Source organism: Adiantum capillus-veneris, chromosome 9, assembly GCF_014529385.1.
Source record: "Adiantum capillus-veneris isolate H3 chromosome 9, ASM1452938v2, whole genome shotgun sequence".
Taxonomy (NCBI): Eukaryota; Viridiplantae; Streptophyta; class Polypodiopsida; order Polypodiales; family Pteridaceae; genus Adiantum; species Adiantum capillus-veneris.
This window is the reverse complement of record NC_140939.1, coordinates 159056413-159128501: the sequence shown is the minus strand read 5'-3', so window position 1 is coordinate 159128501 and position 72089 is coordinate 159056413. Positions and strand designations below refer to the sequence as shown.

General features: G+C 42.2%; 1 protein-coding gene across 5 annotated transcripts; it reads right to left on the bottom strand.

The window, feature by feature from the left end:
* Nucleotides 1-13425: 13425 nt before the first annotated feature.
* LOC147451463 (peroxidase 3-like) lies at nt 13426-24552 on the bottom strand. 5 transcript variants are annotated; one of them, XM_086520935.1, is made up of 4 exons: nt 24315-24552; nt 14245-14436; nt 13850-14017; nt 13426-13752 (listed from the first exon to the last, which is right to left on the bottom strand). In XM_086520935.1, exons 1-4 carry the CDS (start codon nt 24486-24488, stop codon nt 13675-13677), a joined length of 612 nt encoding a protein of 203 aa, XP_086377061.1. In that variant the 5' UTR covers nt 24489-24552; the 3' UTR covers nt 13426-13674. The 5 variants fall into 5 exon arrangements, with proteins under 5 accessions (XP_086377061.1, XP_086377063.1, XP_086377062.1 ...); XM_086520937.1 differs by having other exon boundaries at nt 13850-13949; XM_086520936.1 differs by having other exon boundaries at nt 13426-13949.
* Between the last annotated feature and the right edge of the window lie 47537 nt (nt 24553-72089).

Below are 72089 nucleotides of genomic sequence, written 5' to 3'. Positions count from 1 at the left end.
CATCACGTATAGAAGGCCAGGGGCGAAAACTTCTTTTACAATGAGCAAGATGTTGGTGTTGATTGTTGCGCCTTGGGACTTGTGTCCAGTCATAGCGTACGCGAGAGCTAGTGGGAATGTGGATTTATGGTACCAGTGCCCATTGAATGTTCGTCTGCTATGCTTTGACCATCGAAGTGTAAGTTCCTGTTTGGATGTGTCGAGTGTGACTTTGATTGCTTTGACGCCTCCTTCTTCATCTTGGAGGATTTCGTCTACGCGACATAGTGATCCATTGGTTGCTCCAACTGTTAAGTCTATGTTCTCCGTTATCAGCTCCTTTGCTCCTTCTGCTATTCTGTCAATTGCGTGGAAGTCGGGATCTTCAAGCCATGCTTGGAGCTCAGGGACGTCATGTGCATTTGTCTTGAGGCCGATTTGGATGATGTGACTATGCTGATGGAAGCGTTCCAAGAGAACGTTATAATAATATCGAACGTCACTCTTGTGTGTGCAAATGATTGTCATATTCCTATCCATGTGTTGCTCTATTTGATCCTGCGCTATGATGCGGTCACCGAGCGCATCGTGGATCTCTTTCTTTGTGGGGAGCCTGACTCTTATTGTATTGAGGAACTCTATGAAAGAGATATCTTTTGCATGGCGCACTGAGCAAGACATAATGTACGTAGTAGCAGTGGACCAATAAGTGGAGCTTGTGATGTGGCATGATAACTTTGATGCTTGCATATCGGTGGCAACTGTGCCAAATCACTGAACAAGAAGAGCTTTTTATCTTTGAATGGGTCTAGCAGTGTGCCGTTGGTGACATTCACAATTTTTCATACTATGAGATCAAAAGTTTGCTTTGTCAAAATAGAAATCTCGTCTATGATAATCGTGTCTGCTTCTTTGATACTGACGTATTTGTCATCAGTTTCGGAGATTGACAGGGGATATTGTTGTGTGCACACTGGTATCTTGAATTGGTAATGGACAGTTGTTGCTATGCTGCTTAACCTCGTGGCCACTGCACCTGTCGAAGCAGCGAGTGTGACAGTTTTCCCTTGCATTATGAGTTGGATTGTGATATATCTTATGAGGAAGCTTTTGCCACTGCCAGGAGTGCCTGTGATCACATGCAGACCACCCTTTGCTACTGCTGTGAGATTCTTGTAGATCTCTACTTGTTCAGATGTCAGTGACGCGTTCTGGACGTTTTGAAGCTCATTTAGAAGGGCAGAGACACGAGAAGTCGTGTCCTGTTGCTCGTAGTCTGTTTGCACATCTGGAGATTGAAATGAGGCAGCCTTTGTTGAGGATGTCTTCTGTAGTATCATGTTGTGAAATTGGTGTGTTTGATCTGTTGTGAGCATATTTCGTTGTGTATACTCTATGATGTACATCTCAAGGTCCTCACCTATCAGTATCAAATTTTTAAGTTTGCACTCAAGATAGTATGACCTGGACGTGTTCTCCGGTGAGAGCAATTGGGATTCATTTTTGAAGGTGATGCTCTTTAGAAGCACGTTGTAAAAGAAAGCCTCCGGATGATGCCATGGGTGGAAGTCTGTGAAACGGACCAGTCGGTGTTGCCGCTCCAGCGATTGGCCGTAGGTGTTCGCCTCTGAAATACTTTTTTTCCCTTTTTCTCCCTTCGTCACTGTGTAATTCTTGTGGAAGTCGTAGCACGTAAGATTCTCCAGACTTTGTGGTCGTGCGTAGTACAGATCGACAGGGTGCAGCACGACATCATTGTTGTGAGAAATGATTCGTTGTCGTAGTGCCGGGGGTGATGAGTCAACGTATTGGATGGTGTCACTCTTTGAAATGATTGGGATTCGCAAACAATTTAATGCCACTTCTGTTGCTGAGATAGGCTTCGATAGTAAAGAGGTTGAGATCATCTTCAATTTCACAATGTCAAGTCCACCTAGGCCTAAGCGCTCTGCATCTTCTGAGCGGATGTTGAGATGGCCCATTGGTTCAGTTTTGAGTGCATACTTCAAGAGGTAGTAGGACAACGATGAATTGGTGACCCGCTGTATATTCATATGTGCACCCCAAAGCAGAAGCAGTGTAGGGTGGTACGGTACGACATTTCTGTCTTCATGTCGGGGCCTAAAGTATTGCCATCTGTGATTTTGTTCGTTGAAGACTGGGCTTGGATTTGGTTGCGCATGAAATGGAAACCCGTGTTTACATACTCCATCTCTTTGACCGTGGTAACAACTTGTATGGCACTTGTGAAGTTGTTTCCTGAGTACGAGTTGTCGGAGGTGGCTCACTTCTGGCAAAACCACAGTGCTAGTTTCTGGCGGGACGTATGTAGTTATCTCAGCAGATAGCTGCTCTTTGTCTTCTTCATGCATCCACAGTATGACATGAGCATGCAGTGATCCTCTATTTTGGACCTCATATCTAACCAAGTGGTGTTGCACATGGCCCAACACACCTTTCGCAAGTATATATTTGGACATAAGAATTTGGAACTTAGTGTGGAAGGTGAGGGCGCATTCAACTGGGCAGTCTGTCCAAGTGAAGGAGGCGTTCAAATGACATGCAATTAGCTCGATCGTGTCAATCTCAGGTCATCTTGTGTCTGTGACCTCATTGGCAGTGAAAGTCAAGAAGAAATCAGGCATTCCCCATTCGTCCACCATTGCTATCAAGTCCTTTAGGTTCTTGCGGTGCCACGAGCAGGAGCCTGGCATGTTGGAAGGGTTGCTGTACCGAAGCACATGTCTCACAGTATCCTCATCAGTTGCTATATGATTGGCCTTCTTGTAGTTGTCAATGTCCCTTTGCAACAAGCTCATGTGTGTATTGTTAGCCAACATAAGAGCCTGCTTTAGTTGGTACATTATGAGCAGGTATGGCTTGTATAGGGTGTAAACGGAGAACAGAGTCGATGCACGTATCTTTACATACTGAAGTTGATTTTATCATCATATTGGCCTTTCCCAAAAGGGAACGGGAATGGAAACGTTGTTGTCTCTATTGTTGTGATGTCATTCACTGAGCTTGATGCGGCAGGCATGCCATTGGGCTTGAAAGTAACTGTTCTCTCTAGCAATTGTTGACGGCCACGGAGCTGCAGAGAAGCAAATTTGTAAGTATCGCTAGCAGTGAATGCTCTTCTCCTGGCTGGTTCAACGATGTTTTCAATGATACCAAACATCAAACTCGTGTCCAGTTGCGCCATCAGTGCAAAAGGTGCGTTGTCTTGTTGTTGTTGAATGATCTTGCTCACACTATCTTGACTTAGTATGTAGAGGCCAAGCTTCTTATTCTGCCGTTCAGCCATTGAAATGTACTTCTGTAGTACGAAGTTGTTCTCAAGATTGAATGCAAGTATGTCTGCCACTTGTGATGTAGCTAGATCTTGCTCTGTGAAGGTTGTTCTATGCTCTTTACTCCATGATAGCAGAGGGTTATCTAATATTGAACGTTTGTCTAGTGTACCTCGTGCAATTGTTGTCACTGTTGAGATGGCGTTGACAGATATGTCGATGACGCTCAGTAGTTGTATGTGAAGCTGATTTCCGATCAATATTCTTCTGGTGTAGTCTGGAAGTAAGGGCACACAATATCTGCGACGTGCGCTTGAGTTCTCACAAGCGTAGCACTGCACCCATTGCGTTCCTATTTGTGTAGCCTCTAAGCTGGATACCAGTAGACTGCTAGCAAACATTGCAATGGATGTCTCGTATGGAGCTCGAGTACAATGAAAAGAGGCACTTCTTTGGATGAAAACTACACCACAAACAAAGCATATGCTTAAAGGTATGAATGTCGTTGCTATTTCTGAACTCCATCGGTGTACTAAATTGACGATATCAATCCATGATTGTGAGCATGGTAGAAATCTAGCCTTCTTCTTGATTGAAGTGCGATGTCTCACTTTCGATCTGCTAAGGTGTATCCTATGCTTTCGGTGATGGTCCATTGAAGGCTTCAGTCGGACTCAATCTTAATGGTTCAATGCGATCAGAACCTTGTGATATTTACTTACTAGTCACAGCTAAGCAACGAACAGTTCAAGCGTTTGAAACAACTATGTACCTGGTCCTGGATTGTGCTGTTGTGGGGTTTCGGACTGAGAAGAGGCAAGCGATAGTTGATTTCTTGAATGTCCCTTGCAAAGAATAAGTACGAAGAGTTAGAAAAGTGATCGCACAATGCTGAAGGTTCTAAGAGTAATCTCATTATTTGTATGTGTTCTTTATCTTTTATGTTATAGAAAAAAAAAAAAGAAAACGTGCTGGTGTCCCTGCACGAGGGAGTTTGCACAGTCCTCCCCAATTTTTATAATACGAGGGAACGTGCCAGTTCCACGGCAGCATGCAATTTTCAGTGTGTTCCTTTTACTGTGTCCTCAGTGTTCAAGATTAAAATGTGGCACTTCTTACTCACCGCACGTTGGAATATGTCGTTGTTGCAAATGTAGAGGAGTTGTGTCCAAGTTTCTCTTGATCTGTCTGCAGTGAAACACGGTAGAGTTAGGCCATAAGTAGTTGCGCCTGCAGAAACGAGCTGAGTAAGGTAGTTGAAGGTGGACATACACACATAGCTGCTATGATTGCTACGCCGGGAAGGCGCAGAGACTTTACTGCAGATGAAGGTCAATTCGAATATGGTGACGAGGCAAATAGTGACATTGTCGACCTTCTACTGCTGGAATGATTAGGGAGGAGCTTGGCCTACAGAATCTATGGTATTGAAGAATGCTCTCGCTATGTAGACGAGGTAGGCTTTTTTTCTATGAGCGAGAAGGCCTAGCTATTATCATGAACACTACTACCATTTGTTCCTGTGAGACCCCTTTATCGTCAACATGCATGTAGACATGTAGTAGTGTTAGTGTGTATACGCGCTTCACCAGGGGCACTTTTCTCCCACTGGGTTTTTCCCCCTGGACATCTGGTGTGAAAGGACACCTTATCTCTTAGGGTTTCATATAAGCTTTGTAGCTCTGAGTTTGTATACAATAATTATTATTCCAATACACAGAGAGTGACTACAGAGATCTCGTACACAAGCTCTGTGTCTTCTCCTTCTCCATCTTCTTCCTACTCTGAGTTGCTGTCTTCCTTCTGTTTCCTGTTTCATCATCTTCAACAATTGGTATCAGAGCGAGGTGATTTCCAGAGCCTCTACTTGCGTTTTCGCGTCCGCGCGCGCAATCGCAGTTTTCAGGCAGTTTTCGAAAAATTTGTTCGTGGGAGCATCCTCGACGTTCCGGGAGTATTCTGATCAGGCGACCTGGGGTTTTACCCCCCTTTCGAAGCCGTTCGAGCTCTCAGAATTTTGTTCTGAGCAGCGTAGCAGAAGTTACTTTTCGGAGGCGTTTAGATCAAGAGGGTGTGCTTTTTGACAGATTTTCTTCAGGTAAACAGTTCTTTTGGGAAGCAGCTTGTCTTAGCTTTGTGCTGAGATTTTGTGTAGAGTTTTGCTTGGATTGGAGAGGAGATTTGTGAATCTCTTGGAGGTTCTTTTGCTCTCTTGTTTGCATCTACAGTATGGCTCAATCTACGGAGAAAGAGATTTTTGGTGCGTTTACATCCGAAGACAAATTGGATGGTACCAACTATTCTCTTTGGTCTTTTATGGCCAAAAATGTTTTGGTTGGTAAAGGATTGTGGGATTATGTATCTGGAGATGAAGTTCGTCCAGGTAGCATTGCACCTGCCACGCCTGTTCGTGGTGCAGCTGTTGGTGCAGGACCCTCACAAGTCACTCCAGAGCAAAAGGGATGGGATACTAAAGATGCACAGGCTATGGCTGTGATTGCCTTAACCATAAAGAGGACAATCACACCACATATCAGATCTTGCAGAGCTTCTGAGGATACTTGGAACACTCTGCAAGCTATGTTTGGAGGAAGAAATGCTGCCAGAATAGAGTTTTTGAAGAAACAACTTGACAAAATACAGATGGACGAAAGTGACGATATTGTCGAGCATCTTACAAAAATCAGGGATCTTAAAGAGCAATTGCTTAGCATTGATGAAGTGATTCCAGAGAAGGACTTGGTTTCCAAAACACTCAATTCACTACCACCATCTTATTTGACTTTTCAGACTTCTTTGACTCTGTCTTTGCGAGCTAATCCTGACCCTCTTCATTTTGAAGAGTTAGTGGCTTTGCTATTGCAGGAGGATCAATCACGTAAGAACAAGTCTTTACAGGTGGATGGTATGGATCATGCTCTTGTTGTACAGAACAAAAACAGGGGTAAAGAGAGTGCTCATCACTCCAAGTCTAGTGCAGGACAATCTTCAGAGAAGTCTAAAGGTGATTCCGACAAGTCCAAGAAGAAAGGTAAATGTCACTACTGCAAGAAACCTGGTCACTACATTAGTGAGTGTAAAAAGCGAATTGCTAAAGAAAAGAAGAAAGAGTCAAGTTTGGTTGTTTCAGCTTCTGGTGATTCTTCTACAGCTAAAGAAGAGTCTGCAAACTTTGTGCAGGATTCTTATGCTTTTGTAGTATGTTCAAATTTTTCTGCTTACAGTGTTGACAAGACACAAATGATTTGGTACTTTGATAGTGGTGCATCCAGGCATATTACTTCAAGGAAGGATTTGTTTTGTTCATTGGATGCAGCTCCAGCAGGAAAGAAGGTGACATGTGCAAATAATGCTTCTTATCCAATCAAAGGTGTTGGTAAGATTTTGATTACCATTTCAGATGGTTCAGATTTATGCTTGCCAGATGTCTTATATGTTCCAGGGATCAAGAAGAATTTGTTGTCTGTATCCTCTCTTGCAAAAAATGGTCTTCGGGTCATTTTTGAGGATGACAGATGTGTTGTACGAGATCGAGAGAATGGTTATTCTCTTATCACTACAGGTACGCTGGACAATGGACTATTTGTGCTAGATCATTATGAAAAGCAGATTCAGGTATGTATTGCAGAAACAAAGACTCAGGCCATGCAGGATGCTGAGTTGTGGCATGCTAGATTTGGGCATGTTAGTTATGGCAGTTTGATGACTTTACAACGTCATAATATGGTGCATGATTTGTCTTTATTGGAGATGCCACCAAGACATGTATGTGAAGGTTGCGTTCTTGGAAAGATGCACAGATTTGCATTTTCGCAGGATGGTTCAGTTAGAGCGACACGAAAGTTGCAGCTTGTACACAGTGATGTATGTGGTCCTATGAGGACGCCATCTATAGGAAACAGCCTTTATTTTGTGACCTTCATTGATGACTTTTCCAGGTTTTGTTGGGTGTATCCACTCAAAGCAAAGTCAGATGTGTTTGCAGTTTTTCAACATTATGTCGCCATGGTTGAAAATGAAACAGGTTGCAAAGTACAGACTCTTCGTACCGATCGAGGAGGTGAATACATGTCAGGTGCATTTAAGGATTTTTTGGGAAAGAAAGGCATTAAACACCAATGCACTATGCCATACACACCACAACAGAATGGTGTTGCAGAAAGGAAGAACAGGTCTTTAATGGAGACGGCTAGATGTATGCTCAAGGCTAAGAGTTTGCCTCATAAGCTATGGATGGAGGCAATTGCTTGTGCAGCACATGTTTTAAACAGGTGTCCTACTCGTGCCTTGAAGACCATTACTGCATATGAAGCTTGGTATGACAAAAAACCTTCAGTCAGTTATCTTCGTGTTTTTGGTTGTCTTGCTTATGCTCACATCCCTCAGCAGTTACGTGGGAAGCTTGATGATAAGGCAATCAAATGTATATTTGTGGGGTACAGTAGTGGAAGTAAAGGTTATAGACTTTACAATCCTGCTACAAACAAGATTTTTGAAAGTCGTGATGTAATTTTTGCAGAAACTACTGCTCAACCTATGGTTGCTTTTGATGTACCTCATATGCAGACACATGATGTATTTGAAGGTTTGCTTCCTTCTTTTGTGGAAAATCAAGATTCACAACAGGTTGATAATCTTGATCAATCTTTTGATCAGCATGTGACACCTCATGATGTAGAGGAAATTGTGCGTGAAGAGCAAGAAGTTCTCAGGGAAGAAAGAACCTTGCCTAAATGGGTTCAGAAAACTTTGCAGGATAGCAAGTTGGATGCACCGTTGCCACGGAAAACACGTGCTGGTACTACTTTTGGCAGAGAGCAAGTAGATTTGGCTTGCTTTAGCACTCTTTGTGATGCAGATGAGCCTGATTCATTTGAACAAGCTTTAGAGTGTGTTCAGTGGAAAGATGCTATGCAGCAAGAAATTGATTCTATTCATAAGAATCATACATGGGATCTAGTGGACTTGCCTACAGGTAAAAAGCCTATTGGTACAAAGTGGGTTTTTAAGGTAAAAAGGAAACAAGATGGTACTGTTGACAGGTACAAAGCAAGGCTTGTGGCAAAAGGCTATGCGCAACAGAAAGGCATAGATTATGATGAAACCTTTGCTCCTACTTCTCGTGCGTCCACAGTTAGATCACTAGTTGCAATTGCTGCTCATCATGGTTGGAAAGTGCATCAGTTGGATATCAAAACTGCTTTTTTGAATGGTGATTTGCAGAAAGAAGTTTATGTAAGTCAACCAAGTGGTTTTGTTGTAAAAGGTCAAGAGCAAAAGGTATGTAGATTGCGTAAAGCTTTGTATGGTCTCAAACAGGCTCCAAGAGCATGGTATAAGAAGATACATACTTATTTGATTGGCCAGGGATTTCAGAATAGTCCAGCAGAAAGTACTTTGTATGTCAAAAAGAGAGATGGAGTTCTCATTATGCTAACACTTTATGTGGATGATATGCTTCTTACAGGCAATACTGCAGATGAAATTGAAGCGTTTAAAGATGCTTTGAGAAAAACCTTTGAGATGTCTGATCTTGGTTTGCTACATTATTACTTGGGTATTCAGTTTGTGCAATCAGAGGATGGCATATACATGTTGCAGGCAAAATATTTGCATAAAATTTTGGACAAGTTTGGTATGCAAAATTGTAAGCCAATCTCTACACCCGTAGAAACTGGATCAAAGTTGAGCATGCATGATGCTGGAGAAACTTTTGATGTACATACTTATGCAGCAGCGGTTGGTTGCTTGATATATTTGGCAGGCAACACTCGTCCAGACATTCAATTTGGGGTTTCACAAGCAAGCAGATTTATGCACAGCCCAGGTATGCATCATTGGCAGGCTGTGAAGCGCATACTTCGTTACCTTTCAGGTACCCCTAATCTTGCCATGTTCTTTCCAAGGGGGGATATGTATGGAAAGCACAGTTCTATGCAGCTTCTTGGTTACAGCGATTCAGATTGGGCTGGTGATTTTGACACACGACATTCCACAAGTGGCAATTGTTTTTTCTTGGGAAATGCATGTATATCTTGGCTAAGCAAGAAGCAACCCACAGTGGCTACATCAACTTGTGAAGCTGAGTACAGGGCAGCTTTCACGGCAACAGTTGATTGTGTATGGATACGCAGGTTATTGGCAGATCTTTGTGAGTGTCAACAGGCACCCACTACCATTTTCACTGACAGTCAGAGTGCTATTGCAGTTGCAAGGAATCCAGTATTTCATGCAAGAACAAAGCACATAGAGGTTCACTACCACTATGTCAGGGAAAGGCTACATGCAGGGGAGATCACACTAACTTACTGTCCTACACAGGATAACATTGCAAATCTATTTACGAAGGCGTTATCACGAGAAAAGTTTGAAGCTTTCCGAAAAGCTTTGGGCTTACTCTCATACACATGATGATCTGCTACCTTGTACGGATTCACACTATCACTACAGGGGGGATTTGTAGACATGTAGTAGTGTTAGTGTGTATACGCGCTTCACCAGGGGCACTTTTCTCCCACTGGGTTTTTCCCCCTGGACATCTGGTGTGAAAGGACACCTTATCTCTTAGGGTTTCATATAAGCTTTGTAGCTCTGAGTTTGTATACAATAATTATTATTCCAATACACAGAGAGTGACTACAGAGATCTCGTACACAAGCTCTGTGTCTTCTCCTTCTCCATCTTCTTCCTACTCTGAGTTGCTGTCTTCCTTCTGTTTCCTGTTTCATCATCTTCAACAATGCACACGCCCTGCTCGTGCAGAATAACTCTCCCCTCCTAGACGTTGCACAAGGTAGACATGGTCTGAAAACATCAAATAAGTTATCCAAGCAAGATGCACTAGCAAGCAATGAAGATCTTCAGGACAATTGGTAGCATTGTGAAACAAGTAATCACCAAGCAAACAATTAGAGCTGATAAGAGGGAATTGCTAGTAGTGTTGTGCGCAATGACTAGCCCTGGTCCGCTAACGCCATATGCGTACTCGATGGCCCTCGAGGTCCTCCAACTACTCCTACCGACAGCATGCAGTAGATCGTATTTCATCAACGCTGGTACCATATCGTGCAGCATCGCCAGAAACTATGGAGCATGAATCAAAAACTTTGCAATTTTCTTCATGTTTCTGTCTAAGTTGCGAAGAATTGTATTGGTCAATTTCTTTGTATCGTTTGTGTGCACATGCTTGATGAGGTGAATGATTGTATTGTTTTGTGGGTGAATATACTGGGTGTAAAACTTGCACATTCTCTATGGGGAAATCTGGGCTTTTCCTTGTTCTTGTAGGTATATACAGATAATACATTCACACTATTCATCAATCACATTGAGCTTTGAACTTCGATTAACTGCAAAGTGCGTTCTCTATGCTGTGAACAAATCTTGGAAATGGGAAAATTTTGGGGGTTTCAACTTGTTTGTCAAAACCATTTGTTTTGTTTTGAAGCTTGAAGATTTCAAGGCTAAGAGGTGGGGTTTTCTGTAATTACATTTAGAAGACTTGTGGTATCAGTCAGACTTGGTCTCATGAGGCTCTAGTTGTCATCTCTTACCTTGAGTGATCAGTATCCGAGAGGTCGAATGTATAAGCTGTCTTAATACGTTTCCCGTTTTGATTGTTTACAAATTTATGATTGAGATCAACAACGTGTCTCAGGAGGTATCATACTTGCTAGTGAAGGCATCAATGGAAGCATTTGTGGGACTCGAAATACAGTCAAAAAGGTTTTGAAGCACATAGAGTCCGATGAACGATTGATGAAGTTGAGGCGGACTGAGTCGCCTACCGATGAAGAAGAGGAGCTTCATCATGGTCATACCGTTGGGGTCATGTCAGGGATAAGCTTAAAAATGAGATGTGTAAACTACCTCTATGGAGTCTCTTGCTCTTTTGAAAATTCCAGACTGTTCGTCGTTTAACACAAGGTCTATAGGCTATATTGGCAGGAAGAGTATGCAAAGGCATATTATGCTGCTTTGATGCAAAGGCAACAAGCATGACCGGCTCTTTGGCCAACAGTGACGTCAAGCAAAGGTCAAAAAGGTTTTGAAGCACATAGAGTCCGATAAACGATTGATGAAGTTGAGGCGGACTGAGTCGCCTGCTCTACCGATGAAGAAGAGGAGCTTAATCATGGTCATACCGTTGGGGTCATGTTAGGGATAAGCTTAAAAATGAGGTGTGTAAACTACCTCTGTGGAGTCTCCTGCTCTTTTGAAAATTCCAGACTGTTCGTTGTTTAACACAAGGTCTATAGGCTATATTGGCAGGAAGAGTATGCAAAGGCATATTAGGCAACACTGACGTCAAGCAAAGGTCGGTGGAGAGAGAGAGAGAGAGAGAGAGAGAGAGAGAGAGAGAACCTAATGGTCACTGGTCTTCGTCTTGCCGAGAGTCGCCGTGAGTTGGGAGAGGAGAAGGCAATAGGCTCCTGATGTCAACCTGCCGTGAGTTGGGAGAGGAGAAGGCAATAGGCTCCTTTTTACTTCGTTAGCCCCTGTTTTTTGCTTGACGGCGCTGTTTTTTTTAGAGCTTTACAGCGCCTCGGCGCAGCTTTTTACTTCGCGAGCCACTGTGTTTTGCTTGATGGTGCTGTTTTTTTTAGAGCTTTACAGGGAGATGAGGTGCAACCACGTGGGCTGCTGAGGGGCCAAAAAGCGAAAATTTGCCACTTCGCTAACGAAGTAAAAATGTAATTATACCGTAATTGTGACGGAGAATTGTTACAGATTCTACAATCAGAGATACAGATTCTACAATCAAAAAATCGTAAGTAACAACTCTGTCGCAATTACGCTATGATTCTACTTTTTTTTTACAAATAGTTCATCTACTTTTACACACACACAATTGTACACAAGACTTTTTTCTTTGACTACCACTGGTAAAAACATATTTTTTCTTTGTGGTTATATGTAACTCTTTGTTTAACTTCCCATGGCACACCTCGTGATTTTCTCACTTGTTAAACTCTTTTTAGTAATACCTTTCACCATTACTGTGACTTAAAAAGATGATTGGTTGTTACCTTTCGACCCTCAATTCTTAAAAGGCCCTCTCTAGATCCCAAAATTTTCCTAATGAACTTGTGAGCAACTATTAGAATAAGAACGCAAAGACTTCAATATATTGGTAAAAGTCACAAAAGTGACTACCCTTTTGCCGAAAGGCACAACACTCTTTGGTCTAGAGCGATTGTTCTATTTCAAACACACTACACAAAGACTTCAATATATTGAAAATAGGGGAGAGAGAGATAGAGAGAGAGAGAGAGAGTATATGGGAATATATATATATATATATATATATATATATATATATATATATATATATATATATATATATATATATATATATATATATATATATATATATATATATAGGGGGAGAGAGGGAGAGAGAGAGAGAGAGATTGCGATTGCAGTTGCTATGGATCGAGACACCAATCAAGTTTGTCTATTAACTGCTTGATATATATATTTATTTATTTATTTATATAATGTGTAGAGAGAGAGAGAGAGAGAGAGAGAGAGAGAGAGAGAGAGAGAGAGAGACACACACACACACACACCCCTTTCTTGATGTAGATTTTTTGGGATACTAGTAATCACAAACTCTTGAACGCGGTACATTTGTTCAAGAGTTAGACAACTCTTTACTTTCTTTGGAAACAAGTCTGCCGGTAGAATTTCAAGCTTTCAAGCTTACTTACCCTCTGAGGGCTTCCACTTTTATGCACCAAAGCAAACTTGGCGAGCCATCATCTCTTTTAGGGGCAACAATCACCAAGTCATGCCGTTGAACAGTCGAATTAGAGGGCATCATTTTCATACTCCAGTTTATCCATAGGATTGAACAAATTTTACAGTAATAGGTGCTAAATTTTCTGTTCTCCAAGACTACCTTTTAGCTTTGCAGGGATGTTTGTACTTTAACAGCAGGGAATGCTTGCCAGAATCTTCATTGCCACCTGCTTTGTGTAATAGAGTTGATCAATGCAATAAAAGAATGTGATGATGCATATAACGCTTAAGAATCTTAAGTGCATCTGTGTGTGGCGTAATCAAACAGAGTTGACTGCACTGCAGACTTGTCGTATTTCTCCCTGGCTCCCTGTCAAGACGCCGATGGAGAACATCTTCACAACGGATGTTGCGAATTGCTGAAAAAATCGGCTTTGCAACCCCGCAAACTGATTCACCAGGTCTTTTGTTTGAGGATGGACAAACAACGTTTGATCAGTCAAGAGCAAACCCCTGTTCACTTGAAGATTCTGGTAATAAGACACGAGGAGATGCAGGATCAAAGGGTACAACATTCGTGCTACCTGATGGGCATTGGCCTTTTAATTGTGCTGCAAATGCTTGATCGTAGAATGGGTCTCCGCCATTCAAACGGAAATCAAAGTGTCTGCACTTGGGAAATCCAATTGTATGTGCACATGTATGTGTGCATGATCACTTTAAAGGTAAAATTTTGCTGAAAAAGGGGCATTGCCATAGAAGCACACTTGTTAGAGCAACCAGGTCCACCACATCAAGGCCTTTAGAACTGAAAAGGCTGATAAGTTGATCACCATCCAAGTTCGATCGCGGTATATTGGCGGCTCCATTAGCTGCCAGAGAGGTGCGGCTATCCCTCCTTCCCAAATCAACTTGCCAAGAAGGTCCTCCAAGCTGTTAGAATCATGAGAGACTTCAGTGGATTGAGCATTCCAGTGTGCAGAAGCCATACCAATTTTGCACTGAATTGCTCAGAATGGTACGAATGTTAAGATCTCTCTCTCTCTCTCTCTCTCTCTCTCTCTCTCTCTCTCTCTCTCTCTCTCTCTCTCTTTTTATAATTAACATGTTCAAAACTAGGGCAGAATGCTGATTTTATAAAATCCAAAATACCAAAAACCTTCAACTGCAGGCTGTGAAAAGAAATGGCAACATTCAATTCAGGTAGAAGACAGAGAAGTGAACTCACAAATTGCACAGCTTGAAGAGTAGCAAGAGCCATTATGTCTGCACAAGAAACAACTCCTGGACAAGATTCTTCGAGAGCTTTCTTGATTGCGTCAATGGTATCAAAAGCTTGTTGGGGGATGTCGTTATCAATATAGTCCCTCTCCGCACTGTTGTCTGAGGTCGAGGAGATCAAAATGGAGCCATCACATCCCTGCCATTACAAGGGTTCAGACGATCATGTATACGCTCATCACATGCATACACATTGAGGTTTTCAAGCAGAGATGTGACTTTGTCAAATCAAGTAGAAAGTGCTGAATGCGTTGTATTTTGTGTTGGGGTATAAAGCCCAATGTGGTCCCCCAGGTAAGTGGGCGGGCCGCCAGGTATGTACACATGTTCTTTTGTAAAAACCTAATAAGAACTCACTATGCTCTACACATTATAATAGAGCAAGTTCACCATATCGTCGTGCTCTTCTTCTCGCACTGTCTCTCGCGTCGCACTTCCGCTCGTACTCCTTCAACTGGTATCAGAGCTCAGATCGAGGCTCGGGGCAGCACTGCAGGAGGCTAGAGTCACCAGCTCAGATTGGAGTGAAATTCGACAGGCGAAGACACAGCCCCAAATCTTGTGGGAAAGGCCGAAGGGCTAGGTGTGCTCAGAATTTCATTCTGAGGTCATCTCGGCCACCGTTCGGCTTCGACAAAGGTCTACGCAGGCCATTTTCGACTACGTGGTCTCGACAGGTGCAGATCCGACTCTGCAAATTTGGGGTTTTCGGCCTACGACTGCAAGTGCTGAGGATATCGACACTCCCAGAGTGTTGATTTGTGGCTGTCTACACATCGAAGGACGGCTCACAGTTCTTGGAGACGTGTCACATACGACACGGGCGCATCTACACAGACTGTAGGCGACATCCACTAGTTCATCAGGTAGCTTGTGTTTGCTGCTTGATATTCCAGATTTCATCCTGACATTGCAAGTACTTCCACATGGGATGTATTGTCAGAGATGATGTATGTCTGTTGAGGGTTTGCTGGCTGTGAGTCACGCAACAAACAACCGCCGCAGCGGTTACAACATACAGTGGGAAATTTGTGGATGTATGACTTTGTGGGAAGTCTATGTACTGTCAGATTTACTGCAGCCTTTGTTGAGGGTCGAGTGAGGTTTTATTGAGCTGGGGGATTCTCGAATGTTGAGATCCTTTCGGTGATACAGGTCTTGGAGAGATCCCTCGAGCACCCTTAGATAGACAGCTAGGATGTATTGACTGTGAGTTAGACACTTGGGATTGCATCTTTGCTTTACTGCCGTTGAGGCATTGTCGCAGTCTATGCTTATAGGACAGTGAGAGACAGTACAGGTGTAGGACAGGTTTACCCGCAGCTTACAGTGTCAGAGAGACAGTGTTTTTGAGCTGTTTTTGGTCTATTTTTTAGTACACCAGAGCCATTTTACAAAGGAGACTCTGCCGAAATTTATGCAGAATCTGAAGCTTTCTTGGTTCATTTGACAGGTTGATATTGGTTCAGAGGTCAGTTTACAGGGGAAACTCTGGCGAATTTTTCCCAGGAAAGTAAACTACTGTGAAGCGTAGCTATGGCTGGATCACAGGACACTGCTCTTTACAATATCAAGAAGCTGGATGGAACCAATTTCCCATTGTGGAAGAAGCAGATTTGGCACGTGTTGGTACAAAAGAAGCAGATAAAACCTATAAAGCTCAAGGGGATAAAACCAGAAGATATGGACGAAGATGAATGGAGCGAAATGGATGAATTGGCACTTTCTACCATTATGCTGACTTTGGCAGAAAGCGTTTACTTCAATGTAGCAGACGAGATGTCGGCTTATCAAGCATGGTTAAAGCTGAGTGATCTTTATGAGCAGCATAGTGCAGCTTCACAGGTATACTGGCTTAAGAAGCTTGTTGACTTGAAGATGAAAGAAGGGACACCTATGTCCAATCATCTGAATGAATTCAACACAATCTATAGTCAGTTGTCAGCTCAAGGTGTCAAGTTTGATGAACCTGTTAGAGCTATGTTCCTGTTGATCACATTGCCGGAAAGTTGGCACACTTTTCGCACAGCTTTGAGTAATTCTGCACCTCCAGATGGTTTGAACATAGCAGGTGTAGAAGGAAGTCTGCTTACTGAAGAAACCAATAGAAAGACAATGGACAAAGGCAAAGGAATAGCCTTAGTTGTCAGGGGAAGGACCAAAGAAAAGTACAAAGGTGGAAAGAGGAATCAGTCTCGTAGCAAGTCCCACAGTGCTAAAGGCAAGAGTGACATAGAATGCTACCATTGTGGCAAGAAGGGTCACATGAAAAGAGACTGCAGAGAATGGAAAGCAGAAAAAGGCAAAGAGAAAGCTGAAGACCATGGTGAGAAGAACAAGTCCTTAGTGAAGATTCAAGAAATAAATGTGACAAACACTGTTGCAGAGGATGACAGTCTAGTGTCAGGAGACATCTACTTCTTGAAGAATACAATGGACTCAGCTCTTCTTACAGCATCTGATGGAAATGCACTCAGTGACTGGATTATAGACTCAGAGGCATCACTTCATGTGTCTCCAAACAAGGAGTGGTTTACCTCTTATGTGACCACTAAAGATCATGTTCGGCTAGGCAATGGACAGACATGTGAGATCGTGTTGGAGATGTTCAATTGAAGTTTCAGAATGGCTCTTCTTTCACGCTGAAGAATGTGAGACATGTTCCCGCAATTACAAAGAGCTTGATCAGCACAGGTTTACTTGATGATGCTGGCTACGTCACCACTTTTGGACAGAACATGTGGAAGATATCCAAGGGTTCTATGACAGTAGCACATGGAGTAAATTCTGGAGGACTTTACATGATTTATGTATCAAATGTCTCTAAAAATGTAATCAATGTAACCGAGCAGACGAACGTTTCTTTGTGGCATAGCCGGTTAGGACATATGTCCAAGAAGGGAATGGAAATCTTGTCTCGTTCTGGTTATTTGCCTGGCTTTTCATTTAATGATTTTGAATTCTGTGAACATTGACTGTATGGTAAGCAAACACAGCAGCCACATAAGCATAGAAGCAGTAGAAGAGATACACAGTTGGCACTTGTTCATAGTGATTTGTGTGGACCTATGCCTAACCTATCTCTAGGGGGAGCTTCTTACTTTATAACATTTATAGATGATTACTCGAGGAAAGTATGGGTTTACTTTCTCAAGCACAAGGATGAAGCGTTTAGTGTTTTCAAAACGTTTGTGACACTTGTGGAGAATCAGAGTGGCAAGAAGCTTAAATGCTTACGCACTGACAATGGTGGAGAGTATGTTTCAAAGGCCTTTCAGGACTTTTGTGAGTCAAAAGGTATAAAACGTGAACTTGCTGCTCCTTACAATCCTCCTCAAAATGGTGTTGCTGAGAGGATGAATAGAACCATACAAGAGAAGGTCAGAAGTATGTTGTCTAATGCACAGCTGCCAAATGGGTTTTGGGCTGAAGCTGTATCAACAGCTGTTCATCTTGTAAATAGATCTCCTAGCAAGCTTTTGCATAAGGATTCAGTGCTAGAGATGGTATGGTCAGGCAAAATGCCCTCATACAAGCATCTCAGAGTCTTTGGCTGTGAGGCATATACTCACGTTCCAAAGGAATTTAGGAACAAACTTAAGCCAAAGAGTAGAAAGTGCATCTTTCTAGGCTATGGTAATTCTGGTGAGATGGGGTACAGACTTTGGGATCCCGAATCCAGAAAGGTTGTCCGCAGCAATGATGTTCACTTTAATGAATCCAAATATCATTCTAAACCAGAGAGGGTTGAGGAGATTAGAAGAATTGTCTTCCAAGAAGATGGACCTGCACGTGCAAGACATAATGTCAGGGCTCAAGAGGAGCAAGGACAGGATAGAGTGGAACCACAGGTTGTGGCTGAGCCTGAGCCACCTATTGTGCGTAGATCTGGACGTATCACGCGACCTCCTGATAGGTTTGTTCCATCTATGAACTATGTCATGTTGACTGATTGCAATGAGCCTTCATGTTACAAGGAAGCAGTGCAAATGAAGGACTCCGGGAATTGGCAATTGGCCATGCAATCAGAGATGACAGCTCTGCATAAAAACCAGACATGGAAGCTAGTTAAATTACCACGGGGCAAAAAGGCTCTACCTTGTAAATGGGTTTACAGGTATAAGATCACTGCTCATGATAGTCAGCCAAAGTACAAAGCAAGGCTTGTTGCCAAGGGCTTTAAGCAAGAACAAGGCATTGACTTTGATGAAGTCTTCTCTCCGGTGGTCAAGATGACTACATTGAGATGCTTTCTTGCATTGGTTGCCATATTAGATTTGGTGTTGCACCAAATGGATGTCAAGACAACGTTCTTGCATGGTGATTTAGATGTGGAAATTTACATGCAGCAGCCAAAAGGGTTTGTTGAGAAAGGCAAGGAAGATTGGGTATGCCAGTTAAAGAGTCTTTATGGCTTAAAACAATCACCGAGGGCATGGTACCATAAATTCCACAAGTTTATGCTTTCTCAAGGCTACAAACGTAGTGAGTTCGATCACTGTCTATATACAAAGAAGGCTAAGGATGGTAGTTGGCTGATCCTTATTTTGTATGTGGATGACATGTTGATTGCTGGCAAGCACTTGGAAGAAATTTCAGCTTTGAAGTCAAAGATGGCAAAATCGTTTGACATGAAAGACATCGGTGAGGCAAGTCATATACTTGGTATGCGCATTGAGAGAGACAGATCAAAGAAGTTGATTTGGTTATCTCAAACAGAGTATATTGACAAGGTTTTGCAACGTTTCAATATGGAGAAGGGAAAGGCATTGAGTGTTCCATTGCCACCATATGTGAAACTTAGCAAACAAGATTGTCCTGTGTCTGAGGAAGAACAGGCTGAAATGGATAAGATTCCATATGCGTCTGCAGTGGGTAGTTTGATGTATGCAATGATTGCTACTCGCCCAGACATTGCATTTGCAGTGGGAGTAGTAAGTCGATACATGTCAAACCCAGGCAAGAAACATTGGGAGGCAGTGAAAGGAATATTGAGATACCTGAAAGCTACAAAGAGTATGCGTATATGCTATGGGAGTCAGGAGCTAAGTGTAAAGGGTTTTACAAACTCAGATTATGCAAGTGACTTAGACAACCGAAGGTCTACGTCAGGGTATGTCTTTACATTGGCTGGTGGAGCAGTATCATGGCGTTCTAGATTACAAGATTGTGTTACTCAGTCTACTACAGAGGCTGAATATGTTGCAGCATCAGAGGCATGCAAAGAATCAATTTGGCTTAATCGACTAGTAACACATTTCGGAATCAAAGAAGAGATGCCTGTGTTATATTGTGATAGTCAAAGTGCTATACAATTGGCTCGCAATCCAGTTTATCACTCAAAGACAAAGCATGTGGATGTGAAGTATCATTTCATAAGGGAAATGCTCGAGGATAAGCAACTTCAGCTTGTCAAAGTTCACACCACAGAAAATCTTGCTGATCTACTTACAAAAGGACTTCCCTCAGAGGGCTTTGCGCATTTTCGCAAGCAGTTAGGTGTAGGGTAGTACATCACTTCTCTACATCTCTTGTATATTAGCTTGTATAGTAGCTTCTCTCACACTTAAAGTACCACATTGGACTTTAAGTGGGAGGTTGTTGGGGTATAAAGCCCAATGTGGTCGCCCAGGTAAGTGGGCGGGCCGCCAGGTATGTACACATGTTCTTTTGTAAAAACCTAATAAGAACTCACTATGCTCTACACATTACAGTAGAGCGAGTTCACCATATCGTCGTGCTCTTCTTCTCGCACTCTCTCTCGCGTCGCACTTCCGCTCGTACTCCTTCATTTTGTAAGGGGAGACTCAACAGTCGAGACATGTGATTAGCACATTAAGATGGATAGTTCTCTCTCTCTCTCTCTCTCTCTCTCTCTCTCTCTCTCTCTCTCTCTCTCTCTCTCTCTCTCTCTCTCTCTCCAGGTCTTGAGTTCAACTCTCGTCGGATAGATCTTTGAGATCTCTTGGGATAGATTCCTACGATGTTAAAATTCTCTTCTTCTTCCTCTTCTACATGCACTGCCACTAGTTATAGAGCTCCATCCAACCCCACTTTATCTCATCATGACTGTAGCTCGCTACAGCTCCAGCTCTTAGCTTTCCTAGCTAGTAGTAGTTTAGGATTTTTTTTTTAAAGTTCATCTCTTTTGGGGATACCAGAGGATACTGGATCAGTGTACATGGATTTATCTCATAGGCCAATTCCGGCCTTCCATAACTCCCCCGCCCCCCGTACCCACAGAGCTGATTTGGGGGATCATGGTCCTGTACAAGACTATTGGGGTGAAACAGGGTTGTCCACTCCCCCCTACTTTATTTGGTATTTATGTGGATGAGGTTTCAGAATACATTGAGAAGAGAGGTGACAGAGAAGCACAGTTAGCAAGGATCTGGCTCTCATTGCTACTATATGCAGATGATATTGTGTTGATCTCAAATTCACCAAAGGGAATGCTGTCACAAAGTGATGACATGGCGGACAGCAAAAACCCTAATTTCTGCCAGAAACCCTAAAATTCCTGCAAACCCTAGTTTTTGCCAAAAACCCTAAATTCCGGAAATCGCGGAGGCGGATTATTAAAAATAAAAAAAAAATAAAAAAATTTTTTTTTTTTGGGAAAATGATGAGCGACGCGAATTTTGCTTTTGCTTTTTTTTATTAAAAAAAAAAAGAGAAAAGACTCTCTAAGAGAGAGAGAGAACTGATGCTTTTGATTTTAAAAGCTTTTGGGGCTCTGCTTTTGGGCATCCCTTGTAACCTTTAAATTAGTGGTGAGGGCCTCACTTCTCAGGGCATCTGGACGCAGAGTCTAAGAGTGAAACCCTAACCGCTCTCTTGTACTTTGATGATTGATTAATACAAAAAGAAATACCGAAAGGGGCGCCAGTCTTTGGGGCCAATATCTCTAGGCACGGAACTCCGCCGGGCCAGTGCAAATCTATTGTGATCTGTGAATTGTTTTGAAGTGGTTATTTGGTGCTGTCGCGGTTGATTCTTAACTTGGAGTGTCCAAGTTTGTTACAAATGCAGCGACATTTGGATACATTGCACACATTTGCTAGTGATAGCGGCTTATTGGTGAACCTTGGCAAGACCAAGGTTATGGTGTTCATGTCACAAAGTGGTGACGTGGCATGTCCTACCGCCCGACAGGCTGATGACGTGGCACTGTGATGTGGCAGACAGGCGGACACTGACGTGGCAGGCAGGCACTACGGAGCCGCAAAATGCACTGACAGCTGATTGTACGAACGTCGCAAAACGCGTTGACAGCAAGCTGTACGGACGTCCGCGATTCACGCTGCTGGCGTGGCATTACTGTACGGATTTTCGCCAGAAGCGCTGGCTGGTTTTTGGGAAGCTTTTGAGTTTACATGCTTTTGGGGCTCTACTTTTGGCATCCCTTATAAAATAAATAAACCCAAGGGGGTCTCACTTCTCAAAGCATCTAGATGCAGAGTCTGAGAGCGAGCACCCGCGGGAGTTGTACTTTGCTCAAAGATTAATATAAAAAGAAATACCGAAAGGGACGCCACTCTTTGGGGCCAATCTCTCTTGGCACGAAACTACGTCGGGCCGTGTCAACTCTTGAATTATGAAGTGTTTTGAAGTGAATCTCTATTGTGTCGCGACACAATCTAGACTTGGGGTGTCCAAGTTTGTTACAGTTCAACACCACACCACACTGGGTCAGGCGATCTGCACCTCCCTTTGCATATGGTCAGGAGACGGTGGAGTATAGAGATGCATACATTTACCTTGGTGTGGTCTTTAGTGGCCCAGTGTTTTCTTTGAGGAGAGCAGTAGAGACTAGGCTAACAAGAGCGTATGCAACTTTAGGGAAGATGGAGAGGATGTGTTCGCAGGTTCAGTTTCAGGAACCTCGAACGAAACTATGGCTTTTTGATACTTTGATCACATCAGCTATGCTTTATCGGGTGTAGATTTGGGGGCCATCAATGGACCACCATAGCCGGGCTGGTAGTATTGATGGATGGAAGTGCATGGAGAGGCCTCTGGCGTCTATGATTTCTCAGATGATTAGGGCCAAGCCCTCTATACCACATGAGATTATCCGTGCAGAGCTCGCTGCTCCACCATTGGTCATCGAAGCACTCGCCAGATCCGTTTCTTTCATGCACAATATCTGGGATCTTCCCAGAGACAGATATGCCCATCTAGCTTTGGAGTCTTCTCAACGGCTTGCCTCACAGGGAGACTCTTGGTATGCACAGATGACAGCTTGGTTCAAACTGCATGGTTTTGACATGGATAGACTGCCTCCTTTCCAGGATTCACTGGATGCACCCTCCTTGTCTCTCACAAGGACCGAGATCACTCAGCTCATTAGACAGGACTTGATTCAGTTGGACACTAAGAGGACATGGATACAGCCTATACGTGTGTTTGGCACGAAGATGGCTTTCTACAGAGAGCATCTCCTTGAGCTTATAGAGGATGGTTTTGTGATCAGACACACCTAAATGGACACTCATCCATCCCATGGATTACGATGTGCTATTGGACAGATGCGCACATCGTCACATCAGTCAGAGATTGAAACTAGTAGATTTAGAGGAGTACCAGCAGAGGCTAGGATTTGTCAGCTATGCCACATAGAGCCAAAGACAGAGTTACATCGCATCTGTCACTGCCCATGAGATACGAGGCCGTTTCCACTGCCTATTCAGAGAGGGTTTTGGACCACTGGCCAAAGCTATGAGATATCAAGATCAATGATGCCTTGGGCTATTTTTATTGGAGTTACGCAGACATAGGGAGAGCCTCTTGAGGAGACCAGAGAGTAGGAGACACTCAGAGGGAGATCACTGATTTTTTTAGACTACATGCGCGACCTTCAGATGAGCAGGCATCACAGCAGACTTCAGAGTCCACTTGTACCAGAGGTGCACTGACTGAGAGAGCCACTGAGCTGGGGAAATCAAGACGCCCACGATTGCGAGGGTCATCGACACATCAATGGGAGCTGCACCAGAGGGTCTATACTATTTTGGCACAACATGGGAGATGCCTAGTCGAAGTACTCACTGAGGACATTGATGAGCTCCGCCAAAGACCGATGCTGGATATCATAGGATAGGATCTTGATTCCAGTATCTCAGCCTTTCATTTCATTTCATTTCATCCCATTTCACTTTAGCTCAGTTCAGTTTCAATTTTTCAGTTTTCAGTCTTTTACACAAACATTGTATCAGATTCACTCATAGGTCACTTTGATGTTAAAATATCATTTCATTTTCTACATGCATGTACATACACAACAGTCAAGAAACATAGCTCATTGAAGCCAAGCAAAGACAAATCATTTAAATCATTAATGGGTGATGAACATGGAAGACAACATACCTAGCTAGGTCACACTTGCGGTTCAAGGGCAAGGAAGAAATTCCCATATTGTGACCTTACCACATCATCATGAGTTTCTGTGAGGAGCAATGGAAGTGTGTTGCAGACTTTGACACGGGCATTGCTCTCTGGTTGTGTCACGTGGTTGTGTCACGTAACCAACAGACTTGTTACATTCGAGCCCGTGGTAGCTGCTCTGCAGAGGGTTTCTGCCAAGCCCATCTCGTCCTTAACACGCCACAACGGGTCATTGACTCTCAATTGAGAGACCTCCCACCCTTGCCAGCTGGCAAGGACACCACAGAGCACAGAATCCAATGTGCGTGGAGGACTCAGGCACAGCAGTCTAGGTCTGCCTACAAGATGGAACGTGCTTCTAGCAGCACAAGTAATGTGTATGGGCCGGTCTGAGGGGGGCACCGCATACCTAGCTAGGTGTAGTTGTGGGGCAGGGGATTACCAAGAGGGTCTTCTGCCCCCTAAAGGCACCTAGCTAGGTACGGGACAGAATCTCCAGAGTGGAGGATCATGATCTTAAGCATATGGAAAGCAGTGAGGAAGGGTGCATCATCCAACAAGAAGAAAACAGGCTAAAACTTGTCTAGAAAGGAGGATGCAAATAATTAGCGCAAAGGAGGAGAAGCATACCTGAATGAAGCAGTCATGCATGCTCATGCGGAGAGTGGAAGGGGAGACCACATTGTCGTTGGCAGCCAAGGATTGGTAAGTGGAGCTACAGCTTGCGAAGAGACAAAGGAGGATGCCGAGGCTTATGCTCCTCAGCGCTTTCTCAATCTGCATGCGCTTGCTGGCCACCTGCATGGCTGGCTGCCCTTCTCCGCTTCGTCTTCGTCTTCTTCTTCTTGTGTCTCAGCAGTTGTGCTACTTTCCCACACATGACGGTCATTTGAGAAATTTATGGGAAAAAGACACGACCATAAAATACATATCGCTCACTTTTAGTGTGTTCTAAACATAGACCATTTTATTGTTCCCATACTTCGCAAACATTCGCAAATAAGGCTAGGCTCACGCTGCCGAACGCAACAGATGAAAGTTGGTGCAACCAATTCTCAGTGGGTTAGAGGGCCTCCAAAGGACCCCAGGTCACCCCACCTTTAGGCTTCAACTTCAAACCCCTAGGTAGAGAGGGAGAGAAGAGAAGGGCAAGTAACTTGCACTTTTTTGTTTCGTGGAAAGCTATCTACTTAACATAATATGGCGGAGGCGAGTCTCCTTTACGCATGGTGCAAGCTGCGAGATGAAGGCTAGATTCCAAAAGAGGGAGAGAGAAAGAGAGAGAGGCCGACGAAGGCGGCCGACCGTATTAGTGATTTTATAAGGCGAAAGGTTTAGCCACCAAGAGAAAAGAGTTTTAGCTACTCTCTCAATGCTCTCTCTCTCACACACACACATCCACGGTGCATACCCTCACACATTCATTGAACACTAAGTCCTCTAATCAAGCGTGCTCTATACATTAATTCGCAGATATTAGATTTCTTGCTTGCTCTTGCACAAGCTTTGCCAAAGAGAACTAGCCCCCTTCCCAAGGCACCAAGTAGAAGAGGAGCAAGAGCAACAATGCATACACAGCGAATGTACTATGGGCACCCTCCGTTCCGATCGAGGGGGGGGAGTATATGTCTCATGAATTTAATGCATTTCTGGCTAGTCGTGGGATAAAACACCAATGTACAGTGCCTTATACACCTCAGCAAAATGGTGTTGCTGAGAGGAAAAACAGGTCACTGACGAAAATGGCACGATGTATGGTCAAAAGTCAAGCTTTGCCGCATTCTTTTTGGCTGAGGCTTGAGGCCATCATGTGTGCCACTTATGTACTTAACAAGTGTCCTATGAAAGCTTTGCAGTCTATTACTCCATATGAAGCATGGCATGATAAAAAGCCTTCTATTGAGCACATGTGTGTTTTTGGCTGTTGGGCATATGCTTTGGTTCCACAAGTGCAGTGCAGAAAATTGGATGATAAAGCTGTCAAATGTATTTTTGTTGGTTATAGTGTTGAAAGCAAAGGTTACAGGTTATATCATCCGCAAACAAAGCGTATTCTGGTTTCACGGGATGTAGTGTTTGTGGAAGATTTTGTTCAGAAGGAAACTGTCTGAAATGACTTCACCTGTAGAAATAAGCTACTCATTGATATCCTTGATACTATCAAGAAAAGTGTCCATATCATTTTCCTCATGCATAATCTTCCACTCCAGCTCTTTACACAGCAAAGCAATTTTAGCCTCATTGCGGCTTGCATAAAGACCTGCTAGAATATCCCAAGCCTGTTTTGCAGATTTTGTTGAACAGATGTGAGGAACAATGGTGCGCTTCACAGACAACGCAATCAATGCATGAGCTTGCGCATCTTTTACATCCCAACGAGCTTGTTCTGTTGTAGGCAAAACAATTCTAACATCAGTAATCCTTGCAGCAAGACTTGCAACATCCTCAACATTGCCTACATCCTCAGAACCAGGACGTACATCAATGCCCTGCACAATGTTCCAGACGCCCTTTGACACAAGAACATGTTGCATCATATAAGCCCACATAGGGTAGTTGTCCCCATACAACCTGTCCTCAGCAGCAAACATCTTGAACACATCTGTGTTGTTGTTGTCAGCCATGGTAAATACTGCACCGGATGTGAAAACTGCCCAAAAATAGGAGAAACGGAGCGGGAACAACGCGTGCTATATAGCACAAACCGTAGAAGACTATAAGGCACCTATTATGCAGAAAACGGCACTGACAAAAATTCTGCACAAAATGACGAAATAGCCTGTGCAGTACTACCTGTAGTGGAAATGGAGGCCGAAATGAGCCCAAATCAAAAATCTGAGTAGACCGAGCTCTATGAGCCTCCCGAAATATTTGTCGGCCTACGAACGCTCACCAAAGCTCACTGAAATTAGAGAAAGTGAGCAGGCGTGTGTTGGAGCAGCTGGCGACTAAGCCCGGGAGGACGCAACCTGCTCTGATACCAATTGTTGGAATTAGGGTTGCAGCGAAACACACACAGCTTGGGAGACGAAGGAAACTCAAGGCACACAATAGAGAGTGTATTACTTAGTGTGCATTAGAAAGATAGATAGCCCTAGAGTGATGGGCGTATATACGATGCTTGGGGAAGTAAACCTCCTAAAGAGGGAAAAAATGCCCCGGCGGTCCTAGTGTGTTCACACACATCACTACCACATGTATATGGTGACAGCAACCATTTCTCCTTTTGGTCCCCTGTTGAGATAGGTTTAGAAGCACATATCTATATCCTAACTCGTGTTTCCCTTTTATCTTCCCATAATAAATGATCAGTTTAATATGAGAAAATCATTTGATAAAGTTAGATACTATATTTTATGACATTAGCTCTCTCTTGAAATCATAGCCGTCCTCGACTATGAGGTAGAGAAGATAAAGCCTAGTCATTAGTCCATGTTTCTTAACAGGTAGAGGATCCCTTTTTACCCTACGACATCATTCCAGAATGGATGACTAATCCATTTGGTGTTTAAGAGACTTAGCTTCTGCAAACATGTCTACTCTTTAGTCCATGCCATACTTCCAAAGTAGAGTGACAAGTTCTACTTGGTGTTTGCGAGACGTCGTCACCACAAACATGATCCTAAGCATGCATACTTCTTAAATTTTGTGCACAATAAAAGAAAGAGAATGAGTCTTATAAGACAAAAACATTGTTCATTTAAAATGCATTTTCATTTGCTTACTCTAGTGTAGCATTATAAGCATTGACAAGGTTCATAGAATCCTTAAGCTAGGTTCCTTGCATCCCACTAGCATCTTTAAAAGGATAATCCTTAAACTTAACAAGATATCATTGAATAACATTACCGTTTCTTAGTACCTTGTCTTCATGTCGAAGAATCGATTTGGGCTGCAACACCTCTTCTTGATCTTTGATCTCTGGCGGGTCCTCCATTATTGGTTCTTTTGGTGGGTCTCCTTTGTAAGGCTTGAGTAAGCTCACATGGTTAGCATTTTGAATGATCCAATGGTTGGGAAACTTTAACTAATAAGCCATTTCATTGATTGGCTTAAGAATTTTAAAAGAAAGGACCATAGTATCTTTTTGCTAGTTTAGCATAATACTCTTGGTGGCTCGATCAGTCTTGCCCGTAGTATGCCTTGAGAAATACTATTTAGCAAGACTTTAGCAAGACCCAATCATTTTTCTTAAAGGCTAAGGCTCTTCTGTGCTTATTAGCAGCAACCCTTTTTGCCTTTGCTGTGAGATGGATATAACCTTTTTAATCTTTGGAAAAGATTCTTGTAAGTCTCGGCTATATTCATAAGCAGTGAAGATCTGAGTCATATACTTTAAGTAGTAAGGGACTTTTGGATCTTCCCTCTTTAACCCCGAAAGGTGCTTTCCCCATAGAAGTATGTACAATGTCATTGTACGATAAGAGGTAGGTACTTCTCTCATTGAGAACATGGATCTACTTCCATGACATAGGCTTTTAGTTGATTCAAGTATTGTTATATTAGTTATTTCACTTTGGTCATCCATTTGTGGATAATATTCTCAAAGAGACCCTTCTAAAAATTATCGTCATTCTAGGATCTTTGTCTAGCACTATGGATGCTGGCAATCCTTGTACTTGAAAATTTGAGATCTAAAGAGGGTTGCCGTTTGATGTGCCTTAACAGGCATAGAGTGAGTTTTCTTGCTAAGCCTGTCGATTGAAACAATCCATCCCTCGATCAAATTTCAATTTTTGGTATACCACACATTTCGTAATATACTCTTGTATGGTTACTTTTCATGGTAGACCAACAGAAATACATTTCTACTCCTCGAAGAGTAGATTATGGAATCCTCTTTACCCCGCATAATGAGAAGCATGGGATTCATATATGATTTTTTTATTGTATGAGTGAGTAACACATAGCCTATTTCCGTTTGGAAGATAACCATCCTCCAAGGTGAATGGTTCTTTTTTTCCTTCCCTAATGCAAAGGCTGTAGTTACGTACTTAAAGTCTCGGTCAATAGCATACTCATCTATCATAAAAGATTGATCATTGTGAGTTGCTATAGACACCAAATTTACCCTTGGCCGTTGTGAAAGTGCATCGAACACTTGATTGTGCTTGCAAGCAATGTGAGCAATATGAAATTTAAATTGTGAAAGAAAAATTTTCCACCTCATTTGTTTGTCGGAGAGCTTGAATGAAGTTCTTGAGGCTTTGTGATCCATTCGTCGGATGAATGGATCCCCCAAGAGATAGTGCTTCGAACAGCTAAAAGCTCTTTTGTGTATATGCCCAAGACCCATTCATCGGCATTGAGCCTTCGACACTCATATGCTATGGCATGCCCTTCTTGAAGCAAAACTGCTCCAAGGCAATAGACCTCAAATGGCTTTGAGAGATCCAGAAGCATAAAGACTAGTTGGGAGGTAAGCTTCTCTTTGAGCTTGTCAAAAGCATTTTGCTCCTTAGAAGTCTATAAATACTTAACATTCTTCTTTGTTAAGTCATATAATGGTCCTGCTATTTGAGAAAGTTTTGCTATGAAGTGTTTATATTATGCACACATACCAATAAATCTTCTTAGCTCATGTAGATTCCTTGGATTAGGCCATGCTTTTATTGCTTCCAACCTTGATGGATCCATACGGTACCATCTTGAGAGATAATGTGTAATGGAATTTGCCTATTCAATTTGAGAGTAGCGGAATTTAATGAGAGTACTTTCAAGAAATGATTTTGTGAGCATAGCGGGTAGACATAATTGAAGATAGCAACATAATTATAGCAATTAGTTAACTTGGCATGGACAATACTTTTGCAAGAGAGAGAATTTAGAGAACATGACAACAGTTGAGGACCGGATCTATGTGGAGCCGGTCCCCCCTCCAATAGGCATTTGTATTATGATTTCTCCCATAAAGAGAGACTTGTTACAATACATTCTTTGTGTTCCTTGTGACCTAGGTGAATCAATGAAGATGGAAAGCTTCATGCATCACCATCATAGCATAACCTAAACTTGAAGAAAGCTTTAACTATACCAAGTCTCAGTCCCAAGACCTCAAACACCTTCGAAGGTGGAGAGAGCTAGCAGGGAATGAGGGTAGGGAAGAGGAAGAAGAAACATTTCATACGAGAAAGAGCTAGTTCCTCACTTATCATAACTCTTGTGCTAGCATACATAATAGCATAGTAATAAAGAAGAAATAGATGGCAAGCTCAAGCATTGAAGCATGGCTCTTGGATGGATTTGCACTCCATAGCCAAGAGTGTTGGTGTAGGCTCTCAACCTCTACTTGCTTGGAGAAGGAGAGGGAGCTCTTGCACTTTGCATAGTACACAATGAGAGTGTTTGTGAGTGTGTGTGGGTGAGTATACCCCCTAAGCACCCCCCTAGCTTGCTTGGGTCGACCCCCCCTTGTAGCTCATGCTTGAAGCTCATTGGACCCCTCCAGGCCTAGCCAATCACAAGCAGGAGCCATTACAAGCAACATGGGTAGCCTTGGGACAAGTGTCCCCCTTTCCCCTTTGAGAGAGAGGACTTGATAAATGCAAAATCAATTAATTAAATATCCTAAATTATCATTGGACCCCTTGGGTGGCCAACCAATAGGCTTCAGGCACACCATGAGGGCAACATGGGGAGGAACTTGACAAGTGTCCTTGCTGCCTCTTCAAGCTGGGGCTTCCCTTGTGTGTGTGTGTGTGTGTTTGTGTGTGTGTGTGTGTGTTCTCTCTCATCCCCCCCCCCCCCCCCCCCCCTTGTAGGCTCGCCCCCCTCCTTGTAGGGATATTTTTGACTTTGGATGAGGAAGCCCCTTAGTCATCAAGCATGACTAAGCACTTGAAGTAGGGGGTGTTCCCACAAGCATCTCAGGCAAGCTTCTCAAGGCACCTTAATCATGCACCAATTCAAGCACCTCAAGCATGGAGCCAGTCAAGCACCTCAAGCATCTTAATCAAGCACCTCAAGCATGACAAGAACCTCAAGCAAGACAAGCACCTCAAGCACGACAAGCACCTCGAGCTTGGGCCGGGTTCCCACCTCAAGCTCAGCCCTAGCTTACCTAAGGTCAAAGGACTTTTACACACATTATTGGAGGTCTTCAATGAAGCTAACCCTAAGGTCTTATGCTCCATTGGTTAGCCTTGCTCTTGATAGACCATCTCCCATTTGGGCCCCTTTACTATTGGCCCCGTGTTGAGATAGATCTATAAGCACATATCTATATCTTAACACTTGTTCCCATTTATTCTCCCACATTAAGTGATCAATTTAATATGAGAAAATCATTTGGGTTGGTTAGATATTAGATTTTATGACATTACCTCTCTCTTGAAATCATAGTCGTCCTCGACTATGAGGTAGAAGAGATAAAGCCTTAGTCATTAGTCAATCGTACTTAGCGGGTAGAGGATCCCTTTTTTACCCTACGACATCTTTCCAAGATGGATGACTAATCCATTTGGTGCTTGGGAGACATAGCTGCCGCAAGCATGTCTGCTCTTTATTCCATTTCATTCTCCCAAAGCAGAGTGACAAATTCTACTTGGTGTTTGAGAGACGTCGTCATCACAAACATGATTCTAAGCATGCATACTATTTAAATTTGTGCACAATTAAAAAGAGGATTAGTCTTATAAGACAAAAACATGAGTCATTTAAAAGAGAGTTGTACATTTGCTTACTCTAATGTAGCATTGTAAGCATTGACAAGGTTCATACTATCCTTAAGTTGTACTCCTTGCATCCATTTAGCATCTTCAAAAGGATAATTTTTTAACTTAATAAGATACCGTCGGGTTATCTTACCATGTCGTAGTACCTTGTCTTCATGCCGAAGGACAGCTTCGGGTTGTTGCACCTCTTCTTGGTCTTCAACTTCGGGAGGGTCTTCAATAATTGGTTCAGTTGGTGGCTCTCCTTTGTAGGGCTTAAGTAGGCTTACATGAAAGGCATTGTGTATAAGCCAATGGTTGGGCAACTTGAGTTGATAAGCCATCTCATTGATGGGCTTCAAGATTTGGAAAGGACCATAGTATCTTTTTGTTAGTTTAGCATAATACTTTTGATGGCCCGTAGGATTTTTGCCCGTCGTTTGCCTTAATCGAGCCTTAGGAAACTTGAGTAAGACCCAATCATTTTCTTTGAACATTAAGGCTCTTCTATGCTTATCAGCAACAGCTTTTTGCCTTTGTTGAGAGATGGCTATAGCCTCCCTAATCTTTTGAAAAGATTCTTGTAGGTCACCGCTATACTCATCGGCGGCGAAGATCTTCCCATGTACTTTGAGTAGCAAGGGACTTTTAGGTCTTCCCTCTATGATCTCGAAAGGTGGTTTCCCCGTAGAAGTATGTACAGTATTATTGTAGGCATACTCTACTAGAGGTAAATACTTTTCCCATTGTGAGCATTGATCTACTTCGGTAACATAAGTCTTGAGTAGATCGAGTATCGTAAGATTGGCTATCTCACTTTGGCCATCCGTTTGTGGGTGATAGGCCGAAGAGAAATTCAATTTTGTTCCTAGATTTTCAAAGAGACCTTTCCAGAAATTACTGGTCATTCTAGGATCTCTATCTGACACGATGGATGTGGGTAATCCATGGTGCTTGAAAATCTGAGATATGAAGAGAGTTGCCATTTGATGTGCCTTAATAGCTTTTTTGACAGGAATAAAATGTGCTTGCTTGCTAACCCTGTCGACTATTGTCCATATTCATGTATTCCCATGGATAGACTTGGGTAATCCAAAGATGAAATCCATGGATATACTCTCCCATGGTGAATTTGGAATAGGCAATGGCTGGAGTAATCCAGGTTGCTTCCCTCTATCATACTTGGTCTTTTGGCATACTACACATTTTGAAACATACTCTTGTATGTCCACTTTCATGGTAGGCCAATAGAAATACGTCTCTACTCCTCGGAGAGTAGGTTGAATACCTCTATGCCCTGCATATGGAGGAGCATGGGATTCATACATAACCTTCTCACGAAGGGAATGGGTAACACATAGCCTATTGCCGTGGAGAAGATAACCATCCTGCAAGGTGAATGGTTCCTCTTTCTTCCCCAAAGCAAGGGCTGACATTATGTCTCTAAAGTCAGGGTCAGTAGCATACTCATCTATCATAGAGGATAGATCATTGTGAGTAGCTATAGACACCGCGTTAAGTTTTGGTCGTCGTGAAAGTGCATCGGCAACTTGATTGTGCTTACCAGCTATGTGAGCAATATGGAAATTAAATTGCGAAAGAAAATTTGCCCACCTCATTTGTTTGTCGGAAAGTTTGGTTTGCGTCATGAAATACTTGAGACTTTGGTGGTCGGTTCGTAGGATAAATGGAGTCCCCAATAGGTAGTGCTTCCATGTATCTAGGGCATGTAGAACAGCTAAAAGCTCTTTCTCATAAATGCCCAAGACTCGTTCATCACTATTGAGCCTTCGGCTCTCATATGCTATGGCATGCCCTTCTTGAACCAAAACCGCTCCAAGGCAATCACCACAAGCATCACATTGGACCTCAAATGGTTTTGAGAGATCCGGAAGCACGAGGACTGGTTGGGAAGTAAGCTTCTCTTTGAGTTTTTCAAAAGCATTTTGCTCCTTAGCAGTCCAGTCAAACTTAACGTTCTTCTTTGTTAAGTCGTGTAGTGGTCCTGCTACTTGAGAGAATTTTGCTATGAAGCGTCTATAGTATGCACACATACCAATAAAGCTTCTTAGCTCATGTAGATTCCTTGGGTTAGGCCATGATTTTATTACCTCTAACTTTGATGGATCCATACGAATACCATCGTGAGAGATAATATGACCTAGATATTGAATCTCTTGAAGAAAGAATTCACTTTTCTTTTGGTTGAGAAAAAGTTTGTTTTCCCTCAAGGCTTGAAAAATCACTTGGAGATGTTGCTTATGTTCCTCCAAAGATTTGGAGTAGATGATGATATCATCAAAGAACACTCCAGTGAATTTACGATATGGTCTAAAAAGTTTCTCCATGAGACGATTGAAAGTAGCTGGTGCATTAGTGAAGCCAAAAGGCATGACTAGATATTCATAAAGACCAAATGTTGTGCGAAACGCGGTCTTTAGGATATCTTCATCCACTATCCTTATTTGATGATAGCCACTCTTAAGGTCAATCCTACTAAAGTAGGTAGAGCCTTGTAGCTTATCAAACAGATCTTCTACCCGAGACACGGGAAATCTGTTTTTGATAGTGATATGTTTAGTGCTCGATAGTCCACACACATACGGTATGTACCATCTTTCTTTTGCACTAAAAGGACTGGAGAACAAAAGGGAGAGGAACTAGGCCTCACCATCCCTTTGTCTACCAATTCCTGTACTTGCCTCATAATCTCCTCTTGTTGAGCTTGTGAGACTCGATAAGGAGGTTTGTTAGGCGGTGAGCTTCCTGGAAGGAGCTCAATACGATGGTCATCATCTCCTCGTTTGGGAGGTAGGTCCATAGGGATATCATCGATGAACACATCTTGGAATCCTTTTAGAAAAGTAGACAAGTCTAACTCTTCTTGATTCCTATCATTTTCATTTGATGAAACATTATTAGCTTTTAGAGACTCTTTGACATAAATCATGAATGCAGAAACTGAGCTCTTTATTGATTTATCAACAGAAAGAGGATTTACAAGTGGAATAGTGCGACCACGCTCACTAGCATCTATATACATGTTCTTTCCCCTGTAGGTGAAGTAAATTCTCCTTTCAGGGAACTTCATGTTGGCAGCCATGCGATCAAACCATGGTGCCACTAGGATAACATCCTGATGTTGGAGAGGAGAGATGAAGAAGTCTTCTTTGTCGACATAGCTTTGGACATGAAGCCTCAACTTCCCAATCAAGGGAGTAACGGAGGCTTGTTGTCCCTTGAAAGCTGCATCAGCTGTTACTATATCTCCCATCTCAAAAGCTTGAATGCCCAACTTGGTGGCCAACTCTATTGATATGAAGTTGAGAGTAGAGCCAGGGTCAAACAAGATGAAGGCATCATGCTCTCTTACCTTTCCCCAAGCATAGGAGAGTGATGATCCTTTGCAATGAGCATCCTCTTTTGGAGCTTCGATGGTGGAAGCCCTAGGAGTCTCATTGCGAGTATTCTTCTTGGGGCAAGAACAATAGCCATGTCCTTGCTCCCCACACTTGAAACATTTATGGTCCTTGCAAAAAGCTTCAAGCTCTTCAGGAGAGAGTTTGTTTTTACCTTTGTAAACTCCCTTCTCCTTGGACCGATTGTTGTTGTTGTTATTGTTGCTGTTGGAAGTGCCTTGGGAATTATTTTGTGCATTGGATTTCCCCTTTGCATCATTTTTATCTTTGTTTTCCATGGGCTTGACATTACGTCTAGCCCCTTGATGGAAATTGATGCGTGAAGCAACCATGGTGTGATGGATTACTTCGGTAATAGTACCAGGCCGTTGAGAGTTGATGTATTCGGCCATCTCTTCAGGTAATCCCGCATAGAATTGCTGTCTTTGCTCGGCAAAGTCTATCTTTTGAAAGACAGTAGCTTTGAGATGTAAATCCCAAAACTTGTCTACATACTTGTTGATAGATTCATGAGAGAGAAGCTTCAAGCCGCGCCATTCGGTAAGAACTTTATCTTTAGTATCGCTTGGAAGAAATTGCTTCATGATGGAAACTCGTAGAGTTTTCCATGTCTTTGGGGCTTCTCCATTGCCACGAAGGCTAGCCCACCATTGACGAGCTGATTTTTGGAAGTTCATAGCTACATGGCGTAGCTTGGAGGACTCTGTGAAGCCCTCGTCCCCAAAGGCCGCATCAAATTGCTGGATGAAGGCCAACACTTTGTCGGTAGCACCAAAGGTGCCATCATAGGTGAGAAAAGAGATACTCTTTCCTCCTTCCTTGAACTTCTTTAGCTTTTGTGACCTTCGCCATGCAGGAAATGATTTGCGATGTCCTCCCCTCTTGTATTCTCTAGGAGAATAGCCATAACTTTCATCGGAAGAGGAGGAAGGTGAAGAAGAAGGAGAAGAGGGTGACCTCTTCCTAGCCCTTTTCTTCCTTTGTTTCCTCTCTTGCCTTTCAGAGTGATGAGGAGAAGGACTATAGGTTGCTCTTTTCCTCTTGGGAGGAGTAGGCGATCGTCTAGACCGCCGTCTTCGTGGAGCCACCTCTTCAGAAGAACTTAGACTTTCATTGCTTTCTTTCTCTTTGGATTCCTCCTCTCGAATGGGAGAGAGTCTTCTTTTGGGGGTCTCTTCAAGAGGCCTCCTAAGCTCTCTCTCCTCTGGGAGAGGAAGGGAAATTCCATAAGCACGAAATTGTTGAGTAACTTCGGCTTGCAAAGCAGGGTTGCCCATAGCTTGCTGCAACCTAGCGACGAGATAATTCACAAACATGGGAGCATCATCATTAGCACCTTCATGTGCAAAATCAAAGCTATCAATGTTCATTCTACTCTCTTGATTATTGTCAGCCATGTTAACAAAATTTATGTTTATACTTAGTGTATGCTTTGGCAGTTCAATACCTTAGTTGCCACTCCTCTTAGCCTTTGAAAATCGGCTCTTAAGTATCTACACCCATGGCTCAAAGTGGTTAATTATAGAGAGTAGAGGAGTAGGTCTAACATAGCAGAGTTGCCAAGGGCTACCTCCTTTCGGACTTCTTATGGCTCAATAATGGTAAAGCCGCAGGCAAGTCTAAAAAGACTCCATTATTAAGTCCAAAGCTCCCGAGGTGTGCACCATCCCCCACATAGTGGGCTTAACAAAACCGATATTAGATCCCAGTTCCACTTACTCTATTATAATTAACAACATCAGCCATTTATAGGCTACTTAAGGACCTCTCTTCTTAAGCAAGAAAAGAGAAACCAAATGCTCTGATACCAATGTAATGGAATTTGCCTATTCAATTTGAGAGTAGAGGAATTTAATGAGAGTACTTTCAAGAAATGATTTTGTGAGCATAGCGGGTAGACATAATTGAAGATAGCAACATAATTATAGCAATTAGTTAACTTGGCATGGACAATACTTTTGCAAGAGAGAGAATTTAGAGAACATGACAACAGTTGAGGACCGGATCTATGTGGAGCCGGTCCCCCCTCCAATAGGCATTTGTATTATGATTTCTCCCATAAAGAGAGACTTATTACAATACATTCTTTGTGTTCCTTGTGACCTAGGTGAAGCAATGAAGATGGAAAGCTTCATGCATCACCATCATAGCATAACCTAAACTTGAAGAAATCTTTAACTATACCAAGCCTCAGTCCCAAGACCTCAAACACCTTCGAAGGTGGAGAGAGCTAGCAGGGAATGAGGGTAGGGAAGAGGAAGAAGAAACATTTCATACGAGAAAGAGCTAGTTCCTCACTTATCATAACTCTTGTGCTAGCATACATAATAGCATAGTAATAAAGAAGAAATAGATGGCAAGCTCAAGCATTGAAGCATGGCTCTTGGATGGATTTGCACTCCATAGCCAAGAGTGTTGGTGTAGGCTCTCAACCTCTACTTGCTTGGAGAAGGAGAGGGAGCTCTTGCACTTTGCATAGTACACAATGAGAGTGTTTGTGAGTGTGTGTGGGTGAGTATACCCCCTAAGCACCCCCCTAGCTTGCTTGGGTCGACCCCCCCTTGTAGCTCATGCTTGAAGCTCATTGGACCCCTCTAGGCCTAGCCAATCACAAGCAGGAGCCATTACAAGCAACGTGGGTAGCCTTGGGACAAGTGTCCCCCTTTCCCCTTTGAGAGAGAGGACTTGATAAATGCAAAATCAATTAATTAAATATCCTAAATTATCATTGGACCCCTTGGGTGGCCAACCAATAGGCTTCAGGCACACCATGAGGGCAACATGGGGAGGAACTTGACAAGTGTCCTTGCTGCCTCTTCAAGCTGGGGCTTCCCTTGTGTGTGTGTGTGTGTTTGTGTGTGTGTGTGTGTGTTCTCTCTCATCCCCCCCCCCCCCCCCCCCCCCCCCCCTTGTAGGCTCGCCTCCCTCCTTGTAGGGATATTTTTGACTTTGGATGAGCAAGCCCCTTAGTCATCAAGCATGACTAAGCACTTGAAGTAGGGGGTGTTCCCACAAGCATCTCAGGCAAGCTTCTCAAGGCACCTTAATCATGCACCAAGTCAAGCACCTCAAGCAGGACAAGAACCTCAAGCACAACAAGCACCTCGAGCTTGGGCCGGGTTCCCACCTCAAGCTCAGCCCTAGCTTACCTAAGGTCAAAGGACTTTTACACACATTATTGGAGGTCTTCAATGAAGCTAACCCTAAGGTCTTATGCTCCATTGGTTAGCCTTGCTCTTGATAGACCATCTCCCATTTGGGCCCCTTTACTATTGGCCCCGTGTTGAGATAGATCTATAAGCACATATCTATATCTTAACACTTGTTCCCATTTATTCTCCCACATTAAGTGATCAATTTAATATGAGAAAATCATTTGGGTTGGTTAGATATTAGATTTTATGACATAATGTGACATGAATATTGAATCTCTTGTAGAAAAAAATCACTTTTCTTTTTATTGTTGAAAAGCTTATTCTCTCTCACAACTTGAAAGATTACATCGAGGTGTCACTTGTACTCCTCAAAAGAATTTGAGTGGCCTGAAGATTTTTGTCCATCGTGAGTTTGAATGCGGCTGGAGCATTTTCCAGGCCAAAACTTGTAGCTTATCAAATATATCTTCTACCCACAGGACGGGAAATCTTTTTTTTATAGTGATCCGATTTAGTGCTTATAGTCAACACACATGTGATATGTGCCATCTTTCTTTGTGCTAAAAGTACTGGTGAATAGACTGGAGAAGAGCTAGGCCTCACCATGTCTTTTTCCACCAATTCATGCACTTGCCTCGTGATCTCCTCTTGTTGAGCTTGTGAAACTCAAGAAGGAGGTTTATTAGGCGGTGAGCTTCCTAGTAGAAGCTCTATTGCATGGTCATCATCCCCTCGTTTTGGAGGTAGCTCCTAGGGATGTCATCAATGAAAACATCTTGGAATCCATTTAGAAAATTAGACAACTCTCTTTCTCTTGATTCCCTTTATTGCTACTTGTGAAAACATTAGAATCATTTACATATTCTCTAACAAAAATCATATACACAAAAATAGAGCTTTTCATTGACTTATCAAAAGCAAGCATATTTACCAGGGATATGGAGTTCCCCGACTTGTTAGCATCTATGTACATGCTCTTTTCCCTATAGGTGAAATAAATTCTCATTTCAAGGAACTTCATGTTGGCAGCCATGCGGTTGAACCATGGTGCCCCTAGGATAACATCCTCATGTTTGAGAGGAGAGATAAAAAAGTCTTCTTTGTCGACGTAGCTTTGGACATGAAGTGTCATAAAATCTAATATCTAACTAACCCAAATGATTTTCTCATATTAAACTGATCATTTAATGTAGGATAATAAACGGGAACAAGGTTAGAATATAGACATGTGCTTACGAATCTATCTCAACACGGGGCCAATGGTAAAGGGGTCCAAATGAGAGATGGTTTGTCAAAGAGCAAGGCTAAGTAATCGAGCTTAAAAGACCTTAGGGTTAGATTCATTAAAGACCTCCAATGGTTAGTGTTAAAAGTCCTTTGACCTTAGGCAAGCTAGGGCTGAGTTTGAGGTGGGAACGTGACCTAAGCTTGGGGTTCTTGTCGTGCTTGATGACTAAGGTGCTTGAGGTGTTTGTCGTGCTTGATGACTAAGGTACTTGAGGTGCTTGTCATGCTTGATGACTAAGGTGCTTGAGGTGCTTGTTATGCTTAATGAGGAAGGTGCTTGAGAATCTTCCCATGCATGAGAGGTAAGGTGCTTGAGTCAAAAAGAGACCCTATAAAGGAGGGGGAAGCCTCAAAGTTAGGGGAATCTTTGACTTAACCTCCCACTCACCCAAAGGGCACCCCTTTCCTCAACGGGCACATGGGACACATGTCAAACTCTCCCTATGCTTAGCCACATGGCGTGTTTGAATGCTATTGGTTGGGCTAAAGAGGGGTCCAATGAGCTTCTAGTTCCATCCAGCAAATATCTAGATATTTTAAGCTCTCTCTCTACGGGGTAAGGAGGACACTTGTCCAAAGACTACCCATGTACTTGAAATGCATGATGCATGTGATTGGCTAGGGGAAGAGGGGTCCGATGAACTTGAGGCATAAGAAAAAGGTAGAACTCGCCCCAAGCAAGCAACGGGTGTGCTGGGGGGGTATACACACACACACACACACACACACACACACACACACACACTCATTTTGTGGATTCATTCTCACTTGGTGAAAGTAGAGGAACTCCATTTCCTTCTCCAAGCTTGTGAGAAGTGAGAGCCTACACCAACACTCTTGGCTATGGAATGCAAATCCAACCAAGAGCCATGCTTCAATGCTTAAGCTTGCCATCTTCATTACTATGCTATTATGTATGCTAGCAAGAAGAGTGATGATAAGTGAGGAACTATTTCTTTCTCCTATGGAATGTTTCTTCTTCCTCTTCCCTACCCTCATTCCCCGTTAGCTCTCTCCACCGTCGAAGGTGTTTGAGGCCTTGGGACTGAGGCTTAGGATAGTTAATGCTTTCTACAAAGTTTATGGTATGCTTGTGATTCATGAAGCTTTCCATATTCATTGCATCACCTTGGTCACAAGGAACACGAATATTGTATTGTACCAAGTCTCTCTTGATGGGAGAAACTATAATACAAATGCCTGTTGGAGGGGGAACCGGCGCCGTATGAATTCGGTCCTCAACTGTTGTCATGCTCTTTAAACTCTCTCTCTTGCAAAAGTATTGTTCATGCCAAGATAGCTATGTACCATGTTTATGTTTGTACCATCAATTAAGTTCACCCGCTATGCTCACAAAGTAATCTCACTGAAGTGCTTTATCTAATTCCCTAATTCCGCTACTCTCAAAGTTCATAGGCCATTTCCATTAGATTGGGTATCAGAGAATTTAGTTTCTCTTTTCTTGCTTAAGAAGAGATGTCTTTAAGTAGACTATTAATGGTTGATTTTGTTAATTATATTAGGGTAAGTGGGACTGGGATCTATTATCGGTTTTGTTGAGCCCACTATGTGGGATATGGTGCACACCTTGGGAGATTTTGTCTTAATAATATGTGTGGTATGCCAAAATACCAAGTATGATAGAGGGAAGCAACCTGGGAACCCAACCTAAGCTTGAGGTGCTTGTCGTGCTTGGTGCTTGAGGTGCTTGTTGTGCTTGATGACTAAGGTGCTTGAGGTACTTGTCATGCTTGATGATTAAGTGCTTGAGGTGCTTGTCATGCTTAATGAGGAAGGTGCTTGAGAAGCTTCCCATGCATGGGGGGTAAGGTGATTGAGTCAAAAAGAGACCCTAGAAAGGAGGGAGAAAGCCCCAAAGTTAGGGGAATCTTTGACTTAACCTCCCACTCACCCAAAGGGCACCCCTTTTCTCAAGGGGCACATGGGACACATTTCAGACTCTCCCTATGCTTAGCCACATGGTGTGCTTGAATGCTATTGGTTGGGCTAAAGAGGGGTCCAATGAGCTTCTAGTTCCATCCAACAAATATCTAGATATTTTCAAGCTCTTTCTCTCTCTCTCTAAGGGGTAAGAGGACACTTGTCCAAAGACTACCCATGTACTTGAAATGCATGCTGCATGTGATTGGCTAGGGGGAGAGGGGTCCAATGAGCTTGAGGCATGAGAAAAAGGTAGAACTCACCCCAAGCAAGCAAGGGGTGTGCTGAGGGTACACACACACACACACACACACACACACACACACACACACACTCATTTTGCGGATTCATTCTCACTTGGTGAAAGTAGAGGAACTCCATCTCCTTCTCCAAGATTGTGAGAAGTGAGAGCCTACACCAACACTCTTGGCTATGGAATGCAAATCCAACCAAGAGCCATGCTTCAATGCTTAAGCTTTCCATCTTCTCCATCTTCATTACTATGCTATTATGTATGCTAGAAAGAAGAATGATGATAAGTGAGGAACTATTTCTTTCTTCTATGGAATGTTTCTTCTTCCTCTTCCCTACCCTCATTCCCTGCTAGCTCTCTTCACCTTCGAAGGTGTTTGAAGGCTTGGGATAGTTAATGCTTTCTACAAATTTCATGATATGCTTGTGATGCATGAATCTTTCCATCTTCATTGCATCACCTAGGTCACAAGGAACACAAAGATTGTATTGTACCAAGTCTCTCTTGATGGTAGAAACTATAATACAAATGCCTATCAAAGGGGGGACCGGCTCTGTATGAATCCGGTCCTCAACTGTTGTCATGCTCTCTAAACTCTCTCTCTCTTGCAAAAATATTGTTCATGCCAAGATAACTAAGTACCATGTTGCTACCATCAATTAAGTTCACCAGCTATGCTCACAAAGTAATCTCACAGAAGTGCTTTATCTAATTCCCTAATTCCGCTACTCTTAAAGTTCATAGGCCATTTCCATTACATGAAGCCTCAACTTCCCAATCAAGGGAGTCACGGAGGCTTTCTATCCCTTGAAATCTGTGTCAGCAGTTACAGTATCTCGCATCTCAAACGCTTGAATGCCCAATTTGGTGGCCAACTCCATTGATATAAAGTTGTGAGTAGAGCTAGGGTCAAACAAGATGAAGCCATCATGTTCCCTTACCTTTCCCCAAGCATAGGAGAGGAATGAGCCTTTGCAATGAGTATCCTCTTTTGGAGCTTCAACCGTGGAAGCTCTAGGAGTGTCATTGCATACATTTCATTTGGGACAAGAACAATAACCATGTCCTTTCTCCCCACACTTAAAGCATTTATGGTCTTTACGAAAGGCCTCTAATTGTTTGGAAGAGAGCTTATTTTCACCTTTGTAAGCTCCTTTCTCCTTTGGGTGTTGTTGGTGTTGGTGTTGGTGTTGATGTTAGTGTTTCCTTGGGAAGATTTTTGAGCATTGCTCTTCCCTTTAGATTCATTTTAATCCTTGTTTTCCATGGGCTTGAAATTTCTTGTCGCCCCTTGTTGTAAATTGATCCTTGAAGCAACCATAGTGTGGTGGATGACATTGGTGATAGTGCTAGGCCGTTGTGAGTTGACATACTCGCCCATTTCTTCACGTAATCTTGCAAAAAATTGTTGCTTTTGGTCAGCAAATCTATCCTTTGGAAGATAGTAGCCTTGATATGTAAATCCCAAAACTTGTCCACATATTTGTGAATAGATTCATGTGAGAGAAGCTTCAAACTTCACCATTTGGTAACTTGTAAGTACTTTGTCCTTTGCATCACTTACAAGGAATTGCTTCATGATGAAAACTCATAGAGTTTTTCATGTCTTTGGGGCTTCACCATTGCCACAAAGGCTAGCCCACCATTGGCAAGATGATTTCTGGAAGTGCATAGCTACATGGCATAGCTTGGAGAACTCTGTGAAGCCCTCATCTCCAAAGGCCGTATCAAATTGGTGGATAAAGGCCAATACTTTGTTGGTGGCCCCAAAGGTGCCATCATAGGTGAGAATATAGATACTCTTTCCTCCCTCTTTGAACTTCTTGAGCTTTTGTAATCTTTGCCATGCAGGGTATGATTTGCGATGTGCTCCCTTCTTGTATTCTCTACGAGAATAGCCATAGATTTTGTCGGAAGAGGAGGAAGGCAAAGAAGAAGGAGAAGAGGGTGACCTCTTTATTTACCTTTGTTTCCTCTTTTCCCTTTTGGAATGACGAGGAGAAGGACTATGGGTTGACCATCTCCTCTTAGGAGGAGTTGGCGACAATCTAGACCTCCGTCTTCATGGAGCCACATCTTCAAAGGAACTTAGGGATTTTCTTCTTTCTCGTTCTTTGGATTCCTCCTCTCTTATGGGAGAGAGTCTTCTTTTGGGAGTGTCATCAAGAGACCTCCTAAGCTCTCTCTCCTCTTGGAGAGGAAGGGAAATCCCATAAGCACGAAGTTGTTGAGTAACTTCAGCTTGCAAAGTAGGGTTGCCCATAGCTTGATGCAACCTAGTAACAAGATAATTGATAAACATGGAGCATCATCATTAGCACCTTCATGTGCAAAATCAAAGTTATCAATGTTCATTCTACTCTCTTGGTTATTGTCAGCCATGCTACTTATGTGTTTACTTATTAGTGTATTCTTTGGCAATTCAAAACCTTAGTTGCTACTTCTCTTAGCCTTTGAAAATAAGCACTTAATTATCTACACCCACGACTCGAATTGGTAAATTATAGAGATTAGTGGGGTGGGTCTAACATAATAGAATTGTCGAGGGATGGCTACATCCGGACTTCTTATGGCTCAATAATGGTAAAGCCGTAGGCAAAGTCTAAAAAAACCCCATTATTAATACCAAAGCCCTCGAGGTGTGCACCATATCTCACATAGTGGGCTCAACAAAATCCATAATAGATCGCAATACCACTTACCCTAATATAAGTAACAAAATCAACCATTCATAGGCTACTTAAGGACCTCTCTTCTTAAGCAAGAGAAGAGAAACCAAATGCTCTGATACCAATGTAATGGAAATGGCCTATGAACTTTGAGAAAAGCGGAATTAAGAGAATTAAAGTGAACATAGAGGGTGACTTAATTGATGGTAGCATTATAAACATAGTACTTGATTAACTTGGCATGAACAAACTTTTGCAAGAGAGAGTATTAGAGAACATGACAATAGTTGAGGACCTGATTTACTTGGAGCCGGTCCCCCCTCCAAAAGACGTTTGTATTATAGTTTCTCCCATTAAGAGAGACTTGGTACAATACAATCTTTGTGTTCCTTGTGACCTTGGTGATGCTATGAAGATGGAAAGCTTCATGCATCACAAGCATAACATAAACTTTGCAAAAAGCCTTAACTATCCCAAGCCTCAGTCCCAAGGCCTCAAACACCTTCGAAGGTGGAGAGAGCTAGCAGGGAATGAGGGTAGGGAAGAGGAAGAAGAATCATCTATGCAAGAGAGAAATAGTTCCTCACTTATCATCGCTCTTCTTGCTTGGCATAGCATAATAGCATAGTAATGAAGATGAAGAAGATGGAAAGCTTAAGCATTGAAGCATGGCTCTTGGTTGGATTTGCATTCCATAGCCAAGAGTGTTGGTGTAGGCTCCCCACTTCTCAACAAGCTTGGAGAAGGAGATGGACCTCTTGCACTTTGCACTTCCACATAATGAGGGTGTGTGTGTGTGTGTGTGTGTGTGTGTGGGAGAGTATAACCCTCCCTCTCAAGCTTGGTCCACCTCTCTCTCTCTCTCTCTCTCTCTCTCTCTCTCTCTCTCTCTCTCTCGTATGATTTAATCATATCATTTGGACATGTGTCCTCTTTTTCCTCTTTGAGAGAAAGAACATAATTATTTATTTTTATGCATTTAAATTCTCATTGGACCCCTTTAAAGCCTATCCAATAGGATTTAAGCACATCATGAGGGCAACTTGTGGAGGATTTTGACAAGTGTATTTTATGCTTCTTAAGTCACTTGGTTTGAATTGAACACTTCAAGCACTTAGTCAATTAAGCATGGAAACTGTTTATGCCTCTTGAGAGTTTATCTTTGAATAGAACACTTCAAGAACCTTAGTCATTTAATCATAAAAATCACCTCAAGATTTGGGCAAGGTTCCCTCAAACACTTTAAGTACTTTAGTTAGCAAGCCGACAAGCACCTCATGCTTGGGCAAGAAGCCCACCTCAAGGTCAGCCCTAGCTTGCCTAAGGTCAAAGGACTTTTTAACATTAACTTTTGGAGGTCTTTAATAAAGCTAAACCTAAGGTATTTTAAGCTCCATTAGATGCACGTTGCTCTTTGATAGACAACCTCCTTTTGGACCCCTATTGAGATGTAACCATCTCTCCTCTTGGTCCCTTGCTAAGGTAGATTTAGAAGCACTTATTGCACATTGCGCTTTGGTAGACCGTCTCCTTTTGGACCTCTATTGAGATAGGTCTAGAAGCACATATCTATATCCTAACTCTTGTTCCCCTTTTATCTTCCCATATTAAATGATCATTTTAATATGAGAAAATCATTTGGTAAAGTTAGATATTATATTTTATGACGTCCTGAGTGTTAAATATTCTCCTGCATGCATAGAGAGAATGCACGAGTCTTCAAACTGTAGAGTTGGGACTGTCAACTGAAGTGCAACAATGGATTTTAGGGTCCTTTCCATCGTGCATGATGTAGTGTACAAACTAGACACACTAACAATAGAAACATTGCGTGGATTTCTGGCAGGCTGGAATAGTTTTGAAAGAGGCTAACTGAGGAAATTGAAGGGGAGGGGAGAGGGAGGGGATGTAAAGAATGAGGATGCAAGAGAGCTACACAAGACAAGCACAAAGCACACAGAGATGGAAAGCTTCTTCTTCTTCTTTAAAGAAAAGAGAGTACAAAATGACTAAGTGCTAAACCTGAAAAGTAGCACATATGTACATGCGGTCACTAAGTGTGAACTCGCTAGAAGAGTACTAGGCTGGCACTATAAGTGTAGTCCAGCTGTAGAATCGCTGGCAGAGATCCTCCATGTCGGTCACCTAATGCGCCAGTGAGTAAATGCCGTAAGCGGCCAAGACCCGTAGTGGATGCCAGCTCAAGGTGTAGAGCTCGACATCTCAACACTCCCCCTCGAGGTCTGCATGTCGCAGAGTCCAAGCATAGTCCGGAAACGTCGAAGCTTCTCAGCTCCGAGGGCCTTGGTAAAGATATCCGCTATCTGCTCCTTTTTGCTGACGTAGACCAAGTCGATGTCGCCCGCCAACACTCGCTCTCGAATGTAGTGGTAATGGACCTCTATGTGTTTGGTCCTGGCATGGAACACTGGGTTCCTAGCCAACTGCATGCTGCTGAGGTTGTCACAATGGATGAAAATCTGCTGGTCCACCTGCACTCCCAAGTCCTCAAGTAATGTGCGTAGCCAAGCTACCTCGCACGCCGCAACTGCTGCACCTCTGTACTCGGCCTCTGTGCTCGATAAAGCAACCGTAGGCTGCTTTTTGCTGCTCCAAGTAACAACAACACTCCCAAAAGAGAACATGAAGCCACTCGTAGATCTCCTATCAACAATGCTACCTGCCCAATCTGCATCTGTATACCCATACAATGCTAATGGTGCATCTGCTGCATACAACAATGCGTAGTCAAGAGTACCTTGCACATACCTAAGTGTGCGTCGTACTCCATCCAAATGTGGCTTCCTCAGAAGCTGCATGAACTGACTCTCCAAGCCTACTGTGTAGCTCAAGTTTGGCCTCGTGATAGTCAAGTAGATTAGACTACCCACAATCTTCCTGTACATGTTGACATCCTCAACAACATCACCCTTCTCTGCACTCAGCTTTGCATTCACATCCAAGGGAATAGAAATTGGCTTACAATCAGCCATACCATACTTTGACAACATGTCCAAAGCATACTGTCTCTGTGATAGCCATACACCCTCTGGAGTCCTGATCACCTCAATGCCAAGAAAGTAGCGCAACTTGCCTAAATCTTTCATTTCAAACTCCTGTTTGAGAAGACCCTTCACATGGTCAATCTCCATAGCATTGTCACCAACAATAATAAGGTCATCTACATATATGGTAATGACCACAATCCCCACATCACTCTCACGTACATAGAGTGAATGATCAGCATGAGCTCTCCTAAAACCAATACTGACAAGATACTTGGCAATCCTGTCATACCATGCTCTAGAGCCCTGCTTCAAACCATACAAAGCTTTGAGAAGTCTGCATACATAATCTGGGTAACCTGGATCGACATAACCAGGTGGCTGATCCATATACACTTCCTCTTGCAACTCACCATTCAAGAAGGCATGCTTTACATCCATTTGATGCATAATCCATCCTCTAGATGCAGCCACTGCTATGACAGCTCTCACAATCGTCATCTTTGCCACTGGAGCAAAGGTCTCCTCATAGTCTATGCCATACGTCTGTGCATAACCCTTTGCGACCAGCCTTGCCTTATGACGCTCAATGTTACCATCAGCCTTATGCTTGGTTTTATACACCCATTTACAGCCAATAGCTTTCTTGCCACTTGGCAATGGCACCAACTCCCATGTGTCGTTTGCTTCCAATGCATCCATCTCTTCATTCATTGCATCATCCCAATGCACATTTTCAACTGCATCCTCAAAACATGTGGGCTCCACATCCTGTATCACCTTAGCCATGTAGGCTTGGTGGTGCGCTAGATACCCATCATAAGTCAATTTCTGAACTGGATTTCTGACTCTATTAGATCTGCGCGGTCCTGGGTCACTCCTTTGCCCTCTAGCATCTTCTTGTACTTTCCTTACACCAGGTGTCCTGACAGCCGGAATTCCAAATTCCTCATCAAGACTTTGTTCAGAACCATCTGAATCCATGTCTACATGTGAAAAACCTGATGATGCATCAGCCATAAAGGGAGGTTCATCAACCTTTTCCTTTCCTTTTTGTGATACATTCCCTGTACCTGTTGGTGGAGTAACTTGCGTACGTAGTCTACCATTCCATGGTTTCTCAACAAAGCCACGAGAAGAGGACTCTTGTGGTCCACTCAAAACCTGTGACTGTGGCCTCACATTTTGTACAACCACATCATCTTTTACATCAGCCCCAATAGTGCCATGTGCATTACTGTACCAGCTGCTCATCTCATCAAAGACTACATCTCTGCTCATTCGTAATTCTCGTGTAGTAGGATTTAGCACATGTACCCCTTTTGTTCAAGGGAATATCCCACAAGAATACATTTCTCTGCTTTAGGATCCAATTTCCTACGCAACTCATCTGGTACATGCACGTAAGGTATGCAGCCAAACACTTTCAAGTGTGCCAAATCAGGCTTTGTACCTGTAAACTTTTCCTCAGGTGTTACATCATGCACTACAGCTGTAGGTGTCCTGTTCATAATGTACACAGCTGTATTTACGGCTTCAGCCCAGAAATGATGAGGCATGTTCTTCTCATTCATCAATGCACGTGCAACCTCTGCAATGTGCCAGTTTTTCCTTTCTGCAACCCTATTCTGTTGTGGAGTATATCTGCATGTAAACTGCCTGCGTATACCATGCATTCGTAGAAAATCTAAAAAATCATTGGAGAAGTACTCTCCCCCTCCATCTGACCTCAATGTCTTGATTTGCATATCTGTCTCCTTCTCAATCATGACTTTGAAGTCTTGAAAGTGACCAAACACTTCACTTTTGTTACGCATGAAGTAGACCCATACTTTCCTTGTATGGTCATCAATGAAAGAGACATAATACTTGCAACCATGTATACTTGCAGTATCGGCTGGACCCCAAACATCTGTGTGCACCACCTCAAGTGGATTTTTACATACATTGCGCTCATGTGGAAATGAGCCCTTTGACTGTTTTCCAAACTGGCATGCTGCACACACTTTATGCATACCATCCACCTTGAATTTGGGCAAACCTTTTACAATCTGTTTTGATTGCATGCTGCACAATCTCTGCTCATTGACATGGCCAATGCGTTTGTGCCAAATGTCAACATCAACCACAACACCTGTGCCCTGTGCAAATAATGCAGCTTTTACCTCAGGCATGTCTACATTCAGCGTAAACATTCTGCCCACACATTTGCCCTCTGTGATCAGCTTATAGCCATTCTGGAAATCTTCTACATAACAGCCATTTGGATTGAAGCGAACCTGCAAACCCTGCTCAACTATTTGTCCAACAGAAACAAGATTCTTTGTAATGTTTGGGACATGAAGTACATCTGCTAAGTACTTTGATTTCCCACTCTTCGTATTTAGAGGTATGTCCCCTACATGAGCAATGGGGTGAGCTATGTCATCTCCTGTCTGCACATAGCCTGACACATCTGGTTTGAGCATATCTCTAAACCACTCTCCACGAGACGTCATGTGATTAGAGGCACCTGAATCCACATACCAAACATCATCTTGGGTGGAATTCTCTGCAGTCATTGTATTCATTACATGCTACATAACAAACATGCGCTCGTTTTTGCTATCATCTGCATCTCTGCTAGTAGATGCATAGTTGCCCTGTTCTCTCTTTCCACTTGCTTTTCCCTTTGGACAGTCACGTGCCATGTGACCTCTTTCACCACAAGTCCAACATTCTCTGCTATCTGGAGTATGTTGCTGCCTGCTTGATCCTGCACCACGACCTCTTTGACTCCCCCTGCCTTGAGACTGGTTTCCCCTGCCACCTGTATTGTTTTGATTTGATTGACCTTCCAGAAATTGGCCCCTGCAACCCCTTGGGCCTCGACCACGACCTCTACCTCTACCTCTGTTGGAGTTAGAATAGAAGGCCTGTTCAGAATTATTTCTGCCATGAGAAGAAGATGTGTCAAGGTTCTTCTCCTCAAGAATAAGCATAGAAATCAAATCTTGGAACACGGGGATGTCGTCTCTTGTATTCATGGAAGACCTAAAATGTACATACTCATCTCCTAGACCATCCAGGCATGCACGGACAATGTCATCGTCTTCCACTGAGACTTTAATAGATCCAAGAGCCTCAATGATACTCTTGATCTTCAAGGCATAATCATTGATTGAGAGGTTGTTCCTCTTAACCTGATTTAGCTTCGACTTTAGTTGAAGCTTCCTGGCCTTGGTGTTCACCTCGAACACTCTGCCTAAGTTTCTCCATGCAATGCGGGGGTTTCAGCATCTTGTAGATAGCCCATCATGCCATCTGTGATGCTCATAGAAAGCCAATACATCACTTTGCTCTGGCCTTGTTGCCAGTCCCTCAAAATTTTCCTTTGTTCTGCTGTAGCATTTGCCTTGGGAATCTCTGGTTCCTTTTCATTGTCTCCTTCTACATAGTCCCAATAACCTTTTCCTTTTAGGAAATTTGTTATTATGAACTTCCATGCAGGGTAGTTATTTTTTTCAAGCTTCTCAGTAACAATCTGACTGAAACCGTCAGACATCTTGAAGCACTAAGACAAAATAGCTGCAATCTACAAAAACCTGCAAATCTGCTGAACCTGCTATCGTGGTACCTGTAACGCTTTCTACACTCAACGAGTGTCCACAATCAAGCGTACATACAACCACTGTACTTGTACAGTAAATCTCTGTATACTGCACTTTGGAGACCTGTTCAGAAACTTGTGCGAAAAACCCCTAAAATTTTTTTCACTGCGCGAGGCGCCTTCGGCATCTGGTCGTGGATTGCGAATGAAGGGATTGTGATGCTCTTGCTCTCTTAGCCTCTCTTGCCTGCACCAGGCTCTGATACCATCTAAAGAATGAGGATGCAAGAGAGCTACACAAGACAAGCACAAAGCACACAGAGATGGAAAGATTCTTCTTCTTCTTTACAGAAAAGAGAGTACAAAATGACTAAGTGCTAAAGCTGAAAAGTAACACATATGTACATGCGGTCACTAAGTGTGAACTCGCTAGAAGCGTACTAGGCTGGCACTATAAGTTTAGTCCAGCTGTAGAATCACTGGCAGAGATCCTCCATGTTGGTCACCTAACGCGCCAGTGAGTAAATGCTGTAAGCGGCCAAGACCCGTAGTGGATGCCAGCTCAAGGTGTAGAGCTCGACATCTCAACAGGGGAGGGTAGGGAATCAGAGAGGACAACATTCATGTGTAATACTAGCTATGGAAGTGCACACTGTTTTGTAAAAGCAAAATATGCTCACCTCTATGTCAAGTAGACAGTGGTTATGGGGTAAATGAGAGAGAGAGAGAGAGAGAGAGAGAGAGAGAGAGAGAGAGAGAGAGAGTCACCCTTTGTGTGTACATCTGTGTTCATGTGAAGTCCATATGTAGAAAATAAGTGAAGGATTTCATGGCTATTTGTATCAGCCTCACCTAAACACCACGACGAAAACCCAAAAGTCAATGCTTGCTTCGCTATTTCTCTATGCCTATTATCTAGCTTTATTCCAGGGACGTTCTCCATCACTTGGTTTGGGAAAGATTTTGGTTCTCTAAGGTCAAGTGTTTGGATGTTGACACAACAGAAACCATTTGAGTACACACCTCTTGCACAGAAAGAAGCAGTCACCGCAACAAAATGACACTATCTTCAATATAAATTTACATACACATCTTCATGTTGCAAGTGGCATAATGTCTTTTGACAACCCTTTCTCTTTTCGTTCGCCCTTTCAACCTTCAGCCATTAGATCACCAGCTGTCCCATCCTTGACTCCGCACAACCAATCAATGCATCCTTCCTCTATTGTGGCGCAGCTTGGCCAGCAGCGTGCACAACCAACGGATTTGAATCTCATGTCCCCTTCATTAGATGAGGCAACGATGGGATTCCTAGAATCATCGTTTCATACCAAAAATTTCACAAACCCCATTCATCGAGCACCTTCGATTGCTTTTTCCATGCATGGTTTGAATGCTTAGCAAGCTATTGTTACCTTCCCTATCATGGGATAGACTGCTCATGCTTCTCACACTTCTTTGCCTAGAGTGGGTGTTCCCCATCATCCACATGGTATCCAGTATCGACAACTTTATTGTCGAAGACCACGTCCCTGCAACACAAATACCTAAAGTAGAGTCTCTCCCTAGTGATGTACAAGAGGTTGCGCCACCAGTTGGTACACCAAAGAGAGATCATAAGGGATCTCGGAAAGCCACCGAAAAACAAGCATCTACAAAAGCCAAGAAAAGTCCAGCTGGTAGGTTCTTTTGGGATCTTTGTGCCGAAGTCATTCTCTTGGAGTGCAAGAAGAAATATGATGAAAAACGAAGCTCAGACGACTTGTACCAAAAGACAAAAACAACCGAGGTGCATTGGGTGGAGATTGTCGCATTGTGTGCCTCTAGAGGTTCAGCAGTGGATTGGTAGCGGGCATACAAAAAGTACAAACGCCTTTCCATGGCGTATCAGGAGATCAACATTTAAGAAATGAACATGCCTTCCAAAACGGATTCTTATTGGACCATGACACCTACAGAAAGAGTGGCAGAAGCCAGGTTTGCTCATTACAATTTTCCTATTGAGGTCTATGAGGTCATGGATTGCTTGTTTGGGATGGACAAAGGAGTAAACCCTACTGCAACTGTCATTGATACAAGAAATGGTAAGCCGATGTTTTCTTGTTCAAAAAATGTTATAGTGAATGATTGGAACTTTTTATTTTGACCTACGATTATTTGAACAGGTGTCCTAAGTCACAATAGTGTTGGATGTCCTCGAGTGTTTTGACCCAGCTTCCGAGACCACTTCCTTTGAGAAGACTCCAACCACAATGGAGGGGTGGAAAAGAAAACAAGGAAACGAACACACACACTTGATGTTGGCCTGCAGAGGCAACAAAGGACCTTATGCGAGGTTGAAAGTTTGCAGAGGAAGGCAAGAAAAAACTCCGTGACAAGTTGATGGAGGCACATAATTCACAGTATGAGGAACTAGCGAGTATCGAGCGATGAAAGCTATATTTGCTAATGACGTATAGGGCATGGTGGCATCTTTTTTGGGTTTACCACTTGAATTGACAACTTAAAGTAGACACATAAAAAAACACTCACGCTATACACCAAACATCCTAAAAGAAAAATGGATGAAGCACTACAAAAAAAAAAGAAACTTCAATTGAACTGCGTACTACTTTATTACAGTGATTGCATACTCTTGAACTCAATTGTAAGACCTTGCATGTACACTCAGGGGGGTGCACTATGTAATCATGTTAATGTATAACGCGAGTTCGAAAGGAGGGGTTTTAAAATGCAAAAAATTTAGGCAATTTAACAGAGATACATTAAAATAAGGGGTTTTTATATTCCATTTTGGGAAAATTTCCTTGAATAAGGGGTCATTTTATTCATTCAGACATGTTAAAAGAGGTTTTTTTTTTAATACCCACAAATGCACGTTATATAGGGTGGTACTATATGGTGAACCCCCCGTGCATGTCCAAGTATTCAAGGAGGTCATCCCACATACTAATAGCCTCACGAGCATCCTCTCCTTCTATGTGGCCATCATTCGTGTAAGGGTTATCCACAAGCGGATCATTCAAGTCAATGTCATGCTCCTCTAGGTCAATAGGCTCATCACTTAGTGTGACCACCATGTTGTGTAGAATACAACATGCCATAATGAGTTTGGGAAGTTTTTGGATATCCGGGGAGCTGATTGTGCCTTTCAAAATTTGCCAAGTGCATTTGAGTCTGGTGAAGGCACGCTCGACCACTATCCTTGTTGAAGACTACATGAAATTGTAGTTTTGATGCCGTTGACTTATGATATGTGCACGTTGAAATGGTGTCATCAGCCATGGTAGCAGGACATACCCTCCATCACTGACTAACGAAATGCAGTGCTAGGTAGACGATCACCTCCTTGGCAAAGACTGTAAATCCCAGAATTGTGCAAGACCCTCTTGTCATTGCACGAACCTGGCCATCCCATGTTGACATCTGTGAACCTCATGTTGGAGTCCACGATGCCTTGTAAAATCATGTTGTAGTTGCCATACCTATCTCTCCAAGGCTCACTCTGCTCGTTACAAGGCAGGTCTATGTTTATGTGCATGCAGTAGATGAAACCACAACAGTTGGGCAATCCTCTAAGAGCCTTAAACCTGTCCTTGATGTCTTGCATGTCTAATTCGATTATCGGCCATTTTAACAAATGACCTTCTCTATGTACAAGTGACGCAATGAACTTGTGCAAAAATGTGGTGACAGTGGACCGGCCACAACTAAAAGTGTTTTCCACATGGTAATGCATGTTTCTCGATGCCAGTACCATGACACAACTTGCGACTTTCTTCTCCACCATGAAGAGTCTACTAAGCAAGGTATATTCCCTTGTTGCAAGTCTTCACGAATCAGGTCGCATAGGCTAGTGAATAGGTCAATGGGAAGCTTGAAAATCTCTCTCCATCATTCTTCGTCTACATGAGCGTAGAACACGAAGTGGTTCCACCAATGGATAGATGAGTGGGGTTTTATGTACCATCAGCCGAGGGCATTGTCGACGGTATCTTGATTCCTTGGAGTGCGGTGTGTAGATCTCGCAACCCAAAGAAGAGGCAGAATCGGAGTAATGAAATCCTCAAACTCAAGCTCTTCCTCTGAAGGTTGCGAAGATTGTTGTGGGAGTGCATGCAACGTCTCCCGCTCATGGAGCAAGGCACACATGAGGGAAGTAATCAATGACAACATTGCTTGAATTATTTGTTTGAAGTCCATTTCCTTGCATCAATTATGGTATAACCATTAGGACATATCAAATAGTAGATGAAGTATAATTCTCAAATAGAATATGTGTTCTTCGTGTTGCAATTGAGAGAGTGTTTGGGTTTGTGCATGCATCTAGTATGTTATATTTTATTGTTCTTTGCGGGCTAGGAGGCAATAGATAATACCTTTAATACGCATTCCATTTTCCTGCTTGGTGGTGGTTTTCACGTTTATAATTGAGATAGTTGACATGGTGTTGAAACAATTTTTTGCATAATGTAGCCAAAACTTTAATTTCAGTGAACTCATTTAATCATCTGAGAATATCAAACAACCAAAATTGGAATTGAATGCATAACGTCTTTCCTGTACTACCATGATTTGAGACGTTGTCAGCGTATGCTATGTAGCAATTTTGTATGAGGATTGTGCATCAATGTGTGATCTTTGAGCAGTTCAGTACTCCATCAATGATTGTGCAAGTTATTTTTGCATTGTATTTTTGTACTGATATGCTACTATGTTTTTTTGCAGCAAGGGGGTATAGTTGGCAGACTAGATGAGGTGCCATGCCACCTTTACAGTGTGGATACAATAGGCCTCTTCGCTAGTGTGCTCACTATCCTCTGCCCTGAGAGATCTTGGAGTACCCACTTTGGTGAGAATTGAGTGGTCAACTCCCCTCATCTCTCATAGCAAAGTCCCCCCCCCCCACGAAAGGGCAGAAGAAAAATATGGCCACATCGGGAGAGACGAAGGGTTAGTTTTAGCAATTTTTCTACTTGATTGATGTGTGATTGATGCAAGGTTTGTATCTGCATTTTCAGACGAACAAGATCTTTGCTTCCCAGAAATATGTATGTAGTTTTGATCCTATGTATGTGTGTATGTGTGTGTTGGTGTGTTGACATGTACGTAGAGAGAGAGAGAGAGAGAGAGAGAGAGAGAGAGAGAGAGAGAGAGAGAGAGAGAGAGAGAGAGAGAGAGAGAGAGAGAGAGAGAGAGAGAGAGAGAGAGAGAGAGAGAGACCGAATAGTTACTTCTTGTGTGGTCTTCTTTTTGAAGAGTGCATAAACACCACAGCTTTTAGTTATCAAGCTGTAGAGGAAACCTGTCCTGGCAATAAAGCAAGAAATAAAGTGGAAAGTTTGGAGAAGCTATATTGTACTTCTTGAAAGAATGAAGAGTGGAAGTGGAACTGCACCTTCAGTAAATGCTTCTAGGCTATGAGTGCTCTAGATGGTTTCTGTTCTAGCTGAAGAGAGCAGGTGTGAGCTGTTGTGGGTTGCCAACGTCTACTACATTTCCTTGGAGTGTCCATATGAAGTGGCTGTTTGATGAGCTCATTTGCTACGTAGCATTGGCTACGCTGTATTTTGATTGTTTGAGTTGATTTTTTGCGTAGCAGTGGCTACATTTTATTTTCATTATTATTTTATTAAAGTGAAAGGTACCTGCTGCTAGATTCTCCAATTTGCAAAAGTTACGGGCGGACTTCCTAACCCCATTGGATGAGACCTGCTTTTAGTGGGGGTAGCATTAATCTTACCCTATAGTTATGGAACCCTACTAACCCCAAGCGTGACTCAGCTCTAACTCCACTATGTGTAAAGATTGTAGGTACTAGCCTTTATTACTCTATTTTCCATCATGATGAAAGATGTCTTTATATTTTATTTTCTTGCTCAACACTTAAACCATATTGTATAGTTTTTTCTTGATTTTATCTTTGTAATTTTCTTATTTTGTAGTGACTTTCCTTTAACTCTATGTGGTCTAAGGGTCGACACTTTCGTACACGCCACATTGACGAGCGTCGAACCACCATGGATTGTGGCATCATTTGCAACTTTGACATAGATGGTGATGAAGCTAGGTAGTGTGGGATGATTAAAAGGATACTAAAGGTTAATTTTAGAACCTTTTATACCTTCATCTTCGAGTGCAAGTGGTTTGCAAATTTGTCTAAACGGAATGAGAATGGCCTCTACATAGTGGACTCTAATGTGCACCACACAGGGAGATATGACAAGTTAGTTTTGCCATGCAATTGTGAGCAAGTGAGTGACTACCTTCTTTACCCTTATTTGTTTGTAATATGAATTATACTAGTGTTACTCACTTTGAACTTCTCTTCTATAGGTCATCTATATCCGAGCAATCAACCAACCAAAACTTTGGTTCGTAGTTCTCGTAACACCTCGGCGGAGAACAGTTTTTGCCACTAATGAATTGGAGACCATCTTCAACCTTCTCCCACCTACTACTTTGGATGAGGGGGAGACAAAGGAGAAAGAGATTGATGATTCAAGTCCCACATTCACAAGTCTTAACAAGGATGATTGCCATGATCATCATGATGATGAGATGGAGGATGACGAATTCGAAGATGATGAAACCAACATATCCACAAACGACAATTCTATTTCTCTCTTTATTGATTTAGGAGCCATGGGCTTAGAATTGGATGACGCTTCTTGTAGAGATCTTTGAAAACTTAAAGTATACATTCATGCATTATCTTCATGCATCATGAGCATATTATAAACTTTGTAGAAAGCATTAACCATCCTCGACCTCAGTCCCAAGGCCTCAAACACCTTCAAAGGTGGAGAGATTTAGCGGGGAATGAGGGTAGGGAAGAGGAAGAAGAAACATTCATAGGAGAAAGAAATAGCTCCTCACTTATCATCACTCTTCTTGCTTAGCATACATAATAGCATAGTAATGAAGATGCAAAAGATGGAAAGCTTGAGCATATGGAGCATGGCTCTTGGTTGAGTTTGCAGAGTGTTGGTGTAGGCTCTCAATTTCTCAACAAGCTTGGAGAAGGAGATGGAGCTCTTGCACTTTGCACTTCACACAATGAGAGAGAGAGAGAGAGAGAGAGAGAGAGAGAGAGAGAGAGAGAGAGAGAGAGAGAGAGAGAGAGAGAGAGAGAGAGAGAGAGAGAGAGAGTGGCGGAGAGCATACCCCCCAAGCTAGTCCCCCTCCCTGTTTTCGTCGACCCCCTCTCTTAGCTCATGATGGAAGCTCATTGGACCCCTTCAAGCCTGGAGAGTCACATTGCAAGCATGCTAGCCTTGGGACAAGTGTCCCCCTTTTCCCTTTGACATAGAGGACTTGATAAATGCATAAACAATTAATTTAATTATTATTGGACGCCTTGAGAGGCCAACAAAAATGCTTTAGGCACACCATGAGGGCAACATGAAGAGGAACTTGACAGTGTCCAAGTTGCTTTCTTTAAACCAAGCTTGCCTTGTGTGAGGGTGTGTGTGTTTTCTCTCTAGATCCTACTATGAGGACTCGTCCCCCCTTGTGTAGGGATGTGCTTTGACTTTTTGAACACCTTAACCTCTCAAGCGCCTTATTCATGGGGCACCTTAGCACCTTAGTCCGCAAGCACAACAAGCACCTCAAGCTTGGGCCGAGTTCCCACCTCAAGCATAGGCTTAGCTTGCCTAAGGTCAAAGGACTTTTAACATCAACCTTTGGGTCTTTAATGAATCTAACCCAAGGTCTTTAAGCTCCATTAGCTAGTCTTGCTCTTTGACATACCATATCTCCTTTTTGGACCCCTTTACCATTGGCCCCGTGTTGAGAGAGATCCATAAGCACATGTCTATATTCTAACGCTTGTTCCCGTTTACTCTCCCACATTAAATGATTAGTTTAATATGAGAAAATCATTTGGGTTGGTTAGATAATAGATTTTATGACATTACCTCTCACTTGAAATCGCAGTCGTGCTCAAATATGAGGTAGAAGAGATAAAGCCTTAGTTAGTCAATGTTTCTTAGCAGGTAGAGGATCCCTTTTTACCCTACGACATTATTCCAAGATGGATGACTAATCCATTTGGTGCTTGGGAGACGTAGCTACTGCAAGCATGTTTGCTCTTTAGTCCATTTCATTCTCCCAAGTAGAGTGACAAATTCTACTTGGTGTTTGAGAGACGTCGTTATCACAAACATGATTCTAAGCATGCATACTATTAAATTTTTTGCATAATAAAAAGAGAGTCTTATAAGACAAAAACATTGATCATTTAAAAGAAACATGTACATTTGCTTACTCTAACGTTGTATTGTAAGCATTGACAAGGTTCATACTATCCTTAAGCTAAATTCCCTGTATCCATTTAGCATTTTCAAAGGATAATTTTTGAATTTAATAAGATATCGTCGGATAATCTTACCATGTCGTAGGACCTTGTCTTCATGCCAAAGGATAGATTTAGGTTGTAGCACCTCTTCTTGGTCTTCAATTTTCGGAGGGTCTTCAATAATTGGTTCACTTGGGGGCTCTCATTTGTAGGGCTTAAGTAGGCTCACATAAAAAGCATTGTGTATGAGCCAATGGTTGGGCAGCTTGAGTTGATAAGCCATCTCATTGATTGGCTTCAAGATTTTAAAAGGATCATAGTATCTTTTTGCTAGTTTAGCATAATACTTTTGATGGCCCGTAGGATTTTTGCCCGTCGTTTGTCTCAATCGAGCCTTGGGAAACTTAATTAAGACCCAATCATTTTCCTTGAACATTAAGGACCTTCTATGCTTGTCAGCAACAGCTTTTGCCTTTGTTGAGAGATGGATATAGCCTCCTTAATCTTTTGGAAAGGTTCTTGTATGTCATGGCTATACTCATTAGCAACGAAGATCTTCCCAAATACTTTAAGTAGCAAGGGACTTTTAGGTCTTCCCTTTATGATTTCAAAAGGTGCTTTTCTCGTAGAAGTATAGACAGTATTATTGTAAGTACTTCTCCCATTATGAGTGTTGATCTACTTCTGTAACATAAGTCTTTAGTAGATCAAGCATCGTAAGATTGGCTATCTCACTTTGGCCATCCATTTGTGGGTCTTAGGCTGAAGAGAAATTCAATCTCGTACCTAGATTTTGAAGAGACCTTTCAAGAAATTAATGGTCATTCTAGGATCTCTATCTGACACGATGGATGTTGGAAATCCATGGTGTTTGAAAATATGAGATATGAAGAGAGTTACCATTTTGTGTGCTTTAATAGTCTTTTTGACAGGAATAAAGTGTGCTTGCTTACTAAACCTGTCGACTATTGTCCAGATTCCTGTATTCCCATGGATAGACTTGGATAATCCAAAGATAAAATCCATGGATATACTCTCCCATGGTGAATTACAGATTGGCGATGGCTAGAGTAATCCAAGTTGCTTCCCTCTATCATACTTGGTCTTTTGGAATACTACACATTTTGAAACATACGCTTGTATGTCCACTTTCATGGTAGGCCAATAGAAGTATGTCTCTACTCCTTGAAGAATAGGTTGGATACATCTATCCCCGCCTAGGGAGGAGCATGAGATTCATACATAACTTTCTCACAAAGAGAGTGGGTAACACATAGCCTATTGCTATGGAGAAGATAACCATCCTGCAAGGTGAATGGTTCCTCTTTCTTCCCTAAGGCAAGGGCTGACATTATATCTTGAAAGTTAGAGTCAGTAGCATACTCATCTATCATAAAAGATAGATCATTGTGAGTTGCTATAGACACTGCATTGACTTTTGATCGTCGTGAAAGTGCATCGGCCACTTGATTATGATTACCAGCAATGTGAGCAATATGAAAATAAAATTGTGAAAGAAAATTTTTCCCACCTCATTTGTTTGTCGAAAAGCTTGGTTTGCGTCACGAGACTTTGATGGTCCATTCGCAAAATGAATGGAGTCCCTAATAATGTTTCCATGTGTCTAGGGCATGTAGAACAACTAAAAGCTCTTTTTTGTATATGCCCAAGACTCGTTCATCGGCATTGAGCCTTCGGCTCTCATATGCTATGGCATGCCCTTCTTGAAGCAAGACTACTTGAAGGCAATCACCACAAGCATCACATTGGACCTCAAATGGATTTGAGAGATCCGGAAGCATAAGGACTGGTTGGGAGGTGAGCTTCTCTTTGAGTTTGTCAAAAGAATTTTGCTCCTTAGGAGTCCATAAGTACTTAACGTTCTTCTTTGTTAATACATGAAATGGTCTTTCTATTTGAGAGAATTTTTCTATGAAGCGTCAATAAAATGCACACCTATCAATAAAGCTTCTTATCTCATGTAGATTCCTTGGATTAGGCCATGCTTTTATTACCTCCAACTTTGATGGATCCATAAGGATACCATCTTGAGAGATAATATGACCTAAGTATTGAATCTCTTGAAGGAAAACTTCGCTTTTCTTTTGATTGATAAAAAGCTTGTTCTCCCTCAAAGCTTGAAAAATTACCTGGAGATGTTGCTTGTGTTCCTCCAAGGACTTGGAGTAGATGATGATATCATCAAAGAACACTCCAGTGAATTTGCGGTAGGGTCTAAATATTTTCTCCATTAAAGGATTGAACGTGGCTAGTGTATTAGTCAAGCCAAAAGGCATGACTGGATATTCATAAAGACCAAATGTTGTACGAAATGTTCTCTTTAGGATATCTTCATCCACTATCCTTATTTGATGATAGCCACTTTTATGATCAATCCTACTGAAGTAGGTAGAGCCTTGTAGCTTAAAAAAGATTATCTACCCGCAGTACGGGAAATCTGTTTTTGATAGTGATATGATTTAGTGCTCGATAATCCACACACATGCGGTATGTAACATCTTTCTTTTGCACTAAAAGGACTGGAGAACAAAAGGGAGAGGAGCTAGGCCTCACCATCCCTTTGTCTACCAATTCTTGTACTTGCCTCATGATTTCCTCTTGTTGCGCTTGGGAAACTCGATAAGGAGGCTTGTTAGGTGGTAAGCTTCCTTGTAGGATCTCAATTCGATGGTCATCATCCCTTAGTTTTGGAGGTAAGTCCATAGGGATATCACGATGAACACATCTTGGAATCTTTTTAAAAAATTAGACAAGTCTAACTCCTCTTGATTCCTACCATTTACATTTGATGAAACATCGAGACCTTTTAGGGACTCTTTGACAAAAATCATGTACGTAGAAATTGAGCTTTTCAATGATTTCTCAAAAGCAGGAGGATTTACAAGTGGTATAGTACGACGAGACTCATTAGCATCTATATACATGCTCTTTCCCCTGTAGGTGAAGTAGATTCTCCTTTCAAGGAACTTCATGTTGGCAACCATGCGGTTGAACCATGGTGCCCCTAGGATAGCATCCTCACGTTGGAGAGGAGAGATGAAAAAGTCTTCTTTGTTGATGCAGCTTTGGACATGAAGCCTCAATTACCCAATTAAGGGAGTAGCAGAGGCTTGCTGTCCGTTGAAAGCTATGTTGGCCGTTACAGTATCTCCCATCTCGAAAGCTTGAATTCCCAACTTAGTGGCCAACTCCGTTGATATGAAGTTGTGAGTAGAGCTAGGGTCAAACAAGATGAAGGCATCATGCTCCTCTACCTTTCCCCAAACATAGGAGAGAGGTGATCATTTGCAATGAGCATCCTCTTTTGGAGCTTCGATAGTGGAAGCTCTAGGAGTCTCATTGCGGGCATTTCTCTTGGGGCAAGAACGATAGCCATGTCCTTGCTCCCTACACTTAAAACATTTGTGGTCCTTACGAAAAGCTTCTAGCTCTTCATGAGAGAGTTTATTTTTACCTTTGTAAACTCTCTTCTCCTTGGACCAATTGTTGTTGTTGGAATTGCCTTGGGAAGAATTTTGGACATTGGTTTTCCCCTTTGCAATGAAAGACAAGTAGTCTTGAGATGTAAATCCCAAAACTTGTCCATATATTTGTGGATAGACTCATGGGATAGAAGCTTCAAACTCCGTCATTCGATAAGCACTTTGTTCTTTGCATCACTTGCAAGGAATTGTTTCATGATGGAAACTCGTAGAGTTTTCCATGTCTTTGGGGCTTCACCGTTGCCACAAAGGCTAGCCCACCATTGACGGAAGTGCATAGCTACATGGCGTAGCTTGGAGGACTCCGTGAAGCCCTGATTTCCAAAGGCTGCATCAAATTGCTGGATGAAGGCCAATACTTTGTCGGTATCACCAAAGGTGCCATCATAGGTGAAAAAAGAGATACTCTTTCCTCCCTCTTTGAACTTCTTAAGCTTTTCAAACCTTCACCATGCAGGGTAAGATTTGCGATGTCCTCTTCTCTTCTCTAAGAGAATAGCTATTGCTTTTATCAAAAGAGGAGGAAGGTGAAGAAGAAGGAGAAGAGGGTGACATCTTTTTTGTCCTTTTCTTCCTTTGTTACTCTCTTCCCTTTTGGAGTGACGAGGAGAGGGAATATGGGTTGGCCAATTCGTCTTCAGAGGAGTTGACAATCGCCTAGACCGCCATCTTCATGGAGCCACATCTTCAAAAGAACTTAGGGACTTACTTATTTCTTGTTCTTTGGATTCCTCCTTTCATATGGGAGAGAGTCTTCTTTTGGGAGTCTCATCAAGAGGCCTTCTAAGCTCCCCCTCCTCTTGGAGACGAAGGAAAATCCCATAAGCACAAAGTTGTTGGGTAACTTCGGCTTGCAAAGAAGAGTTGCCCATAGCTTGATGCAACCTAGTAAGAAGATAATTAACAAACAAAGGGGCATCATCATTAGCTCCTTCATCAACAAAATCAAAGTTATCAATGCTCATTCTACTCTCTTGGTTATTGTCAGCCATGCTAATTAAACTTATGTTTAGATTACTTTGTGCTATGGTGCCCTCAAAAACCTTAGTCACTACTCTTCTTTATCTTTGAAAATTAGTTCTCAAGCAGCCACACTCATGGTTTAGACATTGTTGGTTGCAAATAATAGTGGAGAGGGTCTAACATTGTTCAGCTGATTATGGTTCCTATTGAGCTTGCACGTAGCTCAATAATGGTTAAGCCAAAGGCAAGCCCGAAGAAGCTCCATTATTTAAGACTAGAGTTCCCAATGGTGTACCAGGAACTAAGTTCTTCTCAACCAAGATAATAGATACATGTCCCACTTACCCTATTGCAATGAACATGCCCAACCTTTCGTGGACAACTTAAGGACCTCTCTTCTTAAGAAAGAGGGGAGAAACCAATAGCTTTGATACCAATGTAATGGAAATGGCCTATGAACTTTGAGAATAGCAGAATTAAGAGAATTAGAGTGAGAATTTTTGTGAGAGTACTTTGAGAACATAGAGGGTGAACTTAATTAGCGGTAGAAACATAACCATAATACTTAATTAGCTTGGCATGAAAATACTTTTGCAAGAGAGAGAGTTTAGAGAACTTGACAACATTTGAGGACCAGATTTATATGGAGCCGGTCCCCCCTCCAATAGGCTTTTGTATTATAGATTCTCCCATCAAGAGAGACTTGGTACAATACAATCTTTGTGTTCCTTGTGACCTAGGAAATGCAATGAAGATGGAAAGCTTCATGCATCACGAGCATAACGTAAACTTTGTAGAAAGCATTAACCATTCCTAGCATAACCCCCAAGCTAGTCCCCCTCCCTGTTTTAGTTGACCCCCTCTCTTAGCTCATGATGGAAGCTCATTGGACCCCTTCAAGCCTGGCGAATCAGATGCAGAGTGCATATCAAGCAAGCATGCTAGCCTTGGGACAAGTGTCCCCCTTTTCCCTTTGACAGAGAGGACTTGATAAATGCATCAACAATTAATTTAATTAACTAAATTATCATTGGACCACTTGAGAGGCCAACCAATAGGCTTTAGGCACACCATGAGGGCAACATGAAGAGGAACTTGACAAGTGTCCTAGTTGCTTTCTTTAGACCAAGCTTGCCTTGTGTGAGGGTGTGTGTGTTCTCTCTCAATCTCCTACAATGAGGGCTTGTCCCCCCTTGTGTAGGGATGTGCTTTGACTTTTTGAACACCTCAACCCCTCAGGCACCTTAGTCAAGGAGCACTTTAGCACCTTAGTCATGAAGCACCTCAAGCACCAGCAATCATGACAAGCACCTCAAGCACCTTAGTCAGCAAGTATGACAAGCATCTCAAGCTTGGACTGGGTTCCCACCTCAAGCATAGCCCTAGCTTGCCTAAGGTCAAAGGACTTTTAACAATAACCTTTGTGTAAGGATATATGACCTAGCTTAGTAGATAATTGAGTAGATTACTTAATGGAGAGAGATAATTTTCACAAATGAGACTATAGAGTAAGAGAGAGAGTACACACGATATATGTGGTTCACCCAATGTGGGCTACATCCACGAGAAAGAAGTCACTCAATGTCTTTAGTAATTCAAAACAAGAAGTAGATTATAAAGGGATTATACCCTTTTGGAGCTCCCGCCTTGCTTCACTCTCACCACCTCACGCCCCCCTTGTTGCATCAACTTCACACTATCAAATGTATGTAGAAATGGCCTCCTTTTATAGGCCAAAAGGGATGCCCTCTCTCATAAGAGGCAGCCATGTGTAGCCGCCCTTGTGTAGATAAGTCCAAATTGTACCCTCCAATCTGCCCATGTGTGGCCGCCCTTGAGAAGATAAGTCCTCCTCATCGGCCATTGACTACTGGCCGCTGGCTAACCAGCCAACGGCCGGCCGTTTCTTGACCACTTTTCGGTCGCCATCCACGGTCGCCATCCAGCCATAATATTTCAGCGAAAAGGAATATTCCGGCATGAAAATTTTGGTTTCCGACGAGTGATTTTTCTTCACGCACGATGGTTTCTCCTCATAATGGGGGCCTTACAAATGTGCATTTTTAATACAGAAAATTACAAGGGGTAAATCAGGCTCCATACTTAACAATTTCCCACTTGGAGATTGATCTCCAAACCAAACCTATGACTGCTTTCCATCCTGGCTTCTTATCCTTGAATGCCAATTGAAGATGAGCAAAAGCTCAACTTCTTCTTATTGACCACCTTTGTAAACATGTCTGCAGGACTTTCACTTGTATGTACCTTTCCTAGCTTTAGATGTCCCTCTTCCAAAAGAGTACGTTGTCGAGAAATTTGCGGTCTTGCCAGGAAAGCACCGGGCTTATGGCTGTGAGAGTTTGTGAGAGAACTCAACAAAAACTATATGAAGGAGTTAAACCATAGATGCCATGAAGAATAGGGTTTGGAAAGAAGTGCAATCAAAGAAGACTCACTCTTTCTCTCTTGCACTCACACACACAAAGAAAGAACGCAACAGAGAATGTCAAAATAATACGAAGATGAAAACATCAAGGCTATGGTCATATCGTATCATGGGTAATATGAAAGGGTTAATGGATGAGTTAATGGCATTCAATCTTGGCTGACCAAATAGGCTACGAATTGTTCTTTGGAATTGTAGTTTTGTGCTTACCATAATATATATATTTTGTCTAGTGATTGGGATTAATTGTGTGTACAAATCCTCTTGGTTCATAGCAAGATAACTACGCTTACATCAAAAGAAAAATTATAATCTATGAGAGGTAGTATGATGGGATCCGGTGATAGAAGTATTTCATTGAGCCTTTCAGGGCCGAAGAGAAACACTATACGTTGTTGAAAGTGTATTTTACGGCTAATCCATACGTTAATTCTAATAGATCGTACAGAGTGAAAGCGATAGAAATGATCATCATGTGGGTTATTCATCTAGGATAGTATGTGAGAAATGTAGATATGAGAGAAGTGACGAGATGAGAATTTTCCCTCCCAAGCCCTATTCTTGCCCGTAGACAATAAGGATACTGCGGGGAGAGATGTACCTGTAGCAAGGAGAACCTAAAATTTGTAGAGAGGATGAATTACTAAGAGTGAAAGAGATAGATTTGGTTAAAGAGATGAGATTAGATATATATATATATATATATATGTTGGATTAGAGATGAAAAAGAAAACAACAAGAAATCAAGAAAACATCAATGTAGAACACATCTTACTTGACAAACCCTTCGACACCATTATTGATGGAGAGAGAAGAAGAGTGGAGAATTCCACTTTGATTGATACACCAAGTGTAAGACCTTCTTTGATTAGAGTTGATCTTCCAAGGTTAGCTTGTTGCAAGAATGGCTAGTCTTCTTCTAGGAAAAAGTGTAGGCTTGGGCTTATGTTAATGGCTAAGTACAATTAGGCGTTACTACTCACTCCCTCATGAATTCCTCTCATCAATGGCTTGAATGCTTGAGTTTCTTCCAAGGAAGAAGAGGTCCCCTTTTATAGGTGAAGGGAACCCCCAAGGGTTTACACAAGAAGAGAGGAGCCAGTGTGAACAGGAATTGGAAAAGTTGGAAATGAGCTGCCCTTGCATGATGTGGGCAGACTGGGGTCCGGTATTTTGATCATATCTCCTCAACCGTGGCTCCAAATAAAAAAGTAAAAATATGGGCAAAAACTTCAGCTCATTAGCTACGATTTTCATTTTAAAATTGCTTTCCAATTTGGATTGGAACCTTGTGTAAAAAATTCATCAAAATAGGGTCCATTTATGGCAGCAAAAGTCTTCATGTGGTCTCCTTAGCCTAGACTTTCATTTAATTCCAAAGGACACCTCATGCCATATGAAAGCATGACATTGCTCCTTGACAAAGTTTTGTAATCATGCTTGCAATAATGCATTAAAATAAGTGTATCTTTGAAATCATGCCACCTAGTGTCCCACTAGGATTTGATTCTCTCCTAGTAGCTATTTAAAAAGAAATATAAGAAAAGTATAAAAAATACATAGAATATATATATATATTGGAGTTTACCCTAGATATAGGATCTAGCTAGGGTGTGAGATGATAATGAAATAGTAGAAATAAAGAATCAATGCTTTTTGCCCCAAGTTAAAGAGACAGAGCTATTGATACTTTTTCAGTAGTATTTTCTGATGGTAAAGTAAGGATATGTTACCCTTGAGAAAAATAATAGGATGAGATAGAAGGCTTATTATTATACTTAAATATACATATGTACACTATAGGAAATATAATTATGTATCTAAAAAAATACAAGATAGATCTTGTAGCATGCGTTCCCACTATGTACGTGTCACAGCACGACAACGTATGAAGTGATATCTCACCTCAATGTGCTTTGTCCTTGAATGAAAAGCTGAGTTCTTTGCAAGATGGATAGCGCTTTGGATATTACTGTACAAGACACAATTGTCTTGTTTGAATCTAAGCTCTTCTAAGAATCTGTGAAGCCACATAATTTCTTTGCTTGCCTCCGTCATTTCTATATACTCTGCTTCTGTGGTAGAAAGTGAGACCACTTTCTGTAGCTTTGAATCCCAGATTACTGTTGTGCCTCCAACCGTGAAGACATAGCCAGTAGTGCTCCTTCGAGTATCTTTGTCACCTGCCATATCTGCATCAACATACCCTTCTAGAAAAATATCAGTTCCTCCAAAATACAAAGCATTTGTTGTTGTCCCTTTTAGATACCTAAGTATCCGCTTCATAGCTTGCCAGTGCTCTTTACCTAAGTTGTCCATTAACTTACTTACAACTCCCACTGCATGTGCAACGTCTGGCCTTTTCCAGACCATACATAAGAGAACCTACCGCTGCAGCACATGGAACTTTCGACATATAGGCTATCTCCTGTTGTGTCTTTGGAAACATATCCTTGGTTAGTTTAAAGTGACTAGACAAAGGTGTAGAAACCGTTTTTGCATTTTGCATTGAAAACCTTTTTAGTACCTTCTTGATGTAATCCTCTTGAGATAGCTTTATTGCCTTCTTCGTCCTATCCCTTGATATCTTTATACAAAGTGTTCTCTTTGCAGCACCTAAATCTTTCATTGAAAAAGATTTAGACAGCTCCTCTTTTACGTCGATGTCTTACATGTTAGCACTTGCAATCAGCATGTCATCAGCATACAACATTAGGATGATGAGCTTCCCATCTCCCAAATTCTTTGTGTAGATGTAGTGATCCGAGTTGCATCTTGTGAATCCCATCCATGGATCGAACTTCAAGTACCATTGTCTTGATGCTTGATTTAAACCATACAATCTCTTCTTTAATCTGCAAACCATTTTCTCCTTACCTTTTACTTCATACCCCTTTGGTTGAAGCATATAAATTTCCTCCTCTAAGTCACCGTGATGAGGAAATGCCGTATTTACATCCAATTGCTCAAGATTTAGATCATAAGCAGCCACAAGGCTTAAGACAAGCCTAATTGAGTTCATTTTTACAGCACGAGTAAATATTTCATTGAAGTCAATACCTTTCTTTTGAGAAAACCCTTTTACCACAAGCCTAAACTTGTACCTTTTCTTCCCACCTTCTTCTTCCTTCAACTTATACACCCATTTGTTCTGAAGTGCCCGCTTACCTTTAGGCAACTCAACCAACTCCCATGTTTGGTTGCGATGTAATGAGTCCATCTCCACTTGCATGCTCTTCATTCATTCTTCTTTGGATTCGAATTGCATAGCTTCTTCGTATGATTCCGGCTCTCCAGAATCTGAGATGAAGAGATGGTTGAAGGAAGGAACGAACCTTTCTAGAGGTCTACTTGCTCTTGTAGATCTTTGGGGAATAGGTTGAGGCTCCTCATTTGTTTGAAGTTGCTGCACATTGTCACCGTTTGCAGTCCTTGATTCTTCACCATCCTCAAGCTCCATGTACTAATCACCTGTTTCTTTTGTTTATTTTCTTTCCAAGTAATCTTTGTACATATTTTGTTGGTTAAAAATTACATCCCTACTCCTAAGATTTTACCATCTTAAGGATTCCATAGACGATACCCAAAGTCACCTTCTCCATAGCCAATGAAGAAACACTTTTTGGACTTTGCATCTAGCTTTGATCTTAGGCTTCTATCTATGTGCATGAAAGCCTCACACCCAAACACTTTGAGAAATGCATAATTCACCGGTCTACCTTTCCATGCCTCTTCTGGAACTCCCCCATCCGATGCCATTGAGGGTCACCGGTTGATTAAGTACACAGACGTACTTACAGCTTCCACCCAAAGCTCAAGCGGTAGGCCGGCATGTAGCCGCATGCTTCGCTCACTCCATGGTTGTCCTATTCATCCTTTCTGAAATCCCATTTTGTTGAGGTGTCCTTGAGATTGTCTTTTGCCTCCGAATGCCATTGCTAGCACAAAAGCTTGGCTGCAATATTCACCTCCATTGTCGGATCTGAGGCATTTAACTTCATTCTCCACAAAGTCTTTCCACCTTTGAAATATGGAAAACACATCGGATTTATTCTTCATGTAATAAACCCATGTTTTCCTAGTCACATCATCTATGAATGTTACATAATACAATGAACCACCAAGTGATGGTGTACTTGCAGGTCCCCAAACATCAAAATGAACCAAGTCAAGTTTTTTTTTTCTTTCATTTCCTGATTTTTGAAATTTTACTCTCTTTTGTTTCCATAAACACAATCTTCACGGAACTCTAAGTTCACTTCTTTCAAACCTGGTAGAAGCTTCTTTGTTTGAAGGATTTACATTCTTTTGGCGCTCATATGCCCAAGCGGATAGTGCCACACCGCACTGTCGACTTCCGTAGCTATTGCACAAGTTGAAGATTGCATGCTAACAGTACACAAGTAAAGTGTACCAATATTTTCTCCCTTGGCAACCACCAAAGATCCCTTTGAGATCTTCCACCGTTTGCTTCCAAATGCAATGTTGTGACCTTCATCATCCAATTGTCCTGTAGAGATCAAATTTTTGCAAAGAGAAGGAACATGCCTAACATCTTTAAGCTTCCATTAATTTTCGTTAGCAGTTTTGACACAAAATGTACCTTTGCCGACAATTTCACAAGCTTCATCATCTCCCAAGTATACATACCCAAAATTACCTTTGGTGTAATCTTGGAAATGTTGCTTGTGTGGTGTCGCATGGAATGAAGCCCTGGAATCTACTATTCAGGAATTAGACACATTGTCTAATGAGAAAATTAGAGCATCTTGCTCTACTTTACCTGCCACATTGGCCTTTGATGTTGGCTTGTTTTCTTGAGACTCCGACTCCTTCTTCTTCTTGGACCAGCAATCCTTCTTGACGTGGCCCTTCTTGCCGCAGTTCCAACATTCAAAAACTGACTTTGTGCGTGACTTGCTCCGCCTTCAGCAATCACGACCCTTTTGGTTTTTGAACCTCTCCTTAGGCCTTCCTCTTGTTTCCACTGACAGTGCAGCACTTGATGATTCTTATGTGCTTCTCCCTTGCATTTCCTCACTTAAGAGAACACCCACAACATCATCAAACTTAAGAGTATTTGTGCCAAAGATAGAGTTACTTACAGCCATCACAAGGCTGTCCCAACTATCCGATAGAGACGATAGTATAAGAAGAGCTCGCAGTTCATCATCGAAATTGATTTTCACAGATCGAAGTTGACTTATGTTTGTGTTAAAGTCATTTAGGTACTCTGCAACTGAACCATTTTCTACCATCTTTAGATTGAACAAGCGCTTCATGAGAAATACCTTATTAGATGCCGATGGTTTCTCGTAAAAGTCGTCAAGTGACTTCATCAAGTCCTTTGTGGTCTTCATCTACAAAACATTGAAGGCCACTGTTGACGCTGTGCCAAAGATAGAGTTACTTACAGCCATCACAAGGCTGTCCCAACTGTCCGATAGAGACGATAGTATAAGAAGAGCTCGCAGTTCATCATTGAAATTGATTTTCACATATCGAAGTTGACTTATGTTTGTGTTAAAGTCATTTAGGTACTCTGCAACTGAACCATTTCTACCATCTTTAGATTGAACAAGCGCTTCATGAGAAATACCTTATTAGATGCCGATGGTTTCTCGTAAAAGTCGTCAAGTGACTTCATCAAGTCCTTTGTGGTCTTCATCTACAAAACGTTGAAGGCCACCGTTGACGCCAAGCTTAACCGGATTATTCCCAGTGCCTTTCGGTCAAGGACAATCCAAGCTTCATCTGCCATCGTTGCGGGCTTCTTTGCAAGACCGCCTAGTTGCAAATAGAGGTCCTTCTGGTAGAGATAGTTTTCAATCTGCATCTTCCAATGTTGGTAGTTTTTGCTATTGAACTTCTCGATCTTGAGCTTCCCTTCCTCTGTCATTACTCCCACTCAATTCAAGGAATCCTTTCCTTGAGATAATTTATCTATGAGAAAACCTTGCTCTGATATCAGTTGTAAGGAAATATGACGTAGCTTAGTAGATAATTGAGTAGATTACTTAATGGAGAGAGATAATTTCCACACACAAGAGATTATAGAGTAGAGAGAGAGAGAGAGAGAGAGAGAGAGAGAGAGAGAGAGAGAGAGAGAGTACACACGATATATGTGGTTCACCCAATGTGGGCTACGTCCACGGGAAAGCAGCCACTCAATGGCTTTAGTACTTCAAAACAAGAAGTAGATTACAAAGGGATTATACCCT

What these genes read in the sequence shown, in the direction of transcription:
- LOC147451463 (XM_086520935.1), bottom strand. Translation starts at nt 24,488, where the DNA reads ATGCAGGTGGCCAGCAAGCGCATGCAGATTGAGAAAGCGCTGAGGAGC. An exon ending in TGCATGACTGCTTCATTCAG is followed by an intron (nt 14,437 to 24,314) that starts GTATGCTTCTCC and finishes TTGTAATGGCAG; the next exon opens with GGATGTGATGGCTCCATTTT. An exon ending in ACCGCGATCGAACTTGGATG is followed by an intron (nt 13,753 to 13,849) that starts GTGATCAACTTA and finishes CCCCTTTTTCAG; the next exon opens with CAAAATTTTACCTTTAAAGT.